A 72,089-nucleotide genomic window follows, 5' to 3' on the forward strand; every position below is an offset into this window, starting at 1 on the left:
TTTCTTTCTTTCTTCCCTTTTCTCTCTTATTCACATGATGAATCTGGGCACCCATGCAGGTGACTGGCACTTTTTCATCTCCAGTTCTGTATAATTAACTGCAGTCTCTGTTTCCTGAGGGATGAGCTTTGCAACACTGCAAACTGAGTTGGAACTCATTACAATTATTCTCTACAGACCTGTACATCATTGGGATTTACTCTTGGATTCCTAGAAACAGTATGAAATCCCTAGAGTGGAAAAAAGACAGAAATCCTTATTTGTAGTTCGAAAAGCTTCTTACTCTAATCAAAATAATGATTTGTGGTAACTTTCTGTTTATCTATTTTTTAATTTTTCTTTTTTTAAAATTATGACCATAACAATCATGAAGATGAAAAACAGAATTGAATATGAAATAGTAAACTGCATTTCTTTAACCCAGCAATACTTACTAAACCCATTCCTCAAAGAGACCAAAGAAAATAAAGAAGTCTTACAGCAGTTTTTGTTTGTTTGTTTGTTTGTTTTGTGGCAAACAACTATAAGTGTGCCCATCAATTAGGAAATGACAGTGAATTATGGTATATAAATGTGCTAGGAGAGTATTGTAATATAAGAAATAAAGAAAGAGATACAGTTTTAAAAAATGTAAAATTATTTGTATGGATTGATGCATAGTGAAATGAATAGTATCAGAAAAACAATTTATGTTATAACATCAATATTACAAAAAATGAATAATTCTGAAAGACTTAAGAATTCTAATCAATATAATGATTAACCATAAATTAGAGGATCAAAGAATAATAAAATAGGCTACCTCTGTAGGACAGAGAGATAATAAATAATATTCAGAATGACAAACATATTTTTGGATGTGACTAATGTCTTTGCTGACAATGATTATTTTTTCCATTTAGGTTGGGTTTGTTTTTTTTAAGTATTTCTTTTTTCTTTTTCTTTTTTCTTTTCCCTGAGTGAGGTGGGACCTCAAAGGAAAAGGAAAAAAATACTTGGTGACTGAAAAAAAAGGCACTCAAAAGCTTTAAATAAATGATTAAATAAGGAAACACAATCCCCCCTTCAAGTTTCCCCTTTTTAAGCCAGAAGTGTGAGAGTTTTTGTTTTGTTTTGTTTTATCAAAGGATCAATGTATTTGTACAGAAAAAGGAAATAAGTTTTATAGTACTCAGTTTTGGTAAAAAGAAAGAAAGAGAAAGAAGGAAAGAAATAGGAAGAAAGAAAGAAAGAAAGAGAAAGAAAGAAAGAAAGAAAGAAAGAAAGAAAGAAAGAAAGAAAGAAAGAAAGAAAGAAAGAAAGAAAGAAAGAAAGAAAGAAAGAAAGAAAGAAAGAAAGAAAGAAAGGAAGGAAGGAAGGAAGGAAGGAAGGAAGGAAGGAAGGAAGGAAGGAAGGAAGGAAGGAAGGAAGGAAGAAAGAAGAAAGAAAGAAAGAAAGAAAGAAAGAAAGAAAGAAAGAAAGAAAGAAAGAAAGAAAGAAAGAAAGAAAGAAAGAAAGAAAAGAAAGAAAGAAAGAAAGAAAGAAAGAAAGAAAGAAAGAAAGAAAGAAAGAAAGAAATGGAAAGAAAGAAAGAAAGAGAAAGAAGGAAAGAAAGGAAAGAAAGAAAGAAAGAAAGAAAGAAAGAAAGAAAGAAAGAAAGAAAGAAAGAAAGAAAGAAAGAAGAAGAAAGAAAGAAAGAAAGAAAGAAAGAAGGAAGAAAGGAAGAAAGGAAAGAAAGAAAGAAAGAAAGAAAGAAAGAAAGAAAGAAAAGAAAGAAAGAAAGAAAGAAAGAAGAAAGAAAGAAAGAAAAGAAAGAAAGAAAGAAAGAAAGAAAGAAAGAAAGAAAGAAAGAAAGAAAGAAAGAAAGAAAGAAAGAAAGAAAGAAAGAAAGGAAGGAAGGAAGGAAGGAAGAAAGAAAGGAAGGAAGGAAGGAAGAAAGGAAGGAAGAAAGGAAGAAAGGAAGGAAGGAAGAAAGGAAGGAAGGAAGGAAGGAAGGAAGAGCAAAAAATAAGATAAATTTAAATGCAAGTAAGAAAACAAAAAAAATATTCAGAAGGAAGCATAAATATGTAATTTTGTTACCACTTGTGAAATTTAACATATCTTTATCTCCTTCAAAAAATTAAACAGTATAGAAAAAAACAGCTATCTAGGTTGTATCTGTGACAAAATTAAGTCAAAGAAAATAAGAATGATAATTCAGATTTATGTAATACTCTGTGGTTTACAAAGTGATTTCTCCCACAATTTCATAAGTTAAATAGAACAAATACTAGTATACCCATTTTACAAACAAGGAAGCTGTGGCTTAGTAAAGCAACTTGTTCATAGTCAAATATTTATTCACCCTCATATCCAATGAGTCACCAAATCTTGCTGATTCTCCTTCAATGACATTTTGGTGTCGATTCCCCTTCTCTCAATTCATATGATCAAAACCTCATCTCCTACAATAGCCTGCTTTAACTCTCTTCCTTCTACAATTCATCCTACACATAGCCACCAAAGTGATATCTCTAAGATAAAAAATTTTTAAATAAAAAATCTGATCAAAAACCTCCAGGGGTTCCCTTCTAACTAGGGAGATATATATCTAGAGTATGAACTGGTCAGGGAGGACTAGCTATTCTGGTGGGAACTCTTTTCAGAGCTGCTCTTCCCTTTGGTGTCACTTTCCATCCAACTCGCTTGTGGCTCCAAGAAGCTATAGTATGCATAACAATCATAGCCCTGTACAACCCTCTGAACAGAGGGTAAAAACAGGCTAAGATTAACCTTTTGGTTAGTTACAGAAATGTCTACCCCAGCATGGGAAGCCTTCCCCTGGCAGAATGACCCTGGCAGAATGAGCAAGATGATGAACAATTTTTTTCCAGTGGCCATGAAGATGGTTGCAGTAGGTGCTGTAGAGCACTTAGAGTTTGGTCACACATTAAAGAAACCAAGGCTGTCCATGTGTCCCTTGCCATTGCCATTCATCTTGACTTATTTTGCCTCTGGATTTCCAGGGTTCTGGAAGAGATAGTAAGGCCTGATGACTTTGTGCAACTCTGCCTCACTGAAATTCAATTCATGAGCAAGTCAAGACTGTCACTGGTCCTTTTCCAAAAAGGAGGATGATAATAACAACAATTAACTAGGAAAATTCAAACTTCTCAGGTTGCATTTAAGTCCTCCTAAAACTTAAAGCAATATACTAAAGCTATCATTATTATTAAATACATTTGCAAGTTTGTTAACACATTTTTACCCTTTATACATTGTCTATTCCAAACAAACTATTCTGTCCAAGTTTTCTAGGCATTCCTCATTTCTTTATGATGATATTACAGCTTCCAGGGAAGACAGCAATGATTTTGAGGTCCCCTGACCTTAGCAGGCTTCTGTTCTAATAATAAGTCAGTGATTCTAAATCTTCTGATTTTGAAGTCTGCCTTAGGGAATTCCCATACCCAATCTAAGAATAACAATCTATCTGATTCTGAATAGACCACTCCTCAGTTCTTTGCTGATTGTCAGATAGAATCTGTGGATAATCCCACAGACCAAATCCTGAGACAATAGTGATAATTTGTTGGTCAGTGAAAACCAATTTACAGAGATCACTCCTTGGTCCTAATTCTGGCCATAAAATTAGCATATCTATAACATGAAGAACTAGATAAATGTGCCTCCTTGCTTCTGCTTCTTTGCTAAATTCTCTTGGAATTTAGTCTGCTAGTAATGTCATTTACAATTTACAATAAACTTTGCCCCTTGACCAGGAAATTGGTTCAAGCTATGGATTCTTTTGAGACATCTCAACGAAACAGTCTGTGACCCCAAACTTTGGGGTCCTTTCCCAACCTCAACACTTATCCTTTGGATAAGTTTTTCTCTATGCCTGGAACCCACTTCCTCCTTTCATCTGCCTTGTAGAATGCCTAGTTTCTTACAAATTCAGCATGAAGATTTCCCTGACCCTCCCCTATCATTGCTAATGCCTATTAATGGCCCTCTGAAATTACTTTGTATAGATTTTGTATTTATTGATATATGTAAAATTTCCCCTGGGAACTTTTACATGTATTACAGGAAACACCTTTGATTCATAAATCCTGGTCAAAAGCACTCTTTTTAATTCCAATGATATCTGGGCTTTCCAGTCCCCACTGAATCTGAGCTAACTTGGGTTTTCCCAGACCCCACTATCTGCTCAGGTTCCCCCAATCCCCACAAACAGCTTCCTCCTTATCTAAAAACCCACTGAATACTATTCAATTCTAACCCTGGCTGAAACCAGTCAGGAGCCAGGGACTCCACCCACCTTCAAGATTACCAAGAGCCCCTGTGTGGTACGGAAATGGTGAGGGGTCACCATTTAATAAAAAAAGCTGAGAGAGCTCTAGAGAAAAGCAAAGTTTAATGTACATTCTCGTGAGAAGGGCGTCCCACTCTTCGAGTAGACTATGGAAGAGAGGAAGCACCTCCTGTGGGCAGGACAGCACCTTTAATCCCTAACGCAAAACGCCCCCCTCCCACCACTGACCCTCATCCTCATTGGCTGAGAGTCTTACATTCTAAACGCGAGATCTACCCATGAAATTGAACTTGACCAATAAGTACATAGTTGCCCATATTTGGATGAAATAGGGAGATATCATAGGAGGGGAAGGCAATGCCCTTTGCTCGAACTTCAGAGACTGACTTGTATAATGAAGGATGGTAGCTTGAGATTTGAAAAGAATTTTTTGCTCTGTCCTTAGCCCTCCTCTGTTAGTTTACCCCTTCTAGAATGTAAGCTCCTTGGCAGCAGGGACTTGCTATGGAATGAGGGGGTGGAGACTCATACCCTGTAACTTCTGTAACATCCAATTAATGGGGAATTAGGGAAAGGACTTGTACTTCAGGATAGGAAATAAAATGCTGTCTTTGGAATCCCAAAGGTATGTCTATTCACCTAGACACCCATTCTTGCAAGATGTAAAATAAATCTTTCCTGCATTCATCAGTGAGTTAGTGGAGTTCTTGCTAAGATATTTTGCTTATAAAAGTTAAGAATAAATATTTCTTGATTGCTTTATTGATTTAGCAGATCTGAATTTTTGTCCTCATGTTATCACTAATAGTTGACTGTGGGAAAAATCTTTGGGTTTCAGTTATCTAACTGGTAAAAATAAAATTTGCTGGACAGGATGCTAAGATCTCTTTCAGTTCTAAAATTTTAGTATTCCTGCATGACGGAATATGTGGAGAAAGAATTCAGCATCATTCTTTTTGTTAGTTATTTAAACTTTGGGAAAGTATTAAATGTTCAAAGATATGGTCCTATCATGATTATTTTAAGAGGAGCTATGTTTTAGCTGAAATTAATTTGAGAAAATAGGGTCAGGAGACTTGGGGTGAATATTCCCACAGCTGTGAACTTCATATATAGAAGAGCCTAGTGAACTCCTCTTCCTTTTGTGACTGCTATGAGGGAACCTCAAAACATTCCATAAATTGTCCTTATGAATATTATTATTGCAATAACTAAAATGAATGAATGACAACTAAAACAAATGCATTTTAAAAGTCAGTTATTAGCTCCATTTCTCTGATAATTGGAACCACTCAGAACAAATACTAGGCTCCAGCTTGTCTGTGCTTTGTTGTAAACAGATTTATTTATTTATTTTTTTTGCCATCCATGGCATCTCATTTCCTCTGCCAAATGCAGTACTGACATCTCAGGCTTGGTTTACAATCACAAAATATCAGAATTGGAAGGACCTCAGATTAACTTCAAAAAGTTTGCCCAAGTTTCTATTTTTGTCCTTTGAACTGGGGTGAATGGGATTAGATTGACCTTAAGTACCATAGACAAATAATTTGGGTGAGTGTATCTAACACAATTTTCAGATATGTTTCAATGTTCATCTAATAACATCTAACACAACATTCAGATATGGCAGTGTTTGTTGTATTCATGCATTTATATCTGCCATCTATCCCTGTCCTTCACCCCTTACCCTACCAAAGCCCTTTATCCTGGAACATAATTTGGGCCTAGAACTCACAGACTCATACCTCGGAAGCATCCTCTGGAAAATAGAGGGCTGCCAGTACTTCTCTTCATTTCCCATCAGGCTTCTCTCCTCTGAACTTCTCAATCACACCCAGTACTGGGTATCTTCTACTCCTTTTCAGTTTCTTTTTAAATGAATATTCTACTCTATTAGAATGTAAGCTCCTTGAGGGCAGAGACTGTTTCTTTGCTTGGATTTGTATTCCAGGTGTTATTCTTAGTGTTTTAGTACACTGCCTCTGAATATTTAATTAATGCTTGTAGACTGATTGCCACACTATTAGTGGATAGATAGAAAGTCTTCCAGAGGCAGCATGGTACTAAGGGAAGAAAAAATATGCTGGCCCTAAATTCAGAAGATCTGAATTCAAACCCTCCCTCTGACACCTTTTATCACTGAGAGCATTTCACTTATCTCTCTGGCCTGTTTCCTCATCAATAAATTAAATATGAGAAATAAGGTGACCTCTATGTGGGACTTGTGCTAGATCCCCTTTCCCAAATTAACTAATCAGAGACATCTTCAGGCACAAAGAGAAAGCATTTATTTAATTCCTGCAGGGAGAGGCCTAGACACACAGTTGGGAGCTATCCTAACTCCCACCATGTGCTCTTCCAGAAGTAGAACAGCCAGTTAAACAGGAAAAGACTCAAGGCTTTTCATGGGGTAGACTAAAAAGAAGTAACCATTCTTGACCAATGGTCACCAATGTTATCTGCTTCGGGTGGGTCACATCACTTTCTGTAACTTCACTAACTTCCTGCACCCCAGGACTAGGATGCAGTCCCAGTCAAGACTGGGACTATGGGATCATGTGACCTCCTGAAACCTGAGCCCCAAGACTTCATCTTTGTGCTCTGGACATAGGATCATGTGACTTAGGCCTAGTCTCAATGCTAAGAAAACTTCATCCAATTAGTCCCATTTACCTCTAAGATCCTTTCCAATTCCAAATTTCTGATCTTCTAAGAGTTGTTTTATTTTACCCTTTTTTTAACCCAAATTTTACCCTTCAAAAAATAAAAACAAAATTCTTGCTCTGGGGGAGGGGAAAATGAATGAATAAATTAAAAAATAATGAAAAAGTACTTACTTTGTCCTAGGCATTTTGCTGTAAGCTGGGTATATAAATAGAAAGCTCCAGATAGATTCTTCCCTCAAGAAGCTTATATTCTATTTTCTAAATTATTGCTTTTTATTTACAAAACATATGCATGGGTAATTTTTAACAATGACCCTTGCAAAACCTTCTGTTCCAACTTTTCCTCCCTTTCCCCCACCCCCTACTCCCCTAGATGTCAGGTAGTCCAATATATGTTAAATATGTTAAATACACTATATGTATATATATATATATTTCTACAGTTATCTTGCGGTAAATGAAAAATTGGATTTAGAAAGAAGATAAAAATAACCTAAGAAGGAAAACAAAAATGCAGGCAGACAATAACAGAAAGAGTGGAAATGCTATGCTGTGTCCATACTCATTTCCCATAGAATAAGCTTATATTCTAATAGGGAAAGACTATACCTATATTGGAATGACAGCTATATCTATACTTAAAGAAATAGACGTTCACGACTGTAGGTTAAGAACTCCAATATATATGTTGAACAGAATAATTCGGCTTCAGGCAGTTGTAGAGATTATCACCAATCAGACAGCTGAGGCACTAGATCTTTTGGCTGACGAAGCTACTCAAACCAGAGAGGCTGTTTTACAACATAGACTTGTGCTGGATTATTTGTTGGCTGAGGAAGGGGGAGTTTGTGCTAAATTAAATTTATCCACATGTTGTATAAAGATTGATAACAATGGTAATCTAGTGAAAGAAATCACTAAGAACATTAGGAAGCTTGTTCATGTTCCTGTACAGACGTGGACCTCACCATTCAGTACTTCTTGGTGGTCCTGGTTTGGGGAAAGCTGGTGGAAGCAGCTCCTTTGGCTTGGCCTTATAGCTCTTAGTGGTGTTATATTACTCCCTATCTGCATCCCCTGTTTGATCAGATTAATAACCAGAATTGTCCGAAATTCATTATCTGGAATGGTTAGGCTAGAGGAAAAAGCTGAGGGGTCTGTTAGATTGATGGTATTAAAAGGACAAGGATGGGAGCCAGTAAAACAGTGGCAACAAGAACCACAAGGAAAGGAGGAATTTGATAGGGAATGTGAGGTTATGTTACAAAAATTTGAAGAGATCTCAATGTACAAATAAGAGGAGGGACTGAATGAGATAAGGTGAGATCTCTCAAGACAGTTGCGAAAATCGAGTAAGGCTTCATCTACTTCAGAGTTCTAGTAGGCCTGAAGGACTCTGAAGTTCAAGTAAAGGACATTGCCTTCCCCTCCTATGATATCCCTATTTCATCCAAATATGGGCAACTATGTACTTATTGGTCAAGTTCAAATTCATGGGTAGATCACGCGTTTAGAATGTAAGACTCTCAGCCAATGAGGATGAGAGTCAGTGGTGGGAGGGGCGTTTTGCGTTAGGGATTAAAGGTGCTGTCCTGTCCACAGGAGGCGCTTCCTCTCTTTGATGTCTACTCGAGGAGCTGGACGCCCGATTCTCGCGAGAACGTACAATAAACTTTGCTTTTCTCTAGAGCTCTCTCCAGCTTTTTTTATTACATGGTGATTCCTCACCATTTCCGTACCACACAAACTCCTTTGTTTTATGGATGTAGAAACCTAGATTTGGAGAGCTCATATGACTTACTTAAATCATACAATTAATGGTTAAAACTAGGTCTTAGACCTATAAAGTCACAGAATATCACAGCTGATAGGACCCTCAAAAGACATCTAACTCTACTCTTGTTGAAACAAGTTACAATGTACAATACCATCACATCTAGCCCCCTTCACCTCTGACACATCCCATAATTAGGATTGTAGGGCTCTTAAGTTACTTTTTCCATTGTAGAAGGCTTAGAGAGGTGAAGAATTGGTCCATGAAAATTGGTTCCCACCTTCACTCCCAGACCAGTTTTATAAATCATAGAAGGAGGAAGGTAACAGAGATGAGCCTATTTTTCTGAGAATCTTTTTTTTTTTTTTGAGGCTGGGATTAAGTGACTTGCCCAGGGTCACACAGCTAGGAAGTGTTAAGTGTCTGAGATCAGATTTGAACTCAGGTCCTCCTGAATTCAAGGCTGGTACTCTATCCACTGCACCACCTAGCTGCCCCGATTTTTCTATCCTTTTATTAAATTTCAAGGTGTCCTGATGGAATTGGAAGGTCATTTTGATATTGTCTTACATAAGATTAGCTATACCCCTGGTGACCTAAATAAAACTAAACCGGCTAGCCCTGAAAACAGGAAAGGGACAATTAAGGTTAAAAGCAGTGTTGTGGAGTGTGCCTTTATCAGAGGACAGTGGTGTGGTGGGGGAGCTTTACATCTTAATAAGCCAGAATGATGAAGTCTTCAATGATAGGTGTGGTTAGCAGAGTAATTAATAAAAAATAATCCCTGAGGCAAACAGAGAGAAGGCACTGATAGGGATCAATTTAGCTCCATCATCCTACCCTCTGGGGAGGTCACCCAGTCTGAGGTCCAAGTAATGTCAAACCCCTGAGATCCAACTTCTGTAGAGGTCTCCAGAAGTCTCCCCTTTATTAAATGGTGACCCTTCACCATTTCCGTACCACACACAGTCATGTCTTTTCCCTATAAAATCTTATGGGCCATTCCATGGCTGATGCCTTCCTTTGGGTCAGTCTGTCAGGATATTCTGTCCTGGTGTCTTTCTCCTTCCCCTTCTCCATGCTGCATGGTAGCTCTCCTAACTACACTGTGCTTCCTGAACCCGCTTCTCTTTATAACTAGCTAACTCTTTTGGGGTGCTACATTCCTATCAGAAAACCCCCTTTCTATGTTCTCCCAATTCTATTTTATATTTACCATTCTTGGTGTTTATTGCATCCCTTCATTTTGTCTGTAATTTCTTCCCTAAATAAATCTTAGCTTTTGCCAAAGAGAATAGCCAATATGAATTCTTCACAAGACTGAAGCTCGACTTTTGGTGCCTGCCATCAACTGGTGTCTACATCACCCACATCATTTTGATGTGCAAACTACATCAAGAAGATCTGGAAGAGGGAAGAGGAAGAGAAGAAAGGGGAAGAAAAGGAGGAAAAGGAACAAGAGAAGGCAGAAATAGCTTTATGGCAGCAGAGAAGAGAGGCAATTGACTATTGAGAGTTGAGCTTTAGGAAATGGTCCACCCAATATAGACACTTCACCTAAAGAAAAGTAGCATGAGGACACCAAGACAAGAGAAAGGGCTTGAGGCATTGTACTGGAAGCATACATTTCTTTGGTCACATGTATATTTGTATTTGTATATGCCCCACTACTTAGTATACTCTAAACTGATGCTCCCATTTTCCCCATATGTGGGAATATGCATTTCAGATTCATAAGCGAGGGAGATGTTGCCATCTCCCAAGACATCTTGGGGTTTACTGACAAGATTTCTTTCTTTCTTAAAGACTAGGCCTTAAACCAAAACTAAAACTTAATGGCCAAATAAGGGAGATAGGCAAAAGAGGGAGCGTTTCTCCTATTGGACATGTTCTTGGTCTAGTTGTTAAAACTAATTGATGTCTTTTGAAATCTACCAAATTTATTATTTTAAGGAAATACATTGAATAGGATCATGTGGCATAGATTTTAAAGCAGGAAAGTACAGCTCTCTCATTTAGCTGATGGGAAAACTGGGACATTAAGAGGTTAAATAATTTGCCCAAGGTCAAATAGCTAACAGATGTTCGAGAAATGATTCAAAACCTGATCTTTATTCAACTCCAGTACTCTATCTTGAAAGAAGTATGCTTTGGGAATCGATCTTGGGCCTAAGAGGAATTAGGAAGGAGCCCAATTGGTGCTAATACCTTACCTTTGTACCCCTATCTTCTCTTTGTTTCTTCTTAGAGGCGACCTTCTTGGGGCATTTTATCTTGCTTTTTAATCATTTATGAAACTAGTATCACCAACTAGTGCTGGGCAGGAAGACTACAAAGAGCTTGTCAGTTAACAAGTATAAAACTCCCACTCAGAGTACTACTTAGGCAATTTAAAACCTTTAAAATTGCTCAATCCCATGTTGGAAAGACTGGCTTGTACTTCTGATGAGAAAGAACTTTTGAGGTTAGTTCTGTTTTGTGTGTAGCTTTTAGCTTGGAGTTCATTTTTTTTTTTTTTTTTTAACTTAGTTTAGGCTCTGTGATACTGAGAGAAAGGTTGGAGCAATTAACTCATTCAAATAACTCAAGCATGTAACATTCCCAAGTAAACTAGAAACATTAAAAAAGTAATTGGGAACTATTTAATAAGATAAATAAAAATAAAACATAGATAAGGTTACATTTTAAAACTAACTCAATATGTAGCTTTCAGGGATCCTTATTATGGAATAGTAACCTGTTTTTGTTTGTTTGACGTGGGGGCCTATGCCACTAAGGAATTCAGTAACTTGTTCAAAGTTACACAGCTGGTATATGACAGAAACAGTACTTGTACCCATGTCTTCCTGGCTCCTCACCCAGCTTTTTATCCAATAGGCCCCGATGTCTCCTTTCCACAATTTATTTAAAGATTATATCAATGATTATCCCCTTCACACCCAACTTCTAGGTTTATGTTGTGTGTTTTCTTTTACTTCTACCAATGGATCAACCCCCCCCCAACTCTCCCTTTCTCCCCATTCCTTTAAAAGCAGGTACAGAGGATGTGTTTTTTGTTTTGTTTTTTTTTTTTTTGATTTTCAAATTTCAGTCTTTGACTTCATTCGGTTTCTTCCATCATTTTTCAACAAGTAAAAAGAGAACAAGGGTAAGGGAATGAGTAATAATATGATTAAAAACTACATATAATATGTTAAAATTTACATATGTATGTATATGTAATTGACAATTTATATAATGTTTTAAAATTTTAAAAGAACTATACTATATATTCTATCTTAGAGTACATGTGTATATATATATACTTTTTTTTTCTTACAACAACTTTGTGAAAGCTTTTATTAATCCCAAATACAAATGAGGAAACAGACTTTGAGATTAAGTGTTATGCCAAAAGCCATATAGCTAGCTGGCCAGATCTTCCTGACTCTTATTATCTTTGATAGCTAGCTAGCATTTATGGAATGCTTTAAAGTTTGCAGAGCACTTTATAAATATTATCTCATTTTTTAATCTTCAAAAAAATCCTTCGTTGTAGGTACTATTATTATCCCCCTTTTACAGATAAAGAAACTGAGACAGACAGAAGTTAATTGTCTTGCCTAAGATCTGAGCTAGTGGCTGAGTCTGGATTTTAATTTAGGTCTTTCTGACGCCACTTTCAGCCCTCTATCTTCTAAGTGTACCTTTAAAGTCTACATTTTTTGTTGTTGTTGTTGTTAACTTCAGATGGAAAAGAAGACAACCAGTGCCTACTTTATCCAGATAATATAGTAAAGTGATTATGTAAGTAATGTAGTCTTTTCCCCCCCTCCTTTCAATTCTGTGGAACTGAGAGGAAGGTAGAGAAGGAAGGGAAATGTATAATCCATTAAATTGGACTGTTTAATCTACAGATAATGAAGTTTTACTTGTTTGGTTAAGCCCATACCTAGGGTATAGTTCACTTTGATATTAAGATATAGCCATAATAACAACAAAGCAGGTAGTAGGGGCATAATTACACTGACACATACCATGCCAAGGTAAACATTTTTCCTAACTCAAACCCTCTTGCCTCATAGCATGTCTTACAAATAATGGGAAATTAATAAATATTTTGTTGATTAATTCATTTTTGAAGAGATTGATGAGCTTTCTTTCTTTTTTTTCTTTCTCTCCTTTCTTTAAAAAAAAAAAAACTTTAAAAAAAATTATCTAGCATTTATTTTGTCTTCTTTCCACCTCCCCCATCCAATGAAAAAAAAAAAAAAAGTAAAGCCCTATAACAAGTAAAACAAAAACCCGAACTGGATGCCTCTCTTGTGTGTGTGTATGTGTGTGTGAGAGAGAGAGAGAGAGAGAGAGACAAGAGAGAGACAGAGACAGAGAGAGACAAAGAGAGAGACAGAGAGAGACAAGAGACAGAGAGACAGAGTGAGAGAGAGAATCTGTACCCTGAGTATACACCTTTGTCAGGAGCTCGGTAACTTGCTTGGGGTGTCTTGGTTGATCAATGAATTCATAAATCTGTTTTCTAATAAAAGATATTATTTAATAGTAGCTCACATTTATCTAGTGTTTTAAAATTTGCAAAGCACTTAACAAATATCATCTCACTTGATCTTTACAACAGCTCTGAGGGGTGGATGCTATGATAGCCCCTAATTTTACAGATGAGGAAACTGATAAATTTAAGTGACTAGCGGCTACTAAGTGTTTATGACTGGTTTGAGATCAGGTCAATCCACTCGATCCACTGGGCTACCTACTTGATTAATTTTTTTTTTTTTTTTTTAATTCTGGTAGGCTTTACTAGAGAATTTAATACAGTCGCAGAACTTGGTATAAGAAGAGCTTGGATTAAACTGCTCAAGTTTATGAAAAAAATTTATGGAAAAACAAAAAAGGTCGGTAGCATCCTGAAACTTGGCTTCCCCTTGCCAAAGATACAGACACGCAATCGATCAGTTCTACTCCTAACCCTAAAAAAAAAGAAAAGAAAAAGAAGGAAAATGAAAAATAAGGCAAACAATAAACTTCAGCTCCGCCTAAAGAGATCGATCCGTCCCGCTCTTTTATCAAGCGACTAGAGAGGCGGTGTATTCTACCACGCGGCCCGCTGCGCATTCTTTAGCCAGGGGCGGGGCTTCCTGACGTCCTGGGGAGTGTTGCCCAGTTGGAGGCGGGGCCTGGTGACGTCCGGCAGAGTTTAGGTGGCCCGGTAAGGGGCGGGGCGGGGCGGGGTGGGATGGGAGCGGATACTCAGCCCCCGAGTCTCGCTCTTGGCCACAGCCACTAACGCTTGAGCTCCAAAACCGGGATTCTTCCAAATCTGCGCAGGGCCGCTCCGGTAGTGAGTCAATGAGCCCCGCTCAAACTCTGCTGGAGTGCGGACTGTGCCTTTAAGTGTACTCCACTCCCAGAGTTGTGGGCTATTTACCCTGGGTCCCAACGGCAGCTGCTGGTGCAGTGCCGCCTCCCCTCCTCCTCCCCACGCTCTGACTTCTAGGAGCCCTGGCACCCCGGGGGCCTCCCACAGAGTGTCTGTGTCCCAAAGCCGTGCACACGCTGCCTCCAGCCGCGCACGCTGGGGCTCCCGCGGCTCTCCGCTCGGGAGTCGCGATGCCCTTGGGACACATCATGCACCTAGATCTGGAGAAGATCGCCCTCGAGTACATCGTGCCCTGCCTGCATGACATCGGCTTCTGCTACCTGGACAATTTCCTGGGCGAGGTAGTAGGCGACTGCGTCCTGGAGCGCGTGAAGCAACTGCACTGTGATGGGAACCTGCAGGACGGGCAGCTGGCTGGACCCCGCTCCGGAATCTCCAAGAGGCACTTGCGGGGAGATCAGATAACCTGGATCGGGGGCAACGAGGAAGGCTGCGAAGCCATCAACTTCCTCCTGTCCCTGATCGACCGGCTGGTTTTGTACTGCGGAAGCCGCCTGGGCAAATATTATGTCAAAGAAAGGTCCAAGGTAAGGGCGCTGTTACTTTCAATTGGGGACTGGGAAGAGCGGCGCCCTGACGGATCTCAAAGTTAAGCACCCCACATTCACTGTTTGCAAGAAACTTCCCCCCCAAAAAAATTTATGATACAAAGAAGACTAGTTTGGGTTAAAACAAAAAAGTAACCCAAAAATGGTTTGGGTTAAAACCTTGGAAGAACGCCCTTAACGTGGCACTTAATTTTAAATAAATCAATCCGACTAACAGTTCGGTCAGTAGAATGAACACTGGACTTGGGAACCTAACCCTGGCTTCTGCCACTTAACACTTACGTGATCTTGAGCAAGTCGTTTCCCCTTCCGAATCTCAATTCCCTTACATGTAAAATAGGTGTTTTTCAAGGTGCACTGCCTTATAATGAATGTCTTTGGTTGCTGGTAAAAGACTATAATCAATTTTTTTATTTGTGTATGTTGGTGATCATTGGATAATGAGAACCAGGGGATGGGGTGGAAGAGATTGCTCCGGGAACGTCTTAATGATTTCGGAATGAGCCTAAGTTTTTGCTATTGTTTAGTGATCCTGTAACCTCATACCTGTTGCTGAGGCGGTCCTCCAAATATTGTCTTTGAAGACCTACAATTAAGATTTTTTTAAGGCGATAGTTCGTTGAGTTGGACTCAATTCTAGTGCAATCTGTAGGCTCTTTTTCTCCCTCTAAATTTGTGCGTTTGGCCTATTGACCCAAAGGCACAATTAGCTCAAGTGTGTTGGTTGTCAAGATTCTTTCCTACCTCTTAACCAGGCCCTTTTGTAGTAGTAAATAGATGGTGAAATCCACCCAAACAACTAACTAATTGATCATGAGAAAGTAGACCAGAGGTTTTGGTTCACTTATTCCTCAAGAGATTCTCTTGAAGATAATTTCTTAGAAATGTTTACAGAGTATATTGACAGTATCTCTGAAAAGGTGGTAAGTTACCTTAACTCTTGTACCTACACTATTCATCTACAGACTCTGAAGTATTTGCATGCTGTCTTCCCATGTTTATTGGTCCAGCCAATGTTGTTTCTGGAAGCAGCTCCAAGTGATTCTCCATTTTCTTTTATCCTAAATGAGGCTGAGGAGTAGATGAGCATAAGTAACATTTAAAAACCTGAGTTGTACAGAGGAAAGCAAACTGACCATCAGTACAAGGAGAACAGTCACCTATGTACCATTTAAGGGGGTGTAATAGAGTATTTCATAATTTAAGATTGATCCTGTGATAAAACAAGCTACTGCTGTCCCATTTGGCCCACGAGCACTGTTAAGACAAAGAATAAAAGACCAGTGCAAAGATGTGGAAATGAATCCTTGGAGAAGTGAAGGGAGGTGGGAGAAAGAGACAAGTTAATTAACCACCTACCATATGCTATTGTGCCAAGTGCTTTACAAATATTATCTCATTATGGGGGAGGGTCTGGATAGAGTATATACGTTCTGTATCCCTGAGAAAATTAAAGACCTGTCTAGGAGTTCAAATTCTTTGAAGGCAAAAATAATCCCTAAACATTTGTTTTTAACTTGGAGGAAAGTTCTTAAAGTCCATCAATTTATGAAGTATTTGGTAAGCCATTTTAGTGAAGGTATTAGACTCTTTGATCCTATTTTGAAGGAAGATAAGGACATCTAAAGTTCTTTCAAACCTAGGCTGCACAGTTTGAAATGAATGTTTCTTGTTTCCACTACCCCTCCCCCCTAAAAACAAATTAGGTTTGAGATGATAAGAATAAGTAATCATGAAGAGACCCTTCAGCACATAGAAACCTTACCAGGTTCTAGCTTCCTATGAATAGCAGCTTGGGCCACTTATAAATTTAGATCTAGAAAGGGGTTGTAATTTATCTCTGACAAGCCCTTCAAGTTCTTATGGTTACAAGCATTTGTAAAGTATCTGCTATGGTACTAAGCATTAAGCTAAGTATTGGGGGTATACCAAGAACTGTCCCACCCCTCAAAAGAGCCAAGCTCTGGTCATGATTCAAATCAAGTATACTTTTTCCTAGATGGCTCTGTTTTCCAAGGCCTCTCTTTCAACCCTACAAATTTAAGGGTAAGATTTTATTGAAAAGAGTTTGAAACCTATCCACAGCAAGAAAAAGCATATGGTTGTAGCAAAATTTGATGGTTTTATCCCATATGGGTGTGATATTCTCCCATTATTGGAATAACTTTATTAAGTATAACCCATCCAAAAAGTAAGAATTGTATAGTCTTTACTGGGTAGCTCACTAAAAACTGGTTTTAACTATCTTTTCACCATTGCCTAGGTTCCCCAACCTACTATGCTTTCATTTCCAGCTCCCTTACCTCATTGCTTTGCAACATATACAAGAAGATGTTTATTGAATGAATACTTTTTGAAATTGAAGCAAGGAAATTTGATACTGATGTTCATTCTAATAAGTGGGATTTTGAAGTGTCTCACAAGGAAACCTACCTTTATCTAGATTGTCATCTATTTTCCTAATATATAGTTCTTCTTTCTCTAATTGTATAATTAATAGAAAAATTAAGACAAAATATTCCCAACCAATTAAAACATTTTTGCCTCAAGCAAAATAAGCTATATCAGACCTCCTGACAGAAATGAGGTCATAAAGAAACCCGTTTGTAGGGGGATGGAGGTGGCTATCCAGCTTCTCATCAAAATTAGCAATTTTTGGTTGAAAGAAATCTATTCTCTTTCTAGGAATTTTCATTAACTTTGCCCATTTGTTTTCCTTTCCTGTCCTTTACTTATTTTCCTCAACCTCCAACATAAAGACGAGTCTACCCTAGGCATGAAAACCTAATCAAACATAAGGCAGAATCTGCTAAATCTATTTTAGGTTTCTTACTATTCTTAAAGTTCAGATATATATTATTTGTATGATTGAGTGAGTATACTTTTAATGTGCCTCATGAGGAAGTAAAAGCCATTAAATTGTAAGTTTGTCTCAGAAAACAAGTAAGAAAAATAAGTAAGTCTCCAGGCTGCAAGGCAGAAATGTTGATCAGACTCCAATTGCTGAAGAAATAAGGGGTTGTTGAAATATTAAGGGAACCCTTCATTAAGTTACCTGAGCCGAATTGACCTTGGCAATTGAACTTGTTGGAAATGTATCTTTAGGGGCTTAATTAAGGTGCCTTTTGGGGAAAACTAGTTGTAATTTTTTGCAATGTGAAGCAGAATGGCGCCCCCTAACTTCAAGTGTAATCCCTGTTCTGAGACCCTCCCTGTATTTATTTTAAAAACTGCTCCCTCCTTTTTCAGGAATGTAGGAAATCTCCAAGACAAATATTGATCACCATTTTCTCCTTTTACTTTTCTGCACAAATCTCAGAGAACAGTGATTTATTTTCCACAGGGATTATAATTTATAGAAATAGAAGTTCTTTTGCTCAGCAACAGTCAACAACTAGTTAGATTTCTCACTAACTCACTGAGTAAAAATGTCACTAATTCATAAAAATGGAGATTATACGTATACATAAATTCACATAAATATTCACAAATATCACATGTAAATATACACACATTTGTGTGTATATTTACATGTGATATTTGTGAATATTTATATATGATTTATATTTATGAATTGTAGGTCCAATTCTGATTGACAAGTTTTTCCCTTAAACAGCTGTAGAAGCTGATTCTTAGTTCTTGGAAAACTCAAAGGCAAGAGCTTTACTAGTGTTTCCCATTGCTATTTTTAGAAAATCCACTTATTAAGTGGGCTGCTCACAAATGGCCTTAACTGGACTAACTCCAGATAGTTGTGTACTTGAGGACGGGGAGGAAGTAGCTTCCCTACCCCAAAGGGATTCTTCTGTGACCGAGCCAAACCAGCCTTGGGCAAACTTCTCCATTTCACCTTGAATTGCTCTAAGAGAATAATTAAATAAAAAGAAGGTTAGGTGAAGTTAAAATGCTTCCATCTCAGTGAATACCACTATGGGTGTAGACTTTTGTGGGTTTTGTTTCTGTGCTAATTCGTGACCTTTCCTATCTATTCTTGACCACTTCTTTGGTCTTTGGGAAGGACTAAAGAAAGTTTTAATGGGGGTAGAGGAGAGGAAAGAGCTGTTTATTTTTGAGATCTGTGTATGCAGGCTGTCCTCAGTGTTACAGTCTTGTCACCCAACCTTCTGTTTCTTAACCTGGGTAACCAATCTCACAGCCAGGAATAATACCATTGATGTAGAGGCTTTGAAGTAAAGTTTTTTGGTTAAAAACTTTTGTACTTTTTGCAAATTGAATGTCACACCCTTATGCAAATACATCTGTGGGATTTCCCAGTTTGTTAAGATTTTCTCAAGAAAGTGCTTTGATCCATATGAACTCTGAAAAAGTCACTGGAGATGACTTTTTGGAGGGCAGCTTTTGTCATGGGAAGACATTTGGGGAGAAAAGAAATTTACTGATTATTTGGGAAATCTCAGTAAATTATAATAAACAAAGACTAACAGGGATGGAAGTGATTTTATAAAAGCAGTTGAAAACATGGCTTTTTTTTTTTTTTACTTTTTTCTTCAAACTCGATCAAGATCCTATTTATCTTTTGTGAATTAGGTTGAACTGTACTATGAACTGGGTGAATAATCTTAGATTATCTTAAATACTTAAAGATAAATGGCTTTTATAAAGTAATGTTCTGATATAATGGCACATCTTGTGGCTAATTAATAGATATAAACCTTCTTTTAAAACCTTAAGTTAGCACCTTGTTAGTTTAAAACAAAACAAAACAAATTCTTGGCTTTGGGGTGGAACATACTCAATTTGGAAGTTTCCATCTAGGGAAGCAAAGCATCTTAGAAACTGATTTCATAGTCTTTGCTTTATTCATTTGCAGTGTTGACCTATGTTTCTAGGCTAGAAGTGTGTTGTATGCTGTTTATTTCACTTTCTTGCCTAGTTTATAATCATTTCCCTACATTCTGTGTTCAGTGAAGCTATACCAGCTGACTTCAGTTTAATTATAGCTGCCAACCCTTGTCTTTTCCTTTGATTTAAACTTAATTTTATTAATATGTTCTTTAATCTTCTATATTCTCTATAGACCCGCTTAAGTTTTAGGAAGAGAAAGTCTTAGGCTTAGTAAAAAGGACCTTAGAACGTCTCTATTTTGTCCATCTAGACTTAACTAAACTTTATTTAGAGAAAACGAGTACTGAGTAGGATATTTAAATAGTTGGAGGACTTGAGGTTGAAAAGTCATTCCTTTTATTGATAAGTTGTATTGAGAAATTTTAGAAATTGTTCAAATGGCTCAAAGTATATAGTACATAAATTAGTTAGGGTGAAGTAGTATGGGATATTTGAACACTATTTTAAATGTCTATTTAATTTATTTACTTATAAACTCATTTATTTTGGGTGAATGAAGCTTTTATTAAGCACTTTATTTTTTATTAAGCAGTGTTGTCACAAATAGAAAAATAACAGTTTTTATTATAAGGTGATCATATTCTAATAGAGGAGACAATATAAGTGGAAGAATAACTCCTTTAGGAAAAATTGACATAGATTTTATGGTACAGTATCCAAACAAATGTTAATTCCTATCTTTTAATATCATTTTTATTTGGAATACTAGAATTAAAACTTTAACATCTTCAATCATATGCATTCAAAAAATGGTAATCTCATGGGATTTTAGAATTAGAGCTAAGAGAGATCTTAAAGGCTCTTGAGTCTAACTCCCTCATTGTGGAAATGTGGAAATTAAGGCAGACTGCTTGTGACTAAGGCAGAAAGGGCCAAAAAAGGGCTAGTAAAGTGTCTAAGGCAGTATTTGAACCCAACTCTTTCTGATTCCAATGCTAGCCTTTTAGCCCTTTCATCATCTAGGTACTTCTAGTCATCTGATCCTTCTAATCACTTGTACATTGAACTTTTCCCCATGTTCCTTATCTTATTTTTTACTTCTCTGATATTATTCACCTTTCCTCTGGTGAAACAAAAGCTTTTCAACTCTGACCCCTGTTTTGAATCTTGCCATTAACCATTTCAAAATCATCTCTCTCCCTTCCTGTATTTTCTGTATTTGAAAATCATGTTTTACATTGATGACAAATATAAATATGAATCATTAAGCACCTTTTAATAAATCAACAAGCCTTTATTTGGGACATCAACAATGTGGCACTCATTAATCTTTTAACTTTTAAAAACTTGCTTAAGTCTTTGTCCCGTGGAGGAATTATCTTAATCATTTTAAACTGTAAAGTGATATGTGTGTGTATGCATATGTGCACATGTATCCCCAAAGTTTTAAGTCATATGTGTATAATCTCCCCTATTATTAAAAAGTGCATTTCTTGAATTCAGCAACAATTTTACATTTTTATTCCCAGTATTCAGTATCATGTCCTACATATGAGTGAAAACTTTGGACTTGCCCTGGACTTTGAAAACTGTTTTTCAGCATATTTGGTTTCCTTTGTATTCTGTATTTTGTTTTGTGTATTTAAAAATATTCTAAGAAGAGATCTGGTAGTAACATCCAGATGGTCAAAAGGACTCATGAACCCAAAAAGGCAAGAATTCATCATGTTGTTTGAAGGTGGCTCTTGCAATGCCTGGGAAAGAAATCTGGGCTTCAAAGAGATACCAAGCCCTGGAGTATTTAACCTTTTTCCTTTAGGAACTTTACTCTGGAGCCTATAGTTCTGATTAAAGAATTGCTTGCTTCCTTGGGTGCTACAACTAGGCTGGTCCCAAGCATTTTCTTCCCTGATCTTGTGCTCATAATCCTCTCCAGTTCTGGAGCTATAATCAAATTAATAGTCCTTGCTTCTAAAAAGTTTGTCAATCTCCTCTCTAGCTATCATCTCCATTACTTTCCAGATCAAAAGATACCATCCCTGCTACTCATTCCCCTTGAGTGATGTATGTGTGTTGTCTTCCCTATAAGTATCTAAGCTCCTCAAGGAGAAAGAATTGTTTTGTTTTGTTTTTTCCTTTTTTGTTTGCTTGTTTCTGTAAGACTTGCTCACTTCTTGTTCAGTCACATCTGACTCTTCCTGACTTGCCCCTCCCCACCCCATCCCACAGTTTTCCCATAACAGACCAGGCCCTTCCACTATTTCACTCCAGCAAGTTCATGTAATTTGTTCCCATGACACTATCCATCTATTTTTTCCAAGAGCTAAATAAATGGTTTTTCATTCCTTCAAGATAAGAGTGAGGGGGGGATCACCTGTAAATATGCAGTCACTAGGGAGAGAGGTGGAAGATCTCCTTAGTAGCCACCTATAAAAAAAGTAGCTTACCCTCTGCAAAAATGGTCTTTGTTTCAATAAACTTGTGAATTCTTCCACTGCAGCATGCATCACAATTAGCTGCTGATGAACCCTGTGACATATTTCTTCAGGAGTAGTACAGTAGTATCATTTTTCTTTTTCTAGCTCTAATGTACATTCTGGCATAATCAAGGATTCAGATCTTTTCCCCTAGGCAACTGCCAGGGTGCCCAGTGTGGAGTTGAGCCTTCAACCATTGCAACTGTAAATATCGAAGACAAGTCATTTTTATGATATTCAGCTAAGGAATTCAGTTTGGCAAGGATCCAAACAGCCAGTGATTTGGCATAGATTCAGAGTTGATGTTTTATATCTGCATTATTCAAGCAAGATTATTTAGCTTGGTTAATTATACATAGAATTTGTTAAATTTTTTTTTAATCTTCTTTTATCTTGTTATTTACATGGTAGAGAGTTTTTGGTTGTTCTTTCTGTAAATGTGTAGCCTCATGTAAATATGTACTCACACCCTTTTTCCTCTTCCCCTCAACTTTTTTTGCAAAGTATAGATTATAATAAACTATGGTTTTCTTCAATAAATATTCAGCAAACATTTATTGTATATTAAGTGCAAAGCAATGTGAATACAGCTTTAATGTCTTGTCTTAAAATGGAACAATTTAGAAGCTGTGATGTTTTATTATTGTTTTGATCATGACTTATGATTTTATATGTGGGGAGACCTTTCATTGTTTTAGTGATTTTCCTGGGTTTCTGAGAAATTAAGTGACTTAGTTACCATAGGATTTGAACCCTGGTGTTTCTAGACTTTTATCTAAGGTGCTTTTTATGGAAAGATGCTTTTTAATAAATAGAACATTAAACCTTAGTAATTGATGTTTTTCAAGATGTAGGTAGGTATTTCATTTGCAAAATCTTTCACACATAGAATGAGACTAAATAGAATGCTGAATATGATTATAATACAGTAAATATTTACTATATTTATGTATAAATTTCAATATAGGCAGTTTTAAAAGGTCCCTAGAATTAAGAGACCTCATTTTTTACTTCCCATGAAACATTTATAGCTTGCTATATATATCAGAATTTTAAACTCCTTGAGGGAAAGAACTGCTTTTAATGTTTTTCTAATGAGGTAATATTTGCTTAGAGCCGCATCAGGCAAACAGTAGGTGTTTAATAAATGCTTGTTCCTTTATCTTCTTTCTACACCCAAATGGGTTAAACATCCATTCTGGTAGTAACCCTAAAGCTTATTCAGTTCTTCATTTGTAAAATGAGCTGGAGAAGGAAATGGCAAGCCCCTTCAGTTATCTTTTACTAAAATCTCCCAGATGAGATCACAAAGAGCCCAACAACTAAAAAACACAAATGACAAAAGAAGGGAAGGCAATAATATTTATGGGTGTGCTAGACACATCCCAGGAACTTACTATATATATATATATATATATATATGGCACAATACTAATCTTTGGGTATATAAATACCAATAGTACCTTTCCCCTTCACGAGTTTACATTCTAAAGTGGGGAGACAATATAAAGAAGAGCTGGAAAACGGGGGAAAGTGCTTGTGGAAGAGGAAGGGGTATCTAGCGTAAAGGTTCACTATGATGAGAGAATGACTGGTGAAGAATTGAAAAAGAAATTGGAAGTGGAGAATTCTGGGTAATACATTGATATTAGGTGCTATTTTGAATGAACCTTTTTCTAAATTACTATGTAGAGAATTTTACACAACCTAATGAGCAGTCTACAGTAAAATCTAGTGTTTTTAATTGAATAAACAAAGATTATGCTGCTGGCACTCTCAATTTCTTCTTCCCTGTGACAAAAATGATATACCTAATCATACCTGGTATGATCAATATCCAGAAAATTGAATATCCATATGATTAGATTCCAGTTTATCTGTATTTTGATAGCTTCCTTTCCATTTCTTTTTTTTAAGCAACAGTATTGAAAAATTCTTTCTTTCAATTCCCTTGGAAAATGGGGAGTCATTGTGGGAATAGGGATAAGGAAAGACTAAATTTCATCTGCTTATCAAATCGTCATTCAATAACTAGCAATTATACAATAGTGCTTTAAGGTTTGCTCGCTACTTTAAAAATATTATTTCATTTTGTCCTCACTACAACTTTGAGAGGTAGGTGTTGTTATCATACCTATTTTGCACATAAGAAAACTGAGGCAAACAGTTAAATTCTTCCCCAATGTCATACTTTTAGTGAATGTATAATCCCAAGTAAAAAAAAAAAAATTTATATGTAAGAGTATCAAAAAACCCTCTATTTGGTATGACAACTGTCATACTTTTTCGGGATATAATTGGCAATTTTTGATGAAGTTTTATAGGATCTGATTAGAATCCCTCAATAACCTTGTGGGTCTAAGTGATATGGTTATTATTCCCATTTTATAGATTGGAAACTGAAACTCGGAGAAAGTGAAGTGACTTGCTTATGGTCTCAGAGCTAGTATAAAGATTTAAACACCTTTCTTGTCTGCAGATCCAAAGGTCATTCCGTTACTGGTACCCAAACAGAAGATTAGTAGAGAACTGTGATATTAGAGGGTCTGGAAGAGCTGAATTTTAATTTCTACTTGTGAAACATACTGACTTTGTGATCTTAGCCATAATACTTAACCACTCTGTGAGCTCAGATCCATTCTAAAGACTCAGAATTGTAAAGCAGTTGCCAGCCTGCATTGAAAGTTTCTTCATATAAAATCAAAGGTCTGGTTTTAAAAAATAAAGCAAAAACAAAAATCAGTTGCTTTGGATTTCTATTTAGAAAAAAAAATTAAATATGCAAATTAAGTTATTAAAATGGCCATGCCTTTTGAACTAGAGACTTCTTTTACTAGGTTTCTACCTCAAGGGAAGCCATTGATAAGAAGAAAGTCCCCATAGTCCCCATCAGCAACAAATTCTCGTAGCATCACTTTTTATGATAGTAAAGAATTGGAAACAAAAGAGATGCCCATCAACTAGGGAATAGCTAAATAAATTGTGGTACATGAATATAATGGAATATCACTATGCCATAAGAGATGATGAAATGAGATGTTTGATGAATAGAGAAACATGGAAAGATCTATATGAACAGATGCAAAGTGAAGTAAGCAGAACCAAGAACACTATATATACAGTAACTCAACAATGTAAATGGAAGGGACAATCACATGCCAAAAAATCAAAAGTGAAAAATAAAATTATAAAAATCAAGTAGGATTTGAATGATGATATATGAGAAGACACCCCTAATCCACCTTGTTTTAAATATATAAATCAAGATATTATCAAAGCCAAAAGTCTAGGATTGATTTTTCACTATTATTTCATAGAGAACTATATTTTACCATACAGCCTTAGCTACCACTGCCAATAACCTTGATCATAATCCCAATTCTGGCTATTGTAGTTTTCATTCATTTCAGCTATTTTGGAGTTTTCTTGCCAAAGTTACTGGAGTGGTTTGCCATTTTCCTTTTCCAGGTCATTTTTATAGATACGAAGAACTGAGGCAAGTAGGGTTAAGTGGCTCACCTGGGCTCACACACCTAGTGAGTGTTTGAAGCCAGATTTGAACAAGGGAAAATGAGTCTTTCCGATTCCAAGCCCCGTGCATTATTCAGCGTACCACCTAGAGCCCTTTGATCCTGGCAAACAACCTTGCAAATACATGTTGACAGTCACAAGGGAGAATGGTTAAAACCAGAGGCTTCATTCAGTTGTGGTCAACAATCATTTATTTTGTGCCATTGTGTGCAGAGTACTGTACTGCGTACTGGGGACATAAATGTGGCAAAACAGCAGCAGCAACATTGCCCCAGTGCCTTAAACCTTTTATGGTCTACAAGGTGGTACCCCTAGCACAAATAGGTCAGTATAATTCCAAGCTAGACTATGATGGGACTAAAGAGAGATCCTGACATAAATGTTCTTGGAAAATTTCGGGATATGAGAGAATCTTAAGTTAGAGCAGGCATGTCAAGTGGGAAAGAGATCAAGAAAAGCCTTATGGAGCAGGTGGTACATGAACTGGCTCTAGATGGAAACCAAGTAGTTTATTAAGTGAAGAGAAATGAATGCATTCCAGGAACTCATTGAGAACAAACCCAAAACTTAAAAAAGGTTTTCAGAAGAATTTTTCATTAAGTTGGTTTGGCAGAGGAGAGCTGGAAAAAGTTATGGCTGGCTTTCCTGCCCCTCCTCCTTCCCCATGGCTGTAAGTTTTTCATTATATAGACTCAAACTAAGGGTAGGAGGAATGATCTATATATGGGGATATCAGCACATAAATTGCTCCACACGGTAGGTAGTTTCCTTATAAGGCACTTTTGAGGGATATTAACATTCAGTAAAATTTGGTCTACCTCAAAACTCAAGCTTTGAGTGGGGTCCTCACCATTAACTTCCCTGAAGCGTTTCTAGGACCAGTGGGACCTTCATATCCTGGGTTAAATAGTATCTAGCCACGTCAGTTAGGATCAAGCAATGTAATAAATACTGTTTCCCAAACAATATTATGCCATAAAGGTTTTTGTAATATTATGAAAGCCTTATTATAAAGTTTTATTATATAATAATAATAAAGTTTTATTTATTGTAAATATACTATAAAGCTTTTCCCATAAGGTATACAGCCTCTGCATATGTGGAGAAGTAGGAGATGACATTTTGAATTCAAGGAACAGTTAGATTACACTTGGCTGCAATGCAGAGTAGATGTGATGTAAAATAAAGCTATAAGGCAGGTTGGAGCTGTCTTATGGAATATGCTTAACGATGACCTAAGAAGTATGGATCTTTTTAGGCTCCAGGATAAAATATACTGAAAGTTCTTAAGCAAGATTATCATAGATTTTTGTGATAGGAAGATTACTCTTGACAGTTGAAAACTGGATGGAGACAGAAGGAATTGGATGCTGAGAGACCACTTAGGACGCTCTTAAAATGTTCTTACTTAACAACAGTGTTCTTAGTTACAATTATACATAAAATACTCAGCAAAATAAATAAATAAAGGGTATTGGAATTCATAGGACTTGTCCTCGGAACATATGTCTGCATAATGGGGAGAGGGACTGGGAGGAAAGGTAAGAGAAAAGTTAAGCTAATACCTCAAAAATAGATAATTCATTTGCATACTGAGGCCTTAGAAAAGTCTGTCTGATATAAAGTAAAGTACTTTTGTTTTTATAAGCTAGTTGGATGACTTTAGAAATCTATCTTTTACCATCATCAATTTGTCAGCTCTCCTTTGGCCTTATTTCCTTCTCAACTATAAATAAGGTCAGTGATTTCTTATAATCTCTTCTTTTGAAACTTTGAACCCCTTTGTCCTTTATTTTCCCATCCTGCTTCTGAGCTGTAAGACAGTGGTAAAGATAATTTAGCCACCAGTTAGTTAATCTCATTCAGACTTTCATGAAAAAACTTTGTATTCATTTCCTTTGAACTCTTATCAGATTCTCTGTTCCAAATGTTCTTTAATCCCTAAATCTCTTTTCCTCTGTACCCTGAAATATAATCTCTTCTACTTTATTGAGAGGGCAGCTAAGTGGCTCAGTGGGTAGCACTGGACTTGGAATAATAAGTTTAAATCCAGCCTCAGGCACATACTAGTTGTGAGACTGGGCAACTCATTTTACCCTGTTTGCCACAGTTTCCTCATCTATAGAATGAATTGGAGAAGAAAATAGCAAATTGCTTCAGCATTTCTGCCCAAAAAAATCCCCAAAAAAGTCAGATGTGACTGAAAAAAATAATTGAACAACCTACACTACATCCAATAAAACCTACACATTTTACAGATAAGAAAAATTGAGGCTGAGGAAAAAATTTTGCCTCCAGGTTTATGGGGTGGGGAGGAGAATGTTTCTCTACATTTCTCTACAACTAATGCTCTTTCCATATTCATGGTGCTTCCTCATTCTTTTCCTGTTCCTTAAATGGTTCTTGTCCTCAACAGTTCTATCCTGAGGCCCTTTCTCTCCCTTTTTTGCTCCCCATTTCTGATGGCTTTAGGTATGATTTCTATGCTGATTGACTCCCAAACCAATAGTTCTACTCTGAATCTTTCCCCTGGAAGTGTTTTATTCTCAACTGACTTTTCCACATTTGAAAACCAAACCCATTATACTTTCCCCAAACCGGCTTAGTCCTCCACCTTCTATCCATGTTGATGTTATCACTTTCTCAGTTTCTAAACTCATAATTTCAACTTTCATCAGTTGGCAAATTTCCCTCCTAAACAAAGGCATTTCATGAAATACATATTGAGGAGAAACAGTTCTTTGGCTTTGGAATCTGAGTACTTGGATTTAAATTCCTTCTTTGATACTTATTAGTACTTCTTTTGGACAAATTATCTCTTTGGGCCTCAGTTTCCCTATCTTTAAAATGGGGGAGTGAGTGAACTAGATGACCTCTAAGATCCCTTTCTGCTCTGCTATGCAACAATAATCTATTATTCAGATACTTTGTGCCCACTCTTTCAAAAATACACAATGCACAATGGAGGGAGCTAGGACACACATATAGAAAGGCAGTTCACAATACTTGTGGTCGCTGCCCATCTCGTCTGCTTATTTTTTGTCTTTCTGTTTAATTTCGTTTCCTCTCTAGAGACTTTTCAAGATCTGCCCATTGTAATGTGGCAATATTTCACCTATTGAGTTCCCTTCTATTTCAAATATCCTTATTTGGTTTTTCCTTTTTAGTTTCACTTAGGTTTTTACTTCAACTATTGTAATAAATAGCTGCCTAATCATCTATCTATTTGTCTGATCTTTGTTTCCATTTCTGTATACCGCTTTCCAGACACAGTTAAATTATATCCCTTCCCCCTTTCCCTCCTTTCTCTCCCATCCATTCTCTTGTTATTTCCTATGCTTAGAATGTCTTCTTCCTGCCTTTCCCCTCTGAGATTTTTATTTGTTGAAATACTTCATTGAAAAACCCATTTCAGGTGTCATTTCTCTCATGAATCCTCTGACATCAGTGCTTCAGTTTCAATTGTCTTTTGATTCAGATAATTTCAGGTATGTGTCTTTCTCCTTTGCCCCTCAACATATTTATTTTAATACCTAATAGGTAGTACTTAAACTTTATATAAGACACAAGTGTCTTTTCCTTGAAGTACTACATTAGCTCAGGAAAACTTATAATTTAAGTAAGTTTTTTCCTAAGTTCTTTTAGTGCCTGTATAAAGTTTCATTCTTAGAATGTCTAAAGTGTTAGGTATATCCTGTGTCAAAATAAACATAGCATATTATGTGTCTGATTTCTAACCCTTTAATTCATTAAGAAAAAAAAGTAGCTTTTCATTTTGAATGCATGAAATTGTTTATTAACCTTTTCTATCAGTAGCCCCTTAATTTAAATTCCCAGAGTAATTTATCTTTCAGCTAAGATTTTACTGACCTTGCATCAAAGTTAGAATCAGTCTTTTTACTCAGGTCAACTGGAAGAGTCTCTGAGGGATTGAAAGTTATATAGATTTCTTTCCCACAGGACAAGGAATCCACTGTACTGAGGAAAGTCAGCAGAGGACCTGAGTTTGTCTTATTTCTTTCACCTTACCACTTGTATAACCTTAGGCAAATCCCAAATTCCTTAACTGCTCTAGCTTAAGTTTTGTCATCTGTTTTTGCTGTTCCTCCTTCTTTATCAAAAGAAGACGAGTGACATTAATAAATGAGGATATGGACTAATTGACTTCTAAATATGTGAAACAACCAATTAGGCATATTCAGCTTATCTTTAGGACTTGGTCACTGTGTACAAACAGGTACAATTTCATAATGGAGATTCTAGGAAGGAGGTGGTAATAACAGTAATTCACACTTCAAGGAGAACTTTCCTCACCACAATATTGGGAAATAGGTAGTACAACTATTTTTCCATTTTACAGATGAGGAAAACTTTCACAGAATCACTTATCAGTGCTCACGTAGTTACTTTAGAAAAAGCTCCTTTCCCAACTGGGAAGTCATCGCTTATTCTAACATGCCAATTTACCTATTTTGAGAATTTAGGCAGATAACATTAATATAAGTTTTAGATAAAGTTTTTTGTGCCATGTAACTAGAGTTAAAGTTTTAAATATTAGGTCCTTTTGATCTAGTAAATAGATTTAGAAACTCAGATATTGGATGATAAGACTTTTTAGAAATTTCTTCATGGGACTAGAATTAGAGTTGCATTCCTTCTCTGTTCTAGACTTGGCATATGGCATCATGAAACATCCTTTTTTAATACCTCGTTTTTTAATCCATACAGTGAAGAGACTCTTGGAGAAGAAAAGGGACAGTTGGGAGAGGCATTTACCATTGAGGACACAGTGTAAACATAGCATTTAAAAAATAGAATTCTTAAACTTATAGTGATAAATTTGATAATAGAAGAGTCACCAAATAATGAACATTATTTATTTACTCCATTTGTAAAAAATAAAATAAATCATAGATTGGATGACTTTCAAAATCCAATCCATTTAAAAATCTAAGACGCTATATTTAAGTTAGCAAGATTTGGGAATCACCAATTAATGGAGCTATCCATTAATTGGCGATTCCCAAGTCCTGTTAATTACATTGCTGTCACAGTGCCCTTCCTAGACTTAAAGGATTAATTTTAAAGGGAAATTCAGTATGCACTAAGCTATTTTTAAAATGTCTTTAGTTTTTGGGGTTTTTTGTAAGTGGCTTTTTGGGGGGTTTGTTCCTTGTATATCTTAGATCAATAATACTATATATTATTTTTTTAAAAGACAGATTTGCTATTTCAGTAACAAATTTAGTATTTGTTCAAGTTTCACTTATGAGACTTCATCTGTGACATACTAGTTTGGGGACAATTTGTGGATGCCCTGACAAATTTCTCTGGGAATTAAGTCCGGGACTCTGTAGGTCGCCTGAGAGGAACTTCAGAAAAGTCTTGCGCGGGGTGAAATTTTTGATTCTTCTGATTTCTCTGTAACTAGGAGAGGAACTCACAAGGATATGGTGAAATCCCTAATATCGTTGTAACTTAAAGCTGGGGAAACCCAGAATTGACAGGCTTTCAAGAATATGAGATGAGGAGAACGACAGCGTTAATGGGCTGTTGACTGTGAGGGGCAGGTGAAAACCGAAGGGAGGAGTGGAGACGGTCTCAGCCCTCCCCACCCCCCTACAGTTTCTCTCGGCTGTGTTCTCTGGAACGAAGTTGGGTGTTTGATTGCTGATACCCTCACGCACTGCACGTAGCCCTGTCATTAAGCCATCATCCAGCTGGCGGGGAGCCAGGCCTCTGTGGCGAAGGGGCCGACTTCCTAAACCAAAACAGCTTTTATTGATAAATCGATTTTGCAGCGGCTGTTTACAGTTGCTAATTGGAGGGCTGTAGCTGAAACTCCTCCTAGGAAAGTAATTAAGCAGAATCTGAAAGTAATGACTATGGCCTCTTAAATTCTTGCTCTCCGGGATTTCTTTGGAAGAGAAGGGGGGGCGGGGACGGGGGCGGTACAGTGAGGGAGAGTTAAGGAGGGGGTAGGGATTTGGAGCCATTTGTAAAGGAATCCCCCTGAGCCACATATTAAACTTAAATTAAAAACTAAATGAAAAGTTCTGGAGTCTAGAAGCTTAGGATGCTCCTGAACCGAGGATTGAAAGTTCATGGTAAAATCAAAGTCCTGAAAAAGGTCAACTCCAGGAGACAAGCGTTAGAATAAATTGGAAGGAGGTCAACAGACCAGTAGTGCATTAGCCAAAACTTTCCTCGGACTTCCTAATACATTTAATTCAAATGCCAAGAAAAGTAGAACATGCAGAGCATTTGGGAATCCCAGTTGTCTAGGGTCTTGCTGATTTTCGTTTGGATTTTCTCACTTTCCTTTACCTTTATTCTGAAACCCAGTTATTACGGTTGTCTCTAGTGGTGGTGCTGATGGTGATAGTGTTTTTGAGGAGAATATTGCAGATCTGGTTTCTGGAGGGAAGGGCTAGGACCCCTTACTCATTTTGCCCTCTGACTACACTGGATGAAAATGAATGCACTTTTTGCAAGGAGTATTTGGATGAGGATAAAAGAAGGAGGAAATGGAGCTGGGTTTGGTTCGATGTCTATTTATCAGAAATTTTCAGTGGAATTGCTCCCAGAAAATTTTTCCTTAGACATTTGAAAGGAAAAAAAAGTTAAATGGTGCTTAAATACCTAGAATTTAATTTAAATATCCAGAATTTGCTCAGTTTGGGAGTGGAGGAAGAAGGGTGATGTGGGGGTATCACTGGAAGATTACAGTGAGCATGACTCACTTGGAAGATATTTGGACCAAATGGGGGTGGATCTGCCCATATACTGGACTTGAATGATCATAAATTAAGCTTTTTTCTTTCAGTGTTCACAGAAAGAGCAATTTACTTAAAAAATAAAAGAGGGTAAAAAAAAATAAAATAAAAGAGGGTGATGGTGGGGTTCAATATTTTATATTCCTAGTCAAAAATATTTTGGTTTTTGGGGGTAGTTTTTTTTTTTTTTTTTTTTGTCTTCTCATTTCATTTATCATCTCATTCTTTGGTAGGAGCAATGATAAAATCATCATATCCTTGATGGGGTTGTCTGGGAAAGGTATGCTTTTCCCAGGGGAGAGCCTGAGACCCCATCACCCTTTTACAGATTAAAGGGGATGCAGTTTCAGGGTTCATCCCCATCATATTCTCTCTCTCTCTCTCTCTCTCTCTCTCTCTCTCTCTCTCTCTCTCTCTCTCTCTCTCTTTTTCCTGAGGCAGTGGGATTAAGTGACTTGCCCAGGGTCACCCAGCTAAGACATGTTAAGTGTCTGAGGTCACATTTGAACTCAGGTCCTCCTGACTTCAGGGGTGGTGCTCTATCCACTGCGCCACCTAGCTGCCCCATCCCCATCATTCTCAAAGAAACAATAACATAGTCCTTTTGATTTTCCTAATCTAGATGGTGTCAGCAGGATAGAGTTAGGAAGTACCTGCAGATAGATTTGAACTCATGAAGATGAGTTTTCCTGATTCCAAGACACTCAATCCCATGAACCACCAAGTAGTCCAGACATTACTAACTACTGGTGCTTTTTAAAATATTTGTCTTATAGGTACTTCTAATCTCATTTAAATACCCAGAATTTGCTAATACAGTAATGGGTTTTTTATAAGCTGATTCTTCATTTTTCCTCTATTGCCTTGTAATATCAGCAGTAGAGCTACAAAATCACTAACTCATCCAAAGATCTTAACAGTTTCTGATCTTTAAGATCTCCAGTAACTTTTCTGGAGAGGGAGAGAGAAAAAGGAAAGGAGAGGTAGAGGAGGGAATGTAGATGAATCTGGCATTCACAGAAAGTAAATGCTAAGAGAGAACACTAAGTATGGCTGTATGTAGGAGAAGAAGGGAAAAGAGAATGAAAGTCAGAGACAGACACAATTACATATACACAGAGAAGAGTCGCAGAAGGAAAGAGACAGACAGACAGACAAGAGACAAGAGACATGTACAGTCATAGAGAGAGAGTGCCCAGCAGAGAACTCAAACTGAACTTTGAAGGAAAATTTGTTAAGCCTCACTCTCTTAAAAAAATAAACATTAAGATGAGAAGAATGGGTGAAATGTACTGGGTGCAAAGTTGAAGAATCAGTTTTAATGACTTTGCTATTATCAGCAGTACAATGATCCAAGACTTCTCTGAAGGACTTATGTTGAAAAATGTTATCCATACCCAGAGAAAGAACTGATTATGTCTGAATATAGACTGAAGCATACTTTTGTTTAAGCTTTATTTTTCTTAAGGGTTTTTTTGGGGGAGGGCATGGGGGAGATCTGTGTTTTCTTTCACAACATGACTTTTGTGGAAATGTTTGCATGACTTCACATACGTCTTCTCAATTGTAGGGAGGAAGGGGGAGAATCTGGAACTCAAAGTTTTAAAAACAATTGTAAAAAATTGTTTTGCATGTAACTGGGAAAAATACAAATATTAAAGTGAACATTTTTTTAAAGTGAACATTAAAATATTTGAACTAAAGCATCTGTTAAGTTATGAGTAGTTTTCATTAATTATCATATTTACATTTTGGTTTTTTACTCCATTATGTATTTTTATGTTTGGGAAGTAATTACCAGATGTCAGATAATTCTTGTATCTATTATCCACTCTATGAAACCTAAAAAACAACATATACCTTCCCCACTAGCCCTCAAAAAACACTAGTATGCTTTACTAGCCTTAGTAGAACTATGTATCTGTTGTGAAGACCAGGGAAAATACTGAATTCAATAAGATCTTGAAGATAAAGTACAACCTTTTTCAATAGGAACATAGAGGGAAGAGAAAAAAGGGTAAGAAATAACTTACTACATATACATTGTATTTCCTTTCATTTTCCCTCTAGGTCTAAGTTTAAGTTGCTTGCCCTTGCAAAGGATTTCTTTTCATCCTTTTCCTTCCCTCTTGACGTTAGTCAAATGGAAAATAACTGACATTAATATTGTGATTTTATTTGCCATTAAAAGATCTTGCTTCTTTCAGGTCTTCTGTTACTCATGACAGTTTGGTTATTTAATTTAAAAATTTCTTTTAAAAGAGCCTTAGTACCTGGGCTTGATAAAATCCAAACTATATTCAAAAGCAGGCATTGTAAACATTTTAAGCATGAGGATGAAAAGAGACATAATTTGCTTTTCCTCCAAAATTGTCATACCTCATCTCTCCCTTTTTATTGTAGTCATTCCTTATATTTCCAAATATTTGGAATAAATACATTTCACACAGAAAAGTTTTATATTCATTTCTATCTCCTTGCACTCTGTTATCTCCATGCCTGAAATGTACTCTTTCCTCATTTCACTTTGGAAATCCTTGTTTCCCTTCCAGATTTACCAAGTGCTACTTTCTAAGTCCTTTCCTGGTCCTCCTCTGCAGCAAATGCCCTTTCTCCCCAAGGTTATCTTGAATCTATTTTGTATGACCCTTTGAATTGAGGATAGGGAAAGGAACCCCTATCTGTTTCACAAACAACACATTCAGTCTCTCAGCTCCAGGCATTCTCTCTGGCTGTCTCACATGCTTTGAATACTCCTCCTCCTCTTAGAATACTGACCATAACTGACCTCCCTGGCTTAACTTTAAGTCCCAACTAAAATCTCACCTTCTACAGAAAGTTTTCTTCAAACCTTCTTAATTCCTTTTTTTTTTTTTTTTTTTTTTTTAGAATTGCCAATCCCTATATATATATATATATATTTAATTTATTTTTTTAAAAAATAATTTTTATTATATATTTTTTTATAATATTATCCCTTGTATTCATTTTTCCAGATTTTCCCCTCCCTTCCTCTACTCCCTCCCCCCATGACAGGCAATCCCATACATTTTACTTGTGTTACAATATAACCTAGATACAATACATGTGTGTAAATACCATTTTCTTGTTGCACAATAAGTATTAGATTCCGAAGGTACATGTAACCTGGGCAGACAGATATTAGTGCTAACAATTTACATTCATTTCCCAGTATTTCTTCTCTGGGTGTAGCTACCTCTGTCCATCATTGATCAACTGGAAGTGAGTTGGATCTTCTTTATGTTGAAGATTTCCACTTCCATCAGAATACATCCTCATACAGTATTGTTGTTGAAGTGTACAGTGATCTTCTGGTTCTGCTCATTTCACTCAGCATCAGTTGATGTAAGTCTCTCCAGGCCTCTCTATATTCCTCCTGCTGGTCATTTCTTACCGAGCAATAATATTCCATAACCTTCATATACCACAATTTACCCAACCATTCTCCAACTGATGGACATCCATTCATCTTCCAGTTTCTAGCTACAACAAAAAGAGCTGCCACAAACATTTTGGCACATATATGTCTCTTTCCGCTCTTTAGTATTTCTTTGGGATATAAACTCAGTAGTAGCACTGCTGGGTCAAAGGGTATGCACAATTTGATAACTTTTTGAAACCCTCTTAATTCCAATGATTTTCCTGTGTTAATTATTTTCTATTTATCCTCTATATAGTTTGCTTTGTCTATATTTGCATCTGCATCTTGTCTCCCCCATGCAGTTGTAAAATCCCGTGAGGGCTCCTTCTGCCCATTCCTTATCTCCTAGCCCAGTGCCACATAGTTTGCACTTAATAAATGTTTGTTGGTTAATGAATTGATTGATTGAAGGTGAGGGTACTAGTAGACAATGGTACAAGGGATCTGGTATCCTCATGTAAAACCAGGAGGTAGAAGAAATGTTGGCTTACAAGCTTGAGGGGAGTTTTCCAAAAGGTATAGTTAAATGGGCATGAATTGGTTTGAACTCAGGGCTAGGAAGAAATAAGATATTTGTGTTTTGGTAGTGTGCCTCAACTCAGATTTCTTCCTTTCTATTAAACTTGAAACTTGGTTTCTGGGTGGGAAGACAGAGGATAGCCTCCAAGACATTTTTTTCCTCAGCTTTACTCAGGTTACATTTTCTTGTATACCTTTATTCCATAATGTCACTTTGGGAATGTTCACCTTTTGTAGTGTTTGACATCCTGGATTGGACACCTGAAGGGGAGCTATGATTCTGCCTTGACACTGACTGAATTGGATAGCCTCTGTTTCCTTATCTGTAAAATAAAGCTGTAGGACCAGATGGTCTCTGCAGCCTCTTCCAAGCGTACTCATGGTTCTATGGCATTTTGCCTTGCTTAGGGTTCCTGAACTCTGTGATTGGTGTCCTGGTTCAGCCACAAAGAAGACTCAATAGTATTGAGTATTGCTTTGCACATTTTATCTCACAGAAATTCAGACACTTTGGTAAGACTTATTGTCCTGAAACCGTCTCCTCATAGCTTTCTGTGCTTCCCCACTCCCACACCCAGCTCAGGGAATTGAAGCTAGCAACTCGGTTGACCTGCTCAGCTTCCGGTATTTGTAGTAGCCCCGTGCAGCAAGTTGGCACCTAGCTTGGTCAGTTATAAAAATAATGTGGAGGCTGCTTGTTTGGACTTGTTAGGTCACTTTAGAACATATTGGGAATTCCAGGCAAATAGCTGGGAATTCAGACCTATATCTCCTATGGCACTGAGCCAGGTAACACTGATAAAATTGGATATAGTTTCTACAGGCTCTAGGAGGCTCACAATGATTTCCTTTCATTGTTAAGCTTTAGTCAAATAACATCAGGTGCTAGCCAGAAAGCATGAATATTTTACCTTTGTAATTACTGCTTCTAGGAACTTCCTCTCTCTTCCCATAAGACCCATGGAAATTTAGCCAAAATGTTATGTTCTGTAGCATGCTAGTTCTTTGTAGTCTGAAAAAAGCCAAGAGTTACATAAAGAGCATCCCATTTGGAGTGCACATGTATAGCCTGGTTCAGATTGCTTGCGTTCTTGGTGAGAGAGGAAGAAAAGCGGATGAATGTTAAAAACTATCTTTACATGTAATTGGAAAAAAAAATACTTTGTGTGTGTGTGTGTGTGTGTGTGTGTGTGTGTGTGTGTGTGTGTGCGCTTGTATAACTTACATTTCTGTTCCCCCATACACTGGCACTGGCAATTGCAAACTCTTCAGTGATGATGGGGATGTTCTGACTGCACATAAATTTCTCCAAAAGATTTGTAACTTCCTCTCTCTTCCCATTAAAATTAGAGTTAGGAGATGTTATATTTCAGTTTTCAGTCTAGATTAGATCCACTAACATAGTACATGAAACATTAAATGAGGTCCTGAAAATGTTGCCTCACTTATGCAAAAAATAGAATGTTAGAATTAGAAGGGGAGCAGCCAGCCCTGAGTCAGGAGGACCCGAGTTGAAATCCAGCCTTAAAAAGAACTGGAAGGGAAATCAAATTCTCTGTCCTAACGAAGTCCATTATTTTCCTAGAAGACTGGGTTAAGTATACAGCTAATCAGTGGTAGAGTTGTGGTAGATTCTTTCTTTCAGTATTTGCTTCTCTACATACATGTTCCTCAAGAATTTTGGTTTTATTTTCCTCTTTTATGCTGCTTTACCTACATATAATTATAGTGGGTGATTATGATTTATGATCATTATTTAACCAAAACAAATCCTCAAATGATTTACCAAGCAAGGGTTTTTAACCCTTTTTTTGGTGTTATGTTTTGTTTGGCAGAAGCCTATAGGTTCTTTCTCAGAATAATGTTTTTAGCTGTATAAAATAAATTGCCTAGGATTAAATGGGAAATTAATTATTCAATCATATTAAATATAGTTATTAAAGAAAAGGTCACAGACCTTCAGCTTAAGAATCTCTACAATTGAGGGATTGAAGAGGTGATACCTACATTAGTGAAATATAAGAGCCCTTAAATTGTTGAAATCTAGCACCAAGATTGTCAAAAGAAAAATTCTTAAAATAATAGCTGTCTTCCAGAGGTAAGAAGTAGCTGTTCTTATATTACCTATCACTTTCTTTTTCTTTTTATCTATTTATTTATTTTTCACTTGATCCTCTATTTATTCACTCACTCACCCATCCATCCATTTATTTATTTATTTAGCAGCTCATTTATTTAATTAATTACTTTGTTTATTTTTAGCATGCATTGCTTTAGGAAATCATGATGAAAGAGAAAAATCAGTGCAAGAGGGAAAACCCACGGGAGAGATTAAAAAAAAAAAAAAAAAAAAAAAAAAAAGAAGTGAACATACATTGCAATCTCCTTATTTCTTTTTCTGGTTGCAGATGATATTTTCTGTCCAAAGTCTATTGGGATTGCCTTGTATCACTAAACTATTGAGAAGAACCAAGTCTTTCATAGATGATCACACATTCTTGCTGTTACTGTGGACAATGTATTCCTGGTTCTGCTTGTTTCATTTGGCATATCACTTCCCTTACTGCACTTATTCAATAGGATTGTCCCCTCTCCACACCCAGTACAAAGAAAATATGTCAATTGAGGCATTTTTAAAGAAAGAAACACAGACAATATTCTATATTTTTACAAACCTCAAGCCATCTTACAAAACATTCATTTACGTAGGTTCTAAATTCTTATCTATTGGAAAGAGGCATTAAATTCCCATGATATCCACTAGTCTACAGGTAACTCCATGTTCCATTGCCTTTTTGTGTGCAAAGATCTTGTTAGAAATTCCAAGAAACCAGACACACCCCTCCCCCAAATTGATTATAGAATGGTCCTAAGATTTAGAGCTGATCTACAATCCTTCCGAATCATCTGGTCCAATTGTTTCATTTTACAGGTGAGCACACTAAAGCCCAGAGGTCTTTACCCAGCTTTACTCCACAGCTAATAATTAGAATCTAGGATTTTTCCCTCAGTAGAGCTTGATAAGTGACTATTGTACACATGAATTGTGATTGTTAGCTGTGTGTATGTGACTCAAAACATATGTTTGTTCTATGTTGAGAGTGAATGAGAGATCAAAGAGTTCTCTGGCTCATGGGCCACTGCTGTGATTTATAGGGGATTGCTTTTGGACAGTAGTTTATTCTTCTAGCACTATTAACTAAGGCTGGGAGCTTTCATGGGAAATACGGACTTTATTCTTCACTGAGGGGAGCACTTTGAAAAAAACCTGCACAAGGATTTTCTGAAAGGGCTGGCAGTTTAAACCTCTTGTGTTAGTAGGAATTTTGTTTTTGCTTTTCAAAGCTCACAGTCACATGCAATGCAAATAACTTTGGATTTGGAGTCAGGGACCTGGATTCAAAGCCTGACAATGTTCTTTTTTAAGTTACTCTTCTTGACTCTATTTGGATCTTTTTTCCCCAAAGATAGTGGATGGTTTACTATTTGCTACAAGGATCTGAAGCAAACAGGGTTAAATGACTTGCCCAGGATCACATAGCTAGGAAGTGGCTGAGGCCATATTTGAACAAGGGAAGATGAATCTTCCTGACTCCAGACCCACTACTCTGTGCATTAATGATGTCACCGAACTGTCTATGTTATTTTACAACCTTGTACAAACCATCTTCATAATAGTTTAAAATTAATTTTTGAATGCTGAATATTACAAAGAGAAACTAAAGGTTTATTGGTTTAACAAAATTAAAAGGGCACTAAAACACTTTTAAATAAAATGGTAATAAAACCCTTATGGTACAGTAGATAGAATACCTGATCTCGAATCAAGACCACCTGAGTTCAAATCTAACCTCAGACCCTTACTAGCTCTGTTAAACTGGGCAAGTCATTTAACCTCTGTTTGCCCCAGTTTCCAAATCCTTAAAATGAAGATAATAATTAGCATTTACCTCCTCCCCCCAGGATTGTTATGAGAATCAAATGATTCTTATTATTATAATTGTAAAGCTCTTAGTAAGAGCTATTTAAATGTTAGCTATCATAAGATCCTCTTATTCTTTCTAAAATGAGATGATATTGTGAAATAATACATTCAATTTCTTGTATTGTAGTTTGCATCCAAGCCAACATTGCATACTTTAACTCTAGTAGAACAAGGGTAGTCAGAAGTCAGGCCAGCCCAAGTTTTCCCAAGTATTTTCAATAGAAATGATTGGACAGACTGTGCTTATGTCCCTTCTGTTCCATACTTTTGGTCATTGTCCCAATGATGGTAAGATTTCATTTGTCAGGAAATGTGACCTGAAGATCCTGCTTAGATGTATGTGCTCAGGTTTTATAATGGTTGAAAGAACTACTGAAAAAGCTGGATAGGAATTAAGGAAGAAAAGGACTTCAGCTGTGTTACTAATCTACTCCCTCAATTCAGGATGTACATACAACCTGTGCATGAGATATGCACCTTCAACATTTTCAGAAATAGCTCATGTGGGGAAGTTTTCTTTGACTATGCCATCTGTAACAAGGGTTTTTTTTTTCCCTTTCCCTTTTCTTTTTTTTTTTTATTAATTTTATAATTATAATTTTTTTGACAGTACATATTCATGGGTAATTTTTTTTACAACATTATCCCTTGTATTCACTTTTCCAAATTTCCCTTTTCTTTTTCAATGAGGCTAAGGGGCAGTACTGATAGGTTTGCAGAAAAGAAAGGAAGAATAAAAGGAAGGAAAGAGAGACAGAAAAAGAAAGGAGGAAAGAAGAGAAAAAAGAAAAAGGAAGGAAAGAAAAAGGAAAAAGGAAAGGAAAAAGTAAAGAAAAAGAAAGAAGGAAAGAGAAAGGAGAGGGAAGGATAGAGGAAGAGAGAATGGAAAAGTCATAGAAAGTCTACATTTTAAAAAATGCACAAAAGAGAACAGAAGAAAATGATCAAGAAGATTTGAAGTTACAAGTTGAATGTATACTATAATATACATAAAAGAAAATTTAATCTGTATAGAGATTTGCAGTTTCATGTACAATTCTGCTCTATATTTGAAAATGTTCTTTTTTGGCTGATGTATGTTATGTTCAGAGTAAGAAATTAATTTTAAAATACTATAAAGAACAAGTATGAATCTTAGCAGAATCTTTTTGCCCCCTTCCTCAACAAATGTTCTATCGTTAAGCATAGGTTGTCTAGCAATTCACATTGGGTTTGATGCTTGATTTCTGGTTCTCTTTCATGGTTCTGTGGGAAGAGAAACAGAAGCCTCTTGACTTTCTGAAAATGATTAGCAAGAAAAAAAATGAGGTTTCAGATATGTTTGATTTGTCATGTGGTTAGTTCTGTGACTTGGAGAAATTGTGGAAAGAATGAGGAAAGACAACAATGAGGTAATTTAGGGCAATTCCAATAGACTTGTGATGGAGAGAGACATCCTCATCCAGAAAGAGGACTATGAGGACTGAATGTAAATCACAACATAGTATTTCTGACTTTTTGTTGTTGTTTGCTTGCTTATTTGTTTTTCTCTCTGTCTTTATTCCCTTTTTGTTTTTGTTGATTTTGTGTGTGTGTGTGTGTGTGTGTGTGTGTGTGTGTGTGTGTGTGTGTGTAGCAAGATAAATGTGGAAATATGCTTAGACCTTTTTAAAAAAAATAAGGAGTTTTGAATATACAATCACAATAACTGAGCTGAGTCCCCTCTCTGCTCTTTGCTCTTCCTGTCCTGTTTCCCCTTAAACTAAGGGGGGAAGATGACTAGATGACCTCTGAGATCTCTTCCAGGTCTGGATCTGCGAAGCTATCCTATATTTGTGTGTCTTTGCTGCCAACTGAAGGCATTGTCCCTGACTTTCTTATCTCTATCTTGAGACCTATTCAGAATTTTGTTTTGTCATTATTTTAGTTACCTTTGACATTTCACAACTCCATTGGGGTTTTCTTGGCAAAGATACTGGAGTATTTTCCCATTTCCTTCTCCAGTTCATTTAACAGATGAAGCAACCGAGGCAAATGGGGTAAAGTGACTTGCCCATGGTCACACAGCTTGTAAGTGTCTGAGGCCAAATTTGAATTCAGGAATTTGAGTCTTCCTGATTCAGGCTCAGTACTCCCTTCACTTTTGCTTCCCTAAAGATGTTTATCCATTTGTACAATGCTTTACAAAATTTTTTTTTTAATTAAAAAAAATAACATTTAACAAGGATTTACTTTTCTCTCTCTCTCCTATCTTTTCTCCAGTCACCCCTCAAGTGCTTATGTACATTTATCTTAGTTGATCTTCAATTCCAGGAGCCAGGAAATAGTACCACTATTATCTTTCGTTTTACAGATGAGGAAATTGAGGCTCAACTCTTGTTGAAAGGTATAGCTAGCTACTAAGTAATGAACATATGATTTGACCCAAGTGTTCTGATTTTAAATCCTATATTTTTTTTTTCCCTAGCATATCAGACTGTTCTTGGTCAATTTCTGTGCTGTGACTCTACTTTAGAAGGTATCCTTAAAACTAGGAAACCCCATAAAAAAAAAACGAATGATTTCAGAGTTGCAATTTCCAGAATCACCTTTGCTGATGCATACCAGGTTCCCATGACTTCAGGATGATAGTTTCACCTTGTTTTCTCAAATGCAATATTCTTACCACTTGAACTTCCTAGAATGCTGTAGACTTTGATCTTTGCAGGCCTAATACAGTATTTCTTGCTCACCTGGGTATATCAGTCCTTGACTTCCTTCCAAGATCATCAACTGAAAAGAAAATAGTGTTCTGCAAAATGGGTATAAAAAATATTTGAATTTTTTTTTTTTTTTTACTGCTGCAAACTCTCAAACAAAGGAGAATTTTGAAGAACAGTAAACTATTGTGTGCCAAAAACTGCCATATGTAACAGAAGTATAAATATAATATACAAGGTGTCCCCAGAATCCAAACTGGGTCATCTTATATTAATAGAATTCTGTTTGGAGAACATTAGGTTGTATCTCTGGGTTTTTCAGTGTTATTGTATACATTCTATTACCATCCTCCTTTCCCAACTCTCCATCTCCCCTTTATATGTGGTCTTACTCCATATGAATTTAAGTCCTTGAAGGCAAAGACTGTCTTGTTCAATTTTTAATATTATCCTTAATGATTAGATTAGCACTGGGTACACTGCAAGCCCTTAATAAATGCTATTATCTTTCTAATTTATCTATTAGGCTATGGTGGCTTGCTATCCTGGGAATGGGACTGGTTATGTTCGACATGTGGACAACCCCAATGGAGATGGACGCTGTATCACCTGCATTTACTATCTGAACAAGAACTGGGATTCCAAGGTATTTGGGAGACTCTTTGGATGATGTACATTGAGATCTGGGCACAGGAGAGGATTTTGCTAAGAATCCGGTTGGAGGGGGGACTTCCTATAATTTAATAGTAGAGAAAACCTTGAAAATAATAAAATTATGATTATCTGTTGCTGAGGATCTTCCCATAGTATTTTAGGATAGATTATCTCCTCCCTTCCTTAAAGGTAGATAGACTAAAGAAGCTAAGATGAAAATAACAGTTGTAAACCTGAATTAGAAACCCCAGTCCCCAAAGGTCCCACCCTCAATTATTTGTCTTTCAGAGCAGAGGAATCAAACTTTTCACCCAGCCAGAGTTGACGTGTCTTAGACTGCCGAAACCCAATTAGTAGCAACAAAATACACTTTTCCTCCTAGCAGCAATATTGAGAGAATTGCACAAAACTGATGCTCTAAGATATAAAAACACCCCCCAGAGAGAATTTTCCACACAGAATGAAATATCTCATCAATGACCACTTGCCATGATTTACCATGGGTATGAACTCCAGGGGAGTCTTGGTTCATTTTATATATTCTTCAATGTATGTAACTTGTGTGTATACTTATCCAGATTTAAAAATGGATGCATATGAAGGGAGGTATTTTTGAAAATTCAAGAACGATTTAGTAGTTTGGGAAATGAGGGAATTATTCCAACTAATTCGGCTTCTGAATCTTCAGCATCTCTACTTCCTGTCAGTTGGGGGAATCAGACAGGCTGCCTCAGAGAAGTTGTAAAGTGTTTGTTTGGGGGGGCCAGAGAAGCTTTAAACCAGCAAGAAAACAGAGTGAATGAAAAGACTAAAGTCTTCAAATAGCTCCATATTTTGAGGTCAAGGAGCTTGTTAGCCCGTCAATGAGTAATTTGTAATATTGCCATTCAGTGTCTGATATGATAAGACAAAAAGATAAATCCAAGATCACAAATAGGCAAACGCTGCGGCATTCTAGTGGAGAATGTGTGTGTACACATGTACTCACCTGCGGGCTCCAGTTTAGATAGAGTAGGAGGCTTTTTCTCATCAGTAATAGGCTAATATGTTCATCCTAGCTGGGGAATTATATCTGTACTCAGGAAATAATCTATATTGTGTTTTTCAGTTACATGGTGGTATCCTTCGAATATTCCCAGAAGGAAAGTCCTTTATAGCAGATGTGGAACCTATTTTTGACAGACTACTCTTCTTCTGGTCAGATCGTAGGAACCCACATGAAGTACAACCTTCCTATGCTATGAGGTAAAACATGGAGAATGACAAATCCCTGAGGGAAGTTTTTCTTGAATAACCAGATCATCATTTCCGAACAGGATTACATGATTTTTTTTTTTTTTAAGCAGGAAAAGGACCTTAGATAAATATTCCAACCTTCTTCCTCCCGACCCTCAACTCTCATTTTATAATTGAAGAAACTTGGACCCTGACATAGCTTCCAGTGTGACCTTGAGTGGTTGATCACACTGTAATTTTCTTTTACTGGATGTTTAAAGGGAAAATCTTGGATATATAAGTTTGAGGAAACTATAGCTTTCAATTTAAAGTTTTCATTAATTCTGCTACTTAAGATTAGCTAAAATTAGCTTCCCTCTAATTCCACTCCCAACCCCTGCCTCTTATTTGGGGAACAGAAACAAATCTGCCTAAAAAGAATACCAAATGTAAAGTTTTTTTTTTTTTTTAAAGCTTACTTTATTTTACTTAACATTTTTATTTTATATATTTTATTACATTTTTATTTATTTAACCATCACAACCCCAAATCTTGAATTATATCAAAGTTAAACATTTAAGCAAAAGACATGCTATGTTAGCTCTATTCTTATCTGATCTAATTTAACCCTCCTTTTTTTTTACATATGAAGAAATAGAGGCCCAAGAAAATTAAATGATAACAGTATTCTTGTGCTTCAACTTGGAATAGAGAGGAGAATCAGACTTCCTGTTCCTTTTAGTGGGTTGAAATGTTCATGTTTTACACAATATGTTATTGCAGAGCCAAGGATAAAAATCCAGATCTCCTGACTCTTAGCAGCTAATGTGCTTTCCACAAATAACTAGTAAATGCCTTGGACCACCACTAACCTGGAAACAAATCAATAAAAAATAATTTGTAAGTCCTTTTGGGAAAATGATGATGTAGAAATGATAGGAAAATGGTTCTTAAACTATACTCTCAGAAATTGGAAGCACTTTTGGTCATGATAGGCTATTCCATTATGGTTTGAGAGGGAAATTATAGAGCAAACTTGCCTTTTATCAGTACTAAGTCAGAAAGCAGGATTGAGAATTTTAAATCTGTGATAGTAAATAAATATAAGTAAACCTAAAAATATCTTTTTAATGCATAATTAGAACAGTCCTTTTATACTGGAAGCAAACAATTTAATGTTTGGTTTTCAAAGTATGTGAATATTATTTCCTCGTTTCCCCCCACTTTTCATCTAAACTTCGTTTTCCTTGTCTTTCACAGATATGCTATGACTGTTTGGTACTTTGATGCAGAGGAAAGAGCAGAAGCCAAAAAGAAATTCAGGAATTTAATTGGTAGGTCTTACAAATTTCTCCAAAGAAAAGGTGTCATGGGTGTTTTTATTAAAAAAAACAAACAAAACAACAGCAACATTATTTTTGCTTATATAATATCAAAAACAATTATAGCTCTCCTCTTACTCAATATAGTTTATAATGACATTTTATAATAATGTTTTATATTCTTATTGTGTTTTATGAATTATAAAGGATATACTTATTAGATTCTTAGAGTATACCTATAGGAAACAGTTCAAATAAGAAATGGTAGCAACATTTGATTGAGACTTTTCAACCATCAGTTAAGGCAAAGTTAAGCTTATGATTTTTCTCTCCTAGAAGTCTAATGTCTTTTCCGAAGATAGAAGTATTTCCCACATTTCATCTTCTTCTGTATAGGTAGGAAATGAGAGAGGATCTTACTTAAATTACAAAAAGGACAGAGAAGATGTCCCAGAGAAGGGTAAAAAATGTCCACAGTAATATGGGAAATGGAGAGTTAGGGTGAAAGTATCCCCTTGTACAGTCATAATGTTTCACAATTACAGCTGGGGATAAATCTATGGCTTCCATAACATGGACAACTGGAGAGAGACTGAGGTAGCAAGAACTAACCAAAATGCTGGTTGTAGGAATAAAAGGGGAGATAAGGATAATTTACATTTATTATGACCTCAGAGTTTGGCTTTTTCCTACACAGTCCTTTAAAATAGGATTTGTTTTTAATCTCTATTTATTTCCCCAGAACCTAGTACAGTGCCAGGAATATAATCGGTGCTTAATAAATGTTGGTTGATTTAGATGTCATTTCAGGAAAAAAAAGTTAGAGTACCTTCATGGTTTAAAAAATTGGAAAACACAATTTAATATTTGCTTTAGTGATCAGTTAGTCATACAAATATCCTGTAAGAATGATCCTATCACCAGTACTTGGGTCTTTGTTTGGTTTGATTTTGAAGCTTTAAACATCTTGTTAACACAGGTTACATAGGTTAATCTGTGCACTTTTAGTCCTTTCCCTTGCATCTAACTGTGTTGGAATCCAGTTTCCTAATCCCCAATTCTTGTTTCTGTCATCAACACAGGGAAAACAGAAACCTCCCGAAGTGAGGACTGACCTGGAGATCAGTTGACACTGTTCCTTTCACAAACACTGTTCCTGAATTCTCTGCAAGCAACAAGATCCAAAGATGTCCTCTTCATTGACTTGTGGGAAAGATACTCTTTCCTACAAATGCACCATTCATGTCTCTTATCTTGCCTGTGGTACTCTGCATTCTTCTGCCAGGACTCTATTCATCTCTAGATATTCTCTGTGACTTTGGAAGAACTTGAAGACTTGCCGACTCCAGAAATACCGTTGAGCAGTTACCTGTTCAGCAAGTTTAGCAGATGACTTTTGGGCTCCACCCATTGTAAAGATGACGAACATGGAAACAAGCGTAGAGGAGGGAACAAATCTTATTTGCACTTTATGTAAACTTTTTGGATTGAAAGAAAGCTTTGCCAAGAAATGCTGCCTCTGGAAACGAATTGAGGGAAAGAGTTGAGTGTTCCTAGTGCACCATTCAGCTACACATCCTTGGGCAGGCTTTCTGTGGCTTAGCTCAAGTGTATGTTTTCACTGTCTCTACAAAGGGCTGTCTTTGTCATTGTAATACCTTCATTTATGCCTTGTTGGCATATATCCTTTCTTCCTGGTCTTGGAAGTAAGGCTTCCTGCCTCTGCACAAGTTGAGTGAAAATGTTAACTTTGGATGAGATAACAGTATCATTTTACCTCCCTTTAATTTTCTTCCCTCGAGATTGGTTCCCCAGAAGTCTAGCCAAGGCTGGAAGTTTAACATTATCTTACTGTTTCTTTAATGGATAGATTTGTGAATCCAAGATAAAAATGTATCTGGATCTTAGAACTGATTTATAATTTTGTTAAAAACAAACTAACTAGATCTCAGGTTACACGTATGTTTTTTTAATTAACAAAATTTTTTTCTTCCCATTATCGCCCTCCTACCCTGCCCAATTTAAAAAAAAGAAAAAAAAAAACTTGCATAACGTGCTTTGTCAAACAAACAAATTTCTATATTGGCTATGTCCACAATTAAATTTCTCATTTTTGAGACAACATTTCTGTGTCAAGAGGTAGGAAGTAGCATGGTTCCGTTGGACCTCAGACTGTATATGTGGCTCCACTGATTCTGGTGGAAAAGAGGACTCAGGAAAATGTTTTCCTCTTTAAAAAAAAATGAGGTCACCCTCCTTTGAGAAAGTGGGGTAAAAAACAAAATCTGCATTTTTAAAAGAAAATAGAAATAAAAAATTCCTGGAAAAAAAGTTCTATGTTGAGTCACTTGACTCTGTCCATTCCCACAATCAACATTTTAGTTAGACTTTACTACTTCAGTCTCATTCCTACTGTCAATGTTACAGAGGTCATATATTTACTGAAGTGTTATTGTGAATTTGGGATGGGAGGGGTGTTCTTTGGGACTATATGAGGGAACACTTTACTTCTTCCTTAGCTTCCATTTCCCATACCATTGTGGACTTACTCACCTTTGTCTGCCATAGCTTTTTGTGTTCCCTTTCTATGTTATTTGGAATTGTCTCATTTCCCCACTCTTCACCTTGTGAAGAAGGAAAATGGGAAACACTTTCATTTTATTAGGTAGAGATGTTAAATTTCTTGGAGAAAATAACAAGCTTAGGTCCTCCATGGTTGAAAAGCCTCAGATAAGAAATGGCAACATTTCTACCTGCTCCCACTTCAAGTTCTCTTCCACATGTATCTCTGGACACATACAGAGTGTGTCTCTTCCTTTCTTTCCCATTTCGTCACCATGAAAAGACTCCCTGGTTCTTTGTATGTATGTACACAACTTTCTACCATCATATGTTTGTAAATCCAGGAGTTACATTTTAGAACTCTTTAGTGACATTATTAGTTTGGCGAATGAAATTGGGCTGATTATTTGCCAAATGGCAAAGTGTTGTAGAATATTCTGTGAACCACTATTAGTTGGAAGATTGAACACACAGGATTTCTCTTCTCTACCTTGGATCATTAAGTATATAATTTTAGCCCTGATGAACGTAGCTGTAGCTGCACTAAGATAGAATCTGACAATAAACTGAAAGATAGAAGTGAGAGGAAAAACTAGCTATCCTAGTGCAGTACTTGTGTATTTTGAAGTTGGCTATTTTGCTTTGGGGGGTTTTCCCCTCCTTTTTGGGGGAATTAACCTGTGATTTCATCAGTATTGGGAACTCCTGGTGAGGGATTTCCTTTACTAATGTATAAGAATTAACTCTTGCAGTTTATAACCTTGGTTGCCAGGGGCACCAACAGGTTACAAATCCTTCCATTGCCTAGTCCAGAGATAACAGATAAGCCCACAAAACAAAGTTTTTTTTTTACCAGTCTTCCTCATATGTACTAATGAGGCATCTGATTGCTGAAGTAAATGCAAATTGATCGTAGCAGACTATTAAAACAGGATAGTTCTAATATTGTGAATTGACCATTTTTTCCCAAGTTTTTTTTTTTTTTTAACTTGTCCAAGGGTTTGACTTTTATTACCTAAACCCTTGGGAAAAAGGTATTATACAATAAATGCTTAAAATTAAATTAGATATCTATTTTATCTTAGGGTGATATATGGCTGAATCATTCCCCTAGAAATCAAGGACAGAACATGTTGAAGATGAAACCATATGCCCAGAGAATTTTTTTTTTTAATTCCCTTAGACCCCCTTGTTTGGGAAGGACTGAAAACTGACAAGGAAAATCATTTGGTGAATAATCAGATCAATTTCATTTGTATTCCTGGCAATGGAAATGTTAAGAGCCTTCTCGACCATTACATCATCTAAAAAGTGCAGGGTCCTTAGCAGTAGATTGAATTTTGATCCAAAGATCCAATTTCATGAGAGTAAAAAAATCTTACCTCAGTTCAGTAAATAGATCTACAGTAGAGTAGTTAATTTCAATTAAATGCAGAGCTGTCTAAATTATGGATCATCTGTTTGAACCTGATATCTTTTCCTTTTTAAATTACTCTGGCTTCTTAGTAGCAGGATTGTGCTTATTATGTCTGATCTTGTAGTCTTAATATTTCCTTTAAAAGAAGTAGTGATGGGAAATGCCCACATAGGGTCAGCAATCCTTATAAAATAGCTTGCAAAATATAGAGTTTTTTGGCATTTTCTTTGAAGATTTGCTTGGCCACTGGTCAGTTGTGGGAAGAAGACCCCCCAAAAGGGCCTTGGTCTTTTTAGTGTTAGAACTCCAGCTGATAGAGAGAATGATCAATTACAAGGCTCAAGAAAATCTCAGAATTAAGAATACTGAGTCTTACTTAAGTAATCATTTTAAAGACAGAAATTGCCTAGCATTTCCCCCTATTCTTCATCCTCAGTTTAAAAAGCAGCTGACACATTTAAAGAATTCATAAAAGAATTTTAAACTCATTCTACCATCTCCAAATGTGCTATTTCTCAAGTGTGAGGGTCTGCAATCAGTGTGAGTGGGACAAATAATTCATTTTTTTTTTCCGGTATTGGGAATGGGTTAAGAATTGTCCATCCATGAATTCTTATCTGATAAATGACCAGGATAGTACAGTATTTTGCCATAGGGCAGCTTTAGTGGAGAAAAGATGAAAAGTGTCTTCTGAGTCCTTGAATCTTGAAGCTGGAGTACTCTTGAAATAGCATAGCTCAACACACTCATCTTCAGGTTGAGAAAAAGAATACCTACTGGAAGTTTTAAAGAACCTTCTGATCCCTTGCTTGGTCTCTCTGACCAATTTTAGATTTTCAGTTATGAGGAACAACAAACATGGTTGTATTTTAAAAGGCTTTTCCTTGAAATTATCTTTCTAAGACTGACTTTGGAATAAGGTTCTTGATCTGAGGTCCACTAATCTTTAAAAAGTATCTTGGTAACTTTCAAAAGAATTGGTTTCCTTGGTAATCCTATTTTTTATTTTATGCATATAAAAAACATAATGAGACCACTCTATAGACTATTCCTTGCCAGGGGTCCATGAGACTATTGCATTAGAACAAGGTCATGTGCCTTAAATATTTCTACGTTTAGTATGAACATCAACAAAAAAAAATGCAAAAATGTTTTGCTTTTTTGTTTGTTCCTAAGAATCCCCAGTGCTGCTGTGGAGTCAGAGAAAGCTTTGAATAAAAAAAAAAAAAAAAAAGTCATAATTTTAGAGGTTGAAAGGAATCTAGAAGATAACTGAGCTTCAGAAAGGTAATGACTTCCCCACAGTTACAAATGCAGACTTGGGGTTCAAATTCAGCTCCAGTGACCCCAAAACCAGCTATTCACCATGTCAGAGGGCTTTCCTCATAGAAAGAAGTAGGTGTAGGTGCATTCCATATTGCTACACAGCTAAAAGAGCTTGTGATTTCTTTTCCCCCCAAGCTCACAGCAAGTAAGCAGCCTCAATATTTAGCACAATATCTGGCCATACCAGGCACTTAATAGATATCAATTGATTGACACCAATTCAGTGAGCTTTTAACTATACTCCATTTCAAAATCAAATTGTAAAGCTGTTATGAGGCAGTGGATAGAATGCTGGGCTTGGAGTCAGGAAAACTCATTTTCCTGAACTTCTTGAGTTCAAATCTTGTCTCTGGCACTTATTTGCTATGTGATCCTGGGCAAGTTTCTTTACCCTCTTTGCCTCAATTTTCTCATCTCTAAAATGGGCTGGAGAAAGAAATGGCAAACTACACTATGTATCTGCCAAGAAAATGAGGTCACAAATAAGTACACAAAACTGAAATACACCACCATAAAACTACCAGTAAAGGAGGGATAAATGGACTGACATGAGACTGGGGGAGGTAGAGGTGGTGATGGGAGGGGGTGGACATATTCTGTGGAGAAGAGGAGATCCTCCAAGAGATGAAGTATCTCTTGGCTGGAGCTGAACATTATTAGCCTTGCTCTCAGTTGGATTCTGGGTATTAACTGTAAGGTGTGAACATACACACTTCATAGCTAAGTAGCACTTACCATCTGGAGTGAAAACATTTGTGGTTTCCCAACTGTATTGAATTTAGAGTCCTCCCTTAGACACTCCAATAAGTTTAGACATTGGTTCTGGCTTATTGCTATTCTTTGTATGTGTGTTCAATATGAGAAAAAGATATATTCCTTCTCACCTTTAAAAATAAAAGAAAAAAAAAAACTTTCCAGTTAGGATTTACCTTCACATAAGTTAGAGATCTATGAACCTTAGTTGCCCTGAGGCACTATTTCCCCTTCAGATGAATCCTATGTGGAGGCAGAGCCTGAGTCCTGACCCTTTGTTTTTTTCACTCCAGGGACTATTTTGGAATGACTGAGTTCAAGTGAGGATGGAGAGCTGCAAATACTTGTTTTTTTCAAAGGCTTTCTTTTCCTTGCAATTTTGTAATGTGGATTTTGGAGCAAAGGTTAACTTGGGGTCCATGTATTCCCAAATGGTCCCTGGACAGATTTCTCTGTGTCTGTGAATTTCTATGGGGGAAATGAACATCTTTATTTTCACTAACCATTAAAATTTACCATTTTCTTCATTATGAGATTAGATCCATAGCCTTCTTCACCAGACTACCATTAATGTCAATGACACAACAAAGGTTAAGAATCCCTGGATTAGAAGAATATGTAGGGTCCCAGTCAGTTATTTGAGGTTTTTTTTTTGTTTTTTTTTTTTGTTTTGTTTTGTTTTGTTTTGTTTTTTTCTGAGACCATCAGTGAATTCTGAAAGTTGAAATATGGCCTCTAGTTGCTTTTTTTTTTTTTTCTTTTTTTCTTTTAGCAATTAATTGACCTTGCTGTAGTAGAATGCTTCAGAAAATAGCTGGGTTTGGTTTTGTTTTGTTTTGTTTTGTTTTTTTTTTTTTTTTTTTGTATCACTCACAAGTAAAAATCTTCCATTCATTTCAGTGCTTGAGTATTTTCAAAAAATCTATAAAGACCACTTTGTGATTTCAAAAGGGACAAAGCCTGCCTGAGGCTGTGTGTGTGCTGGTCACCACCACCTTTGGATTGTGGCTGATTAAAGGTGTGTATGTTGTCCTTGTCAACTGTACAGGTTGACTTAAGTTGTGAAATGAAATCACCTCAGTACTGCAAGAATCAATAAACACTGGGTTATGTTCAAATCTGTGTTTAAGCCCTTTATTTTCAATGTTTATTTCTTGAGGGAGAAATTGGACCTCTTTTAAAGAAAATATTATTTTTAGCTCTAAATTCTTTCCCTCTCTTCATCCCGTCCTCCACTCACTGAAAAGATCAAAAATATGATACCCATCATAAATATGAAGTCATCAAAACATTTCCACATGAGTCATCTTACAGAAAGAGACAAAAAGATTGGGGAGGGGCAGAAAGACAGAAGAAGATAGGAAAATGGAGAAAGAGAAGAAATATGCATCAATTTATGCTTAGAGTTCATCAGTTCTCTCTGGCAACGAATAGAATTTTTCATCATGAGTCCTTTGGGATTGCTTTGAACCATTTTCTTGATCAAAGTAACTAAGTCTATTACAGCTGATCATTATTACAATATTGCTTTTTCATCAGTTCGTATAAAACTTCCCAAGATTTTTCTGAAAAACCCTGCTTGTTATTTCTTATGATACAATAGTATTCCATCACAGTTACATACTACAACTTATTCAACTATTCCCCAATTGATGGAAATGTTTCAGTTTCCAATTCTTTGCCACCACAAAAAGAATTGCTATACACATGGGACCTTTTCCTTTTTCTTTGATCTCTTTGGGATGTAGACCTAATAGAGGTATTGCTGGGTCAAAAATTTTGATAATTTTTCACATCTTACCCATTCAGAGCTTATTTTGTTGGGCTTCCCTTTTAAAAGTGGGCAGTGGGTAGCAAAATCAGGTAGAGAAAAAAATCAGCTATTAATAGAACTACGGATTGTAGATTGTCAAATAATATTTATTAAGTGCTTACTATGTGCCAAGCACTGTGCTCAGCATTGGGAATACAAATGGAAAGAATGCTTGCCCTAAAGGAGCTCCCTATTGTAATGGAGGAGGACCACCCAAGAAAGGAAGCTAAAAAGTGGTGGAGATGAGTAAGGCATCCAGTTTGAGAGGATGGTAAAGTCCAGCATGCAGCCTGAAGAATTATTAGACAAGGTTGGCCTGCAGAACTTCTTTAAACGGAGATTTTGGGAGGGACCATTCAATCTGAGGGAGAGGCTGCAGGGACCAGGGATGCTTCCAATGTGTGAAATCCAGGGATGAAGTAAAATTTCTGGAGGAAAAGCTGAGTCATGGTGACATTTCAGGATAGTAGAGGAAGTCTGGAGTGCAGCCTGGAAAAAATAGACTATTTCCTTACAATGGAAAGGAAAAGATATATTGAATTGTTGAGTTCAGAGATTAAAAGTAGAGGTCATCTAGTTTGGAGATATCAAAGAGGGGCCCAATATTCCAAAGCACTGCCAAAGCCAGATTAAAATGTAATTTGAAAACATTTAACAAGATAAAAGTACAGTTAAAAATGTTATTTTATGCTCTTTTAAGTCTATGAATTATAGGGATGTTTCTATTTGAGTTGCACACCACTCATCTAACTCACTGCTATACCTCATTCCATTTTACAGATGAGGAAACTGAGGCCCAACAAAAGTTGTGACTTGCTTCCAAAGTCACAAATGTAAAAGTGGAAACATTGGGATTTGAGCCTGGATTATCTGACATTTTATAAATATTTTTTTTCTTTTTACTGAGGCAATTGGGGTTAAGTGACTTGCCCAGGATCACACAGCTAGGAAGTGTTAAGTGTCTGAGACCAGATTTGAACTCGGGTCCTCCTGAATTCAGGGCTGATGCTCTATCCATTGCATTACCTAGCTGCCCCTAAATATTTTCTTTTTGAGTTCTCCTGGGAAATATGGGTCAAATGAGCATTGGTGTGACATCTGTACATTACCTGGCATATAATAAACACATTATACATGTGTATTTGGTGAAGAAAGCCAATAATATTATGAGGAGAGTCTACCTGGAAGTGGCAAGGCCTGGGGCCTTGTCCAAGTTCTTCCACTAACAGCCATGTGACTGTGGGTAAGGTACTACTGGATGAAGTTTCATCATCTACAAATAGCTCGTGCCTGTTCTAAATGAGATGATCTCGTAATCTTCCTTTTTCAGCTGTCTGGATTTGGAAAATCTTTGCTATATCTAGAACACTGAACTGGGAATCTCAGAGGAATCTTTTCTATAACTCACATTTTAATTTCAATAAGTTAGAAAATAAATTAAGCTGTTTGCAGAACTAACTAGATCAAAGAATCAGAGAGTTGAGTTCACTGAGAATGAGAGATTTGAGAAAGGACCTTGGATTATCTTTTCTCTCTTTCCCTGCGGTTCTTAGTTTTTCAGATGGGAAAAGAAGACCAATGAATGTTCTATTTGCTCAAGACCCATCCAGACAACAGTAGTTGTTCTTCAGTCATTTTTCAGTTGCATCTGACTTTTTATAAACCAGTTTGGGGTTTTCAAGGGCCAAGATATAGGAATGGTTTGCCATTTCCTTTTATAGTTCATTTTACAAGTGAGGAAATTGAGACAAACAGTCAGTGACTTCCCAGAGTTACACAGTTTCTAGGTGCTGAGGCTGAATTTGAGCTTATGAAGAAGAGTTTTCCTGACTCTAGGCCTGACATCTAATTCACCGGGCTATCTAGAAGTGGCAGATTTAGCACTTGAACCCAGATCTTCTGACTCCTTCAGGATTTCAAAGATCCTGGCTGGAACAATCCTGGAAAGTCATCTACTTGAGAAAAGCAGTCGGTGATTCTACTTTGCAGGTTTGGCACCTATTTTTGTGCATTTCCGCTTATTTTTATGATTATTCATCCTGTGGACTAGGCTCTCCTTGAAGTGCCCATTTTTTTTCCCACTCTCCTGTTGGGCAAGATAACATTTTTCAGAATTTAATCCTCATCTGATAAGTTTATTTTTAACCAACTCTACATCCTTTCCTCCTCAATTTTATTTTCTTTACCCCCCCCCCCCATCTTGTCCTTTACTGACTTTCTCAGGAGGTGTGAGTGCTAAAAGGCTTCTCTATGGTTACAATAACATGGAACAAATTGAATGGGAGCCAGGATTTTCCCATATAGTAGCAGCTTGCTAAGAATGCTGGGAAAATCCACAGAAGGCTCACAGCAGCTTTCTCTTCTGCACGTGTTCCTGTTTTCAAGTAAGAAGCTATAGTCATCTTTTGCCTCTCCTCTGGAGTCCATAGTTTGTCCATCAGAAAGTCTGTGTCATCCCCAGAGAGGAAGCTTGCATTTAAAACAAAACAAAACAAAAAAAAAAACAAAACTGTGTGAAACAAAGGTTTATTACCTGGAACAAAGTCACGCAGCTACTTAATGACTTTACAGGGTAAATGAACTTTGGCTACAGCTGCATGATTGGTAGATAACACATTTATTAAGCTCTTATAGTGTGCTGGACACTCTGCATAAAAACTGGGCTGCTTCCTTAGGCTATAAATGTTTCTTGGTTTCAGGCTAATGAAACTGGCCGCTTTCCATTTAAATGTAGGGAAGGTCTGTGTTTTTCATGTGGCTTCTGACTGAAGTTTTCCCCAGATAAGCTTGTCAGGAGCAAATAATTATCTTGCAGCTTTGAGGTATAATTTTTTTCTTTCATATTTTTCCCCCTTTTCCTTACTTTCCTCTTCCCCAAAGGAATACAGATAAATAGGGATATGAGAATTCCTATGGCAGATGAAATTTTTCCCAGTTCCCACTAGGGTGAAGTCAAGATTTAAAATTAAACTAAAAACTGGTGCAAAGAAATAATCTTGGGGGGGGGGGAATGGCAACTAAATGGTGCAGTGGATAGAGCACCAGTCCTGCAGTAAGGAGGCCTTGAGTTCAAATTCGGTCTCAGACATTTTATGTTCTGGGAAAACCACTTAACCCCAATTGTTTGGCTTAAAAAAAAAAAAAGGAAAGAAAAAAGAAATGATTTTTGAATGAATAGATCAATTCCTCAGAGGTTGTATAAAGGAATACTTTTTTGAAACTTATTTCCAACTGCATTTTAGACTAAATATACATTTTAACATGTCTTTAATGGGTCTTACATGTGTCACTGAATTATCCCCTATTGTTCTAATTTTAGAACTAGAAGGAATTTTATTTTTTTTGAAGAAATAATATTTTGAAGAAAATATATTTTATTTGAAGAAAGGAAATAAGAAAAACAGAAAAGCAAAACAAAGCAAAATGAAACAAAAGAAAAGAGAATATAATTATGTGCCAGCAGAATATCAGGGAAGATTCAAAATGTATAACAAATACCAATTTAAGAAAGTATATATATATATATATATATATTAGTAGAAGAAATTATGTTCATGAGTGTGTATCTTTTCTTCACTTCCTTGTAAATTGTAAATTGCTCTTTTGTCCTCTGCTGCACACCTTTTTTACTTTATTCTATTTTCTCCCTTTCATTCCCGCCCCCCAAGCAGGCTATAGTTAAGAAAGGATACATATATAGATATATACATATACATACACACACATAAACACACATATTTCCCTTTCATTCCCCCCCACCCCCAAGCAAACTACAGTTAGGAAAAGATATATTTATGTATACATATGTAGCTATATACATACTTACACATATTCACATACACATGTTTTTCCCATCCCTGATGACTCTTTCATTAAATTCTTCTCCATAACTTGGTTTACTCACCAGGGATCCCTCTCTTGTCTTCTTCCCTCACTTTTTGCTTCCCTATTCACCTATCTATCCTCCTTATTTACTTATAGATTTTGGAAGATGCTAGATCCTTCATGGTATATATGTAGTGTTGCCTATTGAACTCATACCCGATGTGAGCAGGTTTTCAGAACTATGAGCCCTCTTCTCCCCTCTAATGTCTCTGTGTCTATTTTTCCTCTGCACTCATTTGTATAATATGATTATGATTTTTTATCTTCACTCTGCCAATCTTTCTTTTGAGTTTACCTTATTGTTGATGTGAATCTTAAACATATAGTATACATTTCCCATGTAAAAAAAACCACACACAATTTGTCCATGTTTAAGTAGTTTGTCCATGCTGAATTCCTTAAAATTGCTCTTTGATATTGACTCTTATTTGTTAAATTTTCTGTTAAGTTCAGGTTTTGTGGATAGAAATTACTGAAAATCTTCAAGTTCATTGAATGTCCATTTTTTTTCTCATTCGAAATTATAGATAATTTTGCTGGATATGATATTTTTTGGCTACGGGTCTAGTTCTTTTGGTTGTCTATAGATATGATTCCAGGACCAGCGGTCTTTTATTGTAGTTGTTGATAAGTTTTGTACAATTCTAATTGTAGCTCCAGTATATTTGAATTGGTTTTTTCCTTGTTTCTTAACAAAATTTTCTCTTTCACTGGGGGTTTCAAAATTGGCAATGATATTCCTATGTGTTTTCCATAAAGGATCTCTTTGAGGTGATGATTGGTGGATTTTTTTTCTATTTCTACTTTTTCCTCATGTTCTATCACTCTAGGACATTTTTTCTAGGATTTTTCCCTGCATTATTGAGCTAAGGTTGTCTTTTTGTTCATAGCTTTCTGGCAATTCAATTATGCTTATATTTTCTCTTCTTGATCTGTTCTCCAGATCTGTTATTTTTCTTATGAGGTTCTATTCGATTTTCTCATTCTTTAAAAATCTCTTTTGTTATTTCTTGGTCTCTCATAGCTTCACTGACTTCCCCTTGCCCAATTCTAATTTTCAAAGAGTTATTTTCATCTTTGAGACTCTGTACCTCCTTTTCTAACTGGGTGACTTTTTTAAATAGTATTTTTTCTTTATCTTGGATGGTTTTAATTTTTTTCTTTAGTTGTCCTCAATGTCTATCATTTGATTTTTGAATTCTTTTTTGAGTTCTTTTATAAATTCTCTCTGGGCAGGGAGCCATTTCACATTACTCTGTGAGATAGAAGTTTGTTTTGTTTTTTAATTGAAGTGACCTCCTTTGAAGATGAATCCCAGTCTTCCTTGTTTCCATAATATGTTTCAATGGTAGAGTTTTTTTTTTTTCTTGGCTGGTGAATTTTTTTTTTAAATAAGAGGTATTTAGTGTAAGTACTTTTAATTGTGGGCTGGGGGAATGGTGCCTCAAGCTTCCCTTTAGCTCTCCCCTCCTGCAAGTGCCCACAGCCAGTAGTGTCCTGCCCTACTGTTTCTGCACTCCCGGTGCTGGTTCCTTTTTACCTAGGGCTATGTCTCAGCAGCATAGCTGAGCCTGACATTCCCAATCAGCTGAGATTTATTCTGTCTTCCCAGAGTCAAACCACCATTGGACAAACAGTCCATGGAGGTGAAAATCTCTGGGATTCCTTCTGAGGCACCAGTATAGTCAGCTAGCCCTGAGGGATTCCCACTTGATATTTCTGTGGAACTAGCCTATAGGTGTTTATACTTCAGAGAAGTTAATCCTGGCCCAGGATCTTTCTTTAGATCTTATTAAATTGCATCAGGAGAACCCCTGTTCTGTCCCAAGTCTTCTTGGTTTTTCATCAGTCAATATTTGCCTTGAAGCATGAATTTGTTCTATTTGTAGGGGAGACCAGGAGAGCTTGAAATTTACCCACCAACTCCACCATCTTCCCAGAATCCTCCCCTCCTAGAAGGAATTTTTAGAGCTCATCTAGTCCAAACCCCTTCTTTAATATCTGGGCTAACAGGCTTAAAGAAGTTGCTGACCTGTCCATGTCCCCAGAAGGTAGGTACTAAAGTTGGGATTAGAATCTAAATCCTCTGATACCACATCCATTATTCTTTTCCATAGCATTAAGTTAATTGGTCAAACAGCACTTATTAAGCACTTTGCAGAGATATTGTTTCATTTGAACTTAACAAAAACCCTGGTAGGGTTAAGCTAAAATAGTCCCTGCTTTCATGGAGCTCGCCATCTTCTGGGAAAGAAAATGTGTAAACATAGGATCACACAGCTCATAAGTGTGTGAGACTGGATTTGAATCTCTGGACTCCAGGCCCTATGTTCTTGTCCACTATGTCACTTAGTTGCTCATGTAAATAGACAATGATTCTTATAGATGCCTTTCCCTCAAACATATACATGCACCTGCTAGGCCTATCCCATGCTTCCTTTTCTAGTCAAAAGACCTTCATTCTCACTTGCATAATCTCTTTATTCCTGTATTTCTTCCCCCTATAGCTTCCCTTGTCTACTTATAAGAAGTCAAGTAAAATGTTCTGCCTGCAAAATTCCATCACCTTCTGTGCCATTTTTAACAACCTATAACTCTCTCAGAAGCTCCTTGGGAATTTAAATAATAAAATCAAGGTGACTTCATCTTCTATAAATTTATAGTACATAACTTTACTAGGACCTTGCTAAATAATCCTTCTATTTTGTTACTATTTCATTCCCCACAGTAATTGTTCCAAATAATTTTCTCTGTACTTTACACCCTAGCTTTTTTTCTAAAACCTAACACATATCTTTTCTCCATAATGCATCTTTAGTCTCCACTCCCTGCTTTCCCATTTGTAAAAAGCTTTTCTTTGACCTGCCTATCACATACAGATATCATTCCAACTCTCTTTTACTTTACCTCTAAATTTCTATTTTAAATTATTTACTTTTAACACTCTTTTAAAATACTCTTCAATATCTTTAACAATATTTAGATTGTCATATTCCCTACCATCCCTCCTTCACTCACTGAGAAGACAAAAAAAAAGATACTAATTATATATATGAAATCATGTAAAATATTTTCAGATTAACCATATTAAAGAAGAAAGAAAAAAGCAACCAAGAAAGGAAGGAAGAAAGGAAGGAAGGAAGAAAGAAAGAAAGAAAGAAAGAAAGAAAGAAAGAAAGAAAGAAAGAAAGAAAGAAAGAAAGAAAGAAAGAAAGAAAGAAAGAAAGAAAGAAAGAAAGAAAGAAAGAAAGAAAGAGGAGAAAGGAAGGAAGAAAGAAAAAAAGGAAGAAAAAGAAAAAAGGAAGAAAGACAAGGGAGGGAGGAAAGCAAGCAAGGAAGGAAAGATGGAGGGAAGGAAGGAAGGAAAAAAAGAAGAAAGAAAGAAAATTATGTTTTAATTTGCACTCAGAGTTCATTATTTGTCTCTCTGAAGGTAGTATTTTTCTATCATCAATCCTTTGGTATTGTTTTGAATCATTTATCTTTACCAGAGTAGCCAAGTTTTTCACAGTTGACCATCAATCATTATGATATTGTTGTTACTATGCAAAATGATCTCTTAGTTTTCACATCACTTTGCATCTGTTATATTGATCTTGCCATGGTTTTTCTGAAATTATTACCTTTGCCATTTCTTATAGCATAGTACTAGTTCACTACAATCATATACCACAACTTAGTCAGTTATTCTCCAATTGATGGGCATTTCCTCAATTTCCAATTCTTTTCAATGACAAAAAAAAACTGCTTTAAGTATTTTTCAATATATATGTTCTTTTATTGTTGGATAAAAAGGTATACACAGTTTTATAGTCCTTTGGGCATAGTTCCCGATTGTTCTCCAGAATGTTTGGACCAGTTCATTACCCTACCAACAATTGATTATTGTACCTATTCTCCCTATCTCCAAGTATCTATTATTTCTGATATGTGTGAGTTGTTTTAATTTTCCTTTCTTTAACCCATAGCATTTTTTTCATATTATAGATAGCTTTGAATTTCTTTTCTGAAAATTATCTCTTTATATTGTTTAATCATTTTCAACTGGAGAATTGCTCTTACTTTTATAAAATTGACTTGGTTCTCCATGTATTTAAAAAAATGAGGCCTTTAGAAACTTGCTATAAGTTTTCTTTATATTATTTCATTTTATATTATTTAGTTGCTTTTTCACAAATGTAATTTTTCTGATTGGCTCTTTCAATTATGTCTAATTTTGCTTTTGCATAAAAGGTCATATAGTCACTCCTGCTCTCTTCACTTCTATTGAAGAATAATCATTTCTGCTCCATTCCTTCATTTCTTTTTTTTTTTTTTTGGAGGCAGGAGTATCTTGTTGCATTTTAAAAATTTATTTATTTTTAATACACATTGCTTTATTAATCATGTTGGGGAAAAATCAGAACAAAAGGAAAAAACCAAGAGAGAGAAAAAAATAGAAAAAAAGAAGTGAACGTAGCATGTATTGATTTACATTCAGTCTCCAAAGTTCTTTTGTTCTGGATGCAGATGCATTTTCTGTCCAGTCTATTGGGATTGTCTTGGGTCATTAAATCACTGAGAAGAATGAAGTCTTTCATAGTAGATCATCACACATTCTTGCTGTTATTGTGTACAATGTCTTCCTGGTTCTGCTTCTTTTGCTCAGCATCAGTTCATGTAAATTTTTCCAGGCCTTTCTATAATCAATTTGTTCCTCATCTTTTTTATGGAACAATAATATTCCATTTTCTTCATATACCACAACTTGTTTACTCATTATCCAACTAATTAATAGTGGCCCTACTGGGTCAAACACGTAGTTTTATAGTCCTTTGGGCATAGTTCCAAATTGCTCTCCAGAATGGTTGGATCATTTCACAACTCTACCAATAATGCATTAGTGTCCCAGTTTTCTCACTTCCTTGCCAACATTTATCATTATCTTTTCCTGTCATTTTAGCCAACCTGAGAAGTATGTGTTGGTACCTCAGAGTTGTTTTAATTTTCATTTCTCTAATCAATAGTAATCTGGAGCATTTTTTCACATGACTTCAGATGGCTTTAATTTCATTATCTGAAAATTGTCCATATCCTTTGACCATTTATCATTTGGGGAATGACTTGTATTCTTATAAATTTGACACAGTTTTGCAGTTCTTTATATATTTTAGAAATGAGACTTTTATCAGAAACACTGGCTGTAAAATTTTTTCCCTAGCTTTGTACTTTTCTTTTAATCTTGTTTCTTTTAGTTTCATTTGTGCAAACTCTTTCTAATTTAATGTAATCAAAGTTATCCATTTTGTTTTTCATAATATTCCATCTCTTCATTTCAACTTTGTGTGTCTTTCTGTCCAAAGTATGTCCCTTAAACATGATATACTTTCTTTTAATGATTTTATTTTTTACATCACTATCATTTATTTTCCCAGTTTTCCCTCTACTATTCTTATATCTTTCTTTAAAATTTCCAGGAATTCTTATTGGCCTTTGCTGGCTTAACATTTTTCTTTGAGACTTTGCCTATAGCTGGTTGCCACATAGTTGTCTTCTTCTAAGTATATGTCTTGGACTGGTACCTAGGTCCTCTGACTCCAAATCCAGTGCTTTTCACCCCCAGACCTGAAGTCAGGAAGACAGATTCAAATTCAGTCTCAGACATTTGCTAGCAGTGTGAGTGTGGATAAGTCATTTAACTTCTCTGTGATTCAGTTTCCTTATCTATGAAGTCCAATTTCACTTCCATGAGTATTATAAAGATTAAAATAATATTTGATTTATAAAACACTTTGCAAACTTTAGAGGGCTATGTTATTATTACTATTTCAAAGGCTATCTAATTCAACCAATATCTGTAAAAGTATTCCATTATGTTATAAAAACATTATATAACTTATAATGCTTATGTAACGTATAAATAAGTGGTAATACAACCTTTGCTTGAAGATATTCAATGAGAGAAAATGCTCTGCTTCCCATACAGCCCTTCAACTTTTGGATAACTAATACTCAGGATCTTTACATTTATCACTGGTGAATTTCATCTTTTTTAGACTCAGTCTAGTGCTTAGGTTGTCAGAATCTTTTGGGCTTCTGACTCTGTCTTCCAATGTGTTAGCTATCTATATAGACCTGGTACCATATATTAATTTGATTTTATTCGAGTTTCAAATTGTGCTACCATCTTGCCCACATTATTTTATATTGTCCTTAAGAATAGCATAAGAAACAATCAATCACTGTCATTCAGTCATTTCAATTGTGTCTGATTCTTTGTGACCCCATTAGGGGTTTTCTTGGCAAAGATACTGGAGTGGTTTATCAATTTTTTTCTCCAGATTATTTTACAGATGAGGAGACTGAGGTAAACAAGGTTAAGTGATTTGTCCAGGTTTGCATATCTAGTAAGTGCCTGAGGCTGGATTTGAACTGAGGATGAAGAGTTTTCTTGGCTCCAGGCTCAACACTCTATCTATTAAACCATCTAGGGATCCCAATCAAATGCTTTGCTAAAGTCCAGAGAAATCATATCTATAATATAGAATTTCCCTAACCTACCAATTTATTAACTAACTAACTAAAGAAAAAAAAAGTTAGCCTGGCATGACCTATTAATTAATGAAGTTACACTGGTGTAGATGATACAGTAATGGAAAAGTTGTTTCATTTTTTTTTTTCATTTTTTTTTCTCCCTCTTCCCAATGATAATGACCTTGGAGCAGGAAAACACAGGCCAAAAATGACTCAAGTTATAAGGGCTCAACATAAAAACTCATCACTTGACTCTGATGAGTTTATGTATCCAAAGAAATCCATTTCAGAGCACTGAAACACTGGTGGATGGAATATCTAGACAACAATCTTTGAAAGATAATGTAGAATAGGAGAAGTAGAAATAGACCAGAGAGCAAGTTTCCCAAGCTTCAAAAGAGGAAAGAGTTTGGAGTCTGAAAACCAGAGACATTTGAGACTCTTGGTTCCAAATTCCAAAGGGAATTCCACTTAGAGATAATAAGGTTTATGTGTTATAGAAAGATGACTTTATCTATTAAATAGATATTTGCCCTTTTAGTTATTGGACAGAAGTGGGAGCCAAGAAGGGAAATGTTGATTGGGTGGTGTCCCATTTAGGAAAGAAGCAAAGAAGAAAGGAACAAAGTACTGACTACTTTCACTCATCTCTAATTTAATTTAATTTAAATTTGTTAATTTTATTTTATTATTAATTTATCAATAAATTAAATTAAACTTTAATTTCCACAATTATTTATTAAATATCTGAATAACAATAAAGCAAGATACCAAGCAACATGTCTAGGACAATGAAAACAATTCAATAAATAAATATTTCTTAAATTTGTTGTAAGAGCTTTATGGGTAAAGACATTATTTTATAATTATTGGCACTTTAAAAATATTTAGTTCACAGCCTTTCATGTTGAATGCTGAATGAATGAATTAATAGAGGGAAGGATGGATAGGTGGATGAAAAGATAGGGAAGATCCTAGGGTCACATTTGATTTTTAATACCTTCTCTTTGGGTTAGGCTTGAAGACTGGTTTTTCTGTACCAAGTTTTGTTCCTTATTGGTTGTGTGACTTTTGTCAACTCATTAAACCTCTTTGTAGAGCCTACCTTAATGATCTTCATGATTTTTTCTCTATTTTTTGAGATATTATCAAACTCCCACAAATTCAATGAAAAACTCTATATAAATGATCCCCAAATCTATATACAGAGTTCTAATCTCTCTTTTCAACTCTAGTCCCACCACACTAATTACTCATCTTTCCTCAAATCTTCTACTGATATTTCAAATTTAACATATTCAAAAGAGAATTCATGATCTTTTCCCTCTAAACTTATTATCTCCCCTAATTTTCCTTTTTTTTTTCCCCCAGGGTTCTCATTCTCATTTCAATAACTGACCTACATCTATGGAGTCATTCTCAATTCTTTTTCCAAGAAGATGAGGTAAGTTGTTTGGAGCAGAGCAGATGTGTAGTATCAGAAATTGGACTCAAAATAAGGACGCCTGACTCTCCATCTTGGGATCTTTCCACTAATAACAGAACATTGATAGAACACTTTAAATTTTATCAATTCCTAACAATAATCCTTTGAAGTAGCAGTACATTAACCGCATTTAATGAATGAACAAACTAAGGCTCAGTAGAGATTCAATGACATGGGATCATAGATTTGAAGTCAGAAAGAATAATTTTATCTACCAATCTTCTTTTACAAATGCAGAAACTGAGACCCAGAGAGGTTGAATCATTTGTTCAAGATCACAGAAGTAGTAAATAGGGCACCCATCAGTTAAGCCTAGCTGCACTGGCTTCCAGTTCAGTCTCTTTTCTACATTATGCTGCTGACTATTTTAGAGAGAAATTGACTTGTACTGTTGGAGGGAGTGAGGTGAAAAGACTGGGACTCAAGAGTAGTTGGGTGACTTCCTTAGGATGCTACACCAAGTAACAGAATTGGGCCTTGAAACATATATCTTCAGGTTCTAATTAAAGAATTCTTTATCAGGGATCTTTACCTGAGGGTTTATAAACATTAAAAAAAACAAAAAAAAAAAAACAACTTAATTCCTATAATAATTGGATATTTGATTTACTTTGCAATCTTTTATTTTATTCACTGAAAACCTTATCCTGAGAAGGCATCCCTAAGTCTTACCATGACACAGGGAAGAGTAAGATCCTCAGTTTTGCACTACACCATGTTTCTTATTTATGTTTCCTCATCTTTGGGATTTGGATTAACTGATGTCTGAGGTCTTTTGCAGCTTTGGGTCTGTGATCTTGTAACATCTTCCAGTCTATCAATTCTCTTCTTTAAATGGGACACTGAGAAACTACACAATATTGCAAATGGCTTTTGACCAAGGTACAATGGATACAATAATCTCTTTCATTCTTTTTTTTTTAGTTCTTGAAATCATCACTTTTGGGGAGAGAAGAGTTTCACTGTTGACTCAAATCAAGCTTGTAACACATTTCACAACTCCCAGATTGTTTTCAGATGAACTGCTATTCGGTCAAAGCTTTTCAATCTTTTATTTAGGAAATTGATATTTTTTAAAAAGCCCAACTGTAAGATTTTATATTTATCTCTATTGTGGTTCATCTTACATGATTCAGCCCAATAGTCTAGCTTATTATTATGTTCCTGGATCCTAACTTTTTTGATCCAATGTGTGTGTATCCTCCCTACCCCCAACAATATAAACATTGGTATTTGGGCTGCTCATTGGGCTAAGGCAAAGTTTTACATACTTTATAATATTTCCCATAGTCCTTCATTTACTAATTCGTAAGATGAAAAAGAACAAGTGGCACAGTGGCTAAAACATTGCACAGGGAATCAAGTTCAAATCTGTCTTCAGACAATTAGTTGTGTGACTCTGGACAAGTCCTATAATCCTGTTTGCCTCAATTTCCTCATCTAAAATGATTTTGAGAAGGAAATGACCAATCACTCCAGTATCTTTGCCAAGAAAACCCCAAATGGGGTCACAAAAAGTCACTCATTACTGAAACAAGTGAACAACAACAAGATGAAAGAGTAGAGGAACAACATCTGACTTTGATTGACTTCTTAGAGCTTTGTGCATTAGATTAATATCTCTTAAAATCTTTACTCCCAGTCCCCTAGGATCCTGGTTTGGGTAGTGATCTATATAAATGAAAGGTAATATTATTATGAAGTTATGTCCTCAAGTAAAGTAATTAAATCATGGCTATTTTTTCCCATATTAGATTATGGTTGGCTGCCTCTTTATAGTCTTTATAAAAAATTACTCTGCATTTACTGTAGTTCCTAGTTAATGCTGCTGTAAAATTACAGCTACTTCACCCTCCTTCATTATTGTGTCATGGAGGTCATCATAAACCAAAGACCTTTACAGGCTATACCATCAACTTCTGAAGAATGGACATCTGAAGTGTTAATAATCTGTATCACTAAAGCTACCTTGGTGGTAGCTGCTTCTTTTGCATTATGAAAACTGCATCAGTCCATCTGGACTTTTCCACAAGTTTAGAATTTATTATTCACACAAATTAAATTTCCTTAGAACCCAGATATATTTTTAAAATAAATTTTATTTTACTTTTAGTTTTAAATTCTCTCCTTCTCACCTTTCCCTATCCCCCATTAAGAAAGTAAGAGAAACAAAACCCATTACAAACATGGGTAGTCAAGCAAAATAAATTCATTCATTTGCAATGTCCCCCCCAAAATGCCTTATTTTTCAGTTTGAGCTTATCTCCTCTCTATTTGGACATGGGTAGCATGTTTCATCATGAATCCTCTGGAAGTGTGAACCCAGATATACATACATACATACAAACATAAATATTTATATCCACATATATATGTGTGTGGATAGATAATTATTTATCATCAAATTTACTATACACTAAGTAAATCTGAAAGAATAGGAGTTGTTATCACACTGGTAAATAAAGCAACAATAATTAATTATATCAGTTAAGATAAAAGAAATCACATTATGCATAAAGGAATCATAAAAAATGAGTCAATGTCTATATTAAACAAATATGTGCCAAATGGCACAACCTCGAAATTCATAAAGGAAATATTAACTTAACTGCAAAAAAAAAAAAAATAGAAACAATAATATTAGGGGGCTTTAATGTTCTTTTAGACGTAGCAAATCTAACAGAAAGATAAACAAAGGGAAAATATGGACTTGACTAAACTTTTGGAGAATTTAGAATTAAAAGATTCATAGCATATTCTGAGTGGGACTGCTAAATAATAATATTTTCAGCACCATATGGCATTAAAAAGTAGGTATTAGAATGCAATAAGTTACAAATAAATGTAAAAAGCTATAAATCTTAAACTACTTTATAGACTATAATAAAATACAAATAATTATCAATGAAGGGAACAAAAGCATAGAACTAAAGAGATTATGGCATTGTTTAGAATGTGTGGGTCAAAGACTAAACCATAACATAAAAATAAGTAATTATATAAAAGATAATATAAAATATCTAAAAATCTCTGAAATGAAGCTAAAGCAATCTTCAGAGGAAAAAAGGTTCCCTAAATACACACACATATGTATGTAGATGTGTGTATATACACACACATATAAAATAAATTAACACAGAAAAAAGGACTATTTAATTGAATATGAAATTTTAAATTAGAAAGCCAATAACCAAAAAAACCTCAAATAATCTCAGATGGGAAAATCTTGGAAAATAGAAGAGAAACAATAATAATTGTGTGAACAGTTTTATAGTGCTTACTATGTGCCTGCATTGTGAGTGAGAAACGGATGGGCATTTTGAGTTTCCACAGTTATAAAAATTAAATTGGAGAAATGAAATTTAAATTAGAAAACTGAAACCTACAAGGACATCAAGAAATAATTAAGGGAGGAGGTTATCTTCCCCAACTTTGGGGGCAGAGACTGACTTTTATAATGAAGAATGGTGTCCTGAGATTTGAAAAGAATCTTTTGTTCTTTGTCCTTAGCCTCCTCTCTTAGCTTTCCCCTTCTAGAACGTAAGCTCCTTAGGAGCAGGGACTAGCTATGTAATGAGGAGTGGAAATTCTTGTCTTGCATCTTCTGTAACATCCAATTAATGAGGAATCAGAGGGAGGGACTTGTGCTTCAGGATAGGAAATAAAATGCTGCCTTTGGTGTTTCAGAGGTATGTCTATTCATCTAGGCACCCATTCTTGCAAGAATGTAAAATACATCTTTCCTGCATTCATCAGTGAGTCAGCGGAGTTCTTGGTAAGATATTTTGTTTCTTGCACTGTGCTAAAAGCTTTACAAAACTTATCTCTTTGGTTTTTCACAATAACTCTGGAAAGTAAGTGCTATTATTATCCCATTTTATAAAACAAAAAACTGAAGCAAAAATGTTTAGTGATTTGTTCAGGGTCACTCACCTAGTAGATATTTGAGGCTATATTTGAACTTAGGTTTTCCCAACTTCAGGTCCATTGTTCCATCTACTATATCACTTAGCAGATAAATTGAATACCAAAAAGAATTTAGAGTTGATAAAACTGAAAGCTATTTCTTTGTAAATACTAGCAAAATTGACTCACCTTTAGTCAATTTAATTAAAAAGGGAGAGGAAAATTAAATTGGTAAAATAAAAAAATGAAGGAGAAATCACAAGAAAGAAGAAACAAAAACAATTATCAGAACCTAGTACTAAAATTGAAAATTTGAAGTAATAATAACAATAATGATTATAGTTAATATTTTTATAGCATCTATTATGTGCCAAGCACTATACTAAAAGTTTTACAAATATTATCTCCTTTGATCTTTACAAGAACTGCCAAGTAGGTGCTATTATTATACTCATTTTACAGTTGGGAAACCAAGGCAGACAGAGGTTACATGAATTTTCCAGAGTTTCATGACTAGAATGTCTAAGATGATATTTGAACTCAGGTCTTGGAGATTCTAGGTTCAGCACTTTACTTACTGTGCTCCAGTACTCCAAACCATAATCCACATGGATTTCAGGAAGGTTATTTCTAGCTGTTAAAGAATAATTATGCTTATACTACACAAATTATTCTGAAAAATTGGGACAGAGAGTAATATACTAATTCTATTTTATGAGACAAATATATCCCCATTACTTACATGGGGGAAGAATAAAGCAAAGAGAATATCACAGATGAATGACATGACTAGTATCATTAGTGAATGTCAATTAAAATTATAAAATAAAATCCTTTCAAAAAAGACCAGTCATTTATCCAAGAAATCATTCATTGTGATCAGATTGGATTTAATCCAAGGATTAATGGATGGTTGGATTTAAGAAAAAGAATTAACATCTATAAGAGAGTTTGCCTCCCCACTCAACTGCTGTACATATACACAATATGGTTTTACTATGTAAATAATATACATCTATGTCAGTTAATCTCTTTAAGAGGTATGAACCTCTGTGATTAGATCTAAAAAAGAAAGGGATGAGAAAAATGGGGAAAAGAAAGGGAAGTTATGATAGAGAATAACAACGTCCTGAAATTGGAGTTGGAAAAAATAAAGAATTCACAGGACATGCAGGGAAACAAAATTAGTGAATTAGAAAAGGTTAAAAAAACACAGGAAAGTAGGATTTCTGAATTGGAAAAGATAAAAAAGTCTCAAGAAAATAGAATTTCTGAATTGGAAAAAGAAAATAATTCTCAAAAAAAAAAATTAGGGAAATGGAAAAAACCTCAATAGAGCAAAATAATTCATTTAAAAACGAAATTGGGCATTTACAAAAAGAACTAAAAACTGTGAAAGAAGAAAATAACTCCTTAAAAGTCAGGATGGAACAAATAGAAATGAATGATTCACAGAGAACCCAAGAATCAGTCAAACAAAACAAAAAAAAATGAGAAGCTGGAGAACAACGTCAAATACTTACTGGGAAAATCTATAGACCTGGAAAATAGATCTAGGAGAGATAATCTGCGGATTATTGGACTTCCAGAAAACTATGACCAAAAAAAGAGCCTAGATTCTATTTTACAGGAAATTATCAAAGAGAACTGTCCAGAGATAATAGAAACAGAAGGGAAAGTAGATGTGGAAAGAATTCATCGAACTCCTTCTGAAATAGACCCTAAAAAAAGAACACCACGGAATATTGTGGCTAAGCTGCAGAATTACCACACAAAGGAGAAAATCCTGCAAGCAGCTAGAAAAAAACAATTTAAATACCAAGGTGCCACAATAAGGGTCACCCAAGATCTGGCTGCCTCCACATTAAAAGATAGAAGGGCCTGGAACCTGATATTCCGAAAGGCAAAAGATCAAGGACTGCAACCAAGAATGAACTACCCAGCTAAGTTTAGCATCTTTTTCCATGGAAGAAGATGGTCATTCAATGAAACAGAGGAATTCTATATGTTTCTAAGAAAAAAACCAGACTTAAACAAAAAATTTGATCTACATCCACAAGACTGAAGAGAAACAGAAAAAGGTACACAGAACCCTTGAGAACTGTAACTCTGTTGTGGGTATATAAAAAATACTCAAGGATAATTTGATTTTACTGATATAAAAGAAAAAAAGGGGGGTGTGGTAAAGGGAAGGAGGTCGGTTCAGAAAAAGGGGAAGGAGTGATAAAAAGAGGGAAACTACATCCCAGGAAGAGACATAGAAAATACACCATATCTGAGGGAACTTAGTGAGGGGGAGAATCATTGTGTGAATCTTA

General features: G+C 35.9%; 1 protein-coding gene across 1 annotated transcript; it reads left to right on the forward strand.

Annotated features, from left to right (window-relative positions):
* The first annotated feature begins 13,882 nt into the window (after nt 1–13,882).
* EGLN3 (egl-9 family hypoxia inducible factor 3) lies at nt 13,883–48,056 on the forward strand. Its single transcript, XM_074289549.1, has 5 exons — nt 13,883–14,683; nt 43,445–43,564; nt 44,681–44,817; nt 46,049–46,122; nt 47,193–48,056. The coding sequence occupies exons 1-5, from the start codon at nt 14,327–14,329 to the stop codon at nt 47,222–47,224; spliced, it is 720 nt and encodes a 239-aa protein (XP_074145650.1). The 5' UTR covers nt 13,883–14,326; the 3' UTR covers nt 47,225–48,056.
* The last annotated feature ends 24,033 nt before the right edge of the window (nt 48,057–72,089 follow it).

The sequence above is a fragment of the Sminthopsis crassicaudata genome, chromosome 2, assembly GCF_048593235.1.
Source record: "Sminthopsis crassicaudata isolate SCR6 chromosome 2, ASM4859323v1, whole genome shotgun sequence".
Taxonomy (NCBI): domain Eukaryota; kingdom Metazoa; phylum Chordata; class Mammalia; order Dasyuromorphia; family Dasyuridae; genus Sminthopsis; species Sminthopsis crassicaudata.

Coding starts and splice junctions, on each gene's coding strand:
- EGLN3 (XM_074289549.1), top strand. CDS start 14,327: ATGCCCTTGGGACACATCATGCACCTAGATCTGGAGAAGATCGCCCTC. Junction 14,684..43,444: donor ATGTCAAAGAAAGGTCCAAG/GTAAGGGCGCTG, acceptor TTTATCTATTAG/GCTATGGTGGCTTGCTATCC. Junction 46,123..47,192: donor GAAATTCAGGAATTTAATTG/GTAGGTCTTACA, acceptor TCATCAACACAG/GGAAAACAGAAACCTCCCGA.